The sequence below is a fragment of the Gallinula chloropus genome (genome assembly GCF_964237585.1).
Source record: "Gallinula chloropus genome assembly, chromosome: 4".
In the NCBI taxonomy this organism is placed as follows: domain Eukaryota; kingdom Metazoa; phylum Chordata; class Aves; order Gruiformes; family Rallidae; genus Gallinula; species Gallinula chloropus.
The window spans coordinates 62,862,556-62,934,644 of record NC_140088.1 but is presented as its reverse complement, the minus strand read 5'-3'; the positions used below and the strand labels follow the sequence as shown (position 1 = coordinate 62,934,644).

The window sequence follows — 72,089 nt, the reverse complement described above, 5'->3', positions numbered from 1 at the left end:
TTCCAAGGACACGTGATCTGACTGTCCCCCCCAGAAGCATAGAAAGCACATTCTCAGATCCCTACCAAGCAATACAGACAGAAAAGCTATTTTTATCTCCTTCACTTTCTTCATCCCCTTTCCCCTATCCATGTGAAGTGAAATGCAGCACTCCAGCAAATAGTCACAGGTTTATTTGGTTTCCAGGTAAGTTGAACAATAGCATTTATGCAATCGATTGGTGTGTGCTCAGAGGTGTTTTTAGTTTGTGGTGTTGATTGCATTGATGTATCTGTGTTCAAACATGAATATTTCATTTTCTTTCTGTGACTGAGCTACAGGGTCCTCTACTTCCTATTTCACAGACCCTTTGAAACCACACTCCTTTCTTCTTTGGGCAGTCTAGTATTGCTTGCATATAGACAGGGCAGGACAGTGGTGAAAATCAGTGTGGTGGTGGGTTGTGAGGCTGCTGTTCTTGTTATGCCATGCACTTCCTTTCCCCTGCTCAACGTACGCCTTTAAATAGAAAGCCAAACTAGCTCTGCTATAGAGACTCCTATTCCTCTGTGCACAGATGCTCTGTATTGGCAATACAGACAAACAGTAACTAGAATTTTACTCCTTGTTGTTTGCAGCTTCATTAGTTCTATATGGTTCCAAAGCTTTAAATATGCGTAGGAATAACCATACACTAAAACCCTGGGATCCAAGTGCTGACCTCCGTTACATCCCTGTAAATCTAGACAGTAACTGGTATTTGGATTTATGCTAGCGCTATTAAAATAAAGAAAGGGAGTGATTTATTAGCGATGAAGAGAGTTTTTATGGCCATGCCAGTCTTGCACAGGTTGATAAGATTGTTTAAGTACTGATATTCACAACTTTAAGTCTTTCTTTTATTATGTGTAAAGAAGTCTATGTCAGGTCATTTATTGCACAGTAAGTAAATGGTATCTAAGAGTATATTAAAAGTTCCGTTATTTGAGGAAATGGCTTCTTGGGTTTTGTTTAGTGTCTCAGAGCTCTTGTACAGTCCTTACTATTTTTTTTTTAAATTTAATCTTTTTGTTTGATACGTGTATTGATATGCCCTTAGCTCAAAGGAAGAGCATTAGCAAGACAAAGAGTGCTTTGCACGTTGCAAACATTCAGTGGTGTGCAAAAATGAGGCTCTTGTGAAAAAACTGCAAGTAGAATAATTCAAAGGAAAAAGTCACAGGAAAGGCAGGAATGACTGCTTCTATAAAGCCTGATACTGCACCACTTAAGTCTGTGGCAATGCTATCTTATGCAGTTATCATTGACTTGCTGAATAAACTGAATGGGTTCTCTTTAAAAGAGCACCACAGTCATTTCAGATGTAGGGGAATTTGAAGGCTCAAGCTGTATTTGTGGACCTGAGCTCAACAAAATGATAACTTTTAGGAAGAATGCTTTAAAAATAAAACCTTTAAAGAAGGTCCTTGACATCCTGAAAAACTCTTCTATGTGCGAGAGTACAGCACTGAAGGAACTGTGTATACCATTGTGCAATTAATATAAGCAACATGTAGAAAGTAGGATTTTTCCTGAGGTACACGTATGAATAAATGCAGTCAAGGCCCTAAAGCAGCCCAGAAGTACTTAACTCTCTTGTAGACTGTTTTCAGAATAGATTCTACTTTTACATACCTGAAGGTGGTTTTTCTTATCTTAATACACATATATAAAACTTATGAGATCCCAAGAATCTGTGAGAAATTATGCAAGTATACTGTGGGGAAAGGGGCACAAAATCCCCTAACGATGGATGTTGAAGTGATACAGAGAAATTGTGAACTAATATCAAATCCTCCTTGAACAGAGCAGTTTTTTTCAGATGCACTGGGTTGATAGCTCTGAAATATTAAAGTGATTTCTGATGTCCATCTTTAAGGCAGTAAAAATAGATCTTTAGATTTTTATGTATGAAAACTGGGCTTAGAGAATAATAATTGCCATCAGGAGGACGCTGCACATTTGCAGACCTGCCGTTGCTGATATGCTACCCATATGTTTCTGCCTGCAGTTTTGGGACCACTGAGGCGGCCTAACAAAAGCTCTTCATCTGGCCTCTGAGTAGCCTTCCTCAGCGTTGAGTATAAGTGTGGCAGTCAGGACTTGTCTTGCTGAGATGCCATTCCAATATGCTGTCCCCATTGGCTCTTTGTGACACAACACTTCCGTTCCATTCTGTTCTGAATTCAAGATGTGCCCAAGTAGTTTTAGAAGTAGGAAAAAGGTAGAATTGTTCTTGGATATTCATTCTTGACTTATGCACGTTGTTCTTCTTCCAAATATGTACATAACCTAGGTGTGCTCATTTTTAAAATGTAGATTTCTTTCATACCAAATGCTACTTGTTATTATCTCTGTGTGACTGGATGATAAATACATAATAGCATGACAGCAGAGGAGCATTCTTTGAATTGGAAGCGGTTTTGTCAAGATCTTGAAGGGTGCTCTTTGTTTTTACATCTAGCTTGGATTTTTAAAAAATATTTTGCTTCTAAAAAGGCAAACCTTTTTTTAAAAGATGTTTAGATTTTTGAAAGACACTTAGTCTTCAGCTTGCATTTATTATGTAATGTCAGCATTCCAGCTTATTATCTGAGCAAAGAACTAGAAGATAAAAGCAGGAGCATGAAACTTCTCACCTGCTTTTTAATGTTAATTTTTTTGCAGGCAACTACAGAAGAGTGCAATCCCTGAATAAATTATTTATTATTCTCTAAAGCCAAGCAAGCTATTTGATAGACTTCAGAGAGTCTTATGGAGCACAGCCAAGCCCTTTGAGATGTCTTACAAATACTCTTTATTTAGAGAGATGACTTTGCTCTATAAATTCCACTCTACGGCATTATCCTTGTAACCATGTTACCCGAGCAAGTAGAAAGTATTATTGCAACAAGAGAGTCAAAATATCATCTCAAAAACATTGCTTTGCTTGGTTCTAATTTTCTAAAGTCAAACTGACACAGAGTCAGCAAGTCTACACTGAAGCTGGAAAACATAGTTGCTGCTAAACTAAAACACTAAAATTCGTCCTGTTGCTATAGTTTTGCAGGTTGCTGATTTCCTTTTAGTGACTGGGAGCTCCAAATCAAAGCGTGGGAAATTTGGCATTCACACGTATAGAGCAATTTTGCCGCTGTATTCTATGAAGTGAGACGCACATCTACTCACATCAGCAAGTGAGGGACGAGATACTGGATTGTGCTGATCATGATAGAATTCTTCCATCTGCAGTTAAAGACGTAAAATAATTCAAGAAACATAGTCATATTTATGTGTAATACATGGTCATCTACAGATTAGAGTATCTTTTTTCTAATAATTTCTGGTAATTTGTGTTAAATCAGTCTGTTGCCCTGTGTGACATGGTTTCTGTGGAATTACGCATAAGTGAGACCCAACAGTAAAAGCAGTTATTGTACTGGAAACGACTGGAAAGTAATCAATTTCATGTGATGTAAGGAGGAAAATCCTGTCTTCACTTTGAACCAGTTTCGAGAGAAGTGATTAAGTGTGGCTGTCAGGGACTTCAGCTACAATTAGACACATGGAAATGTATTCTTATGGTGTTTCGCTGTAATGTGATTTTACCCGCAGGATCTGCAGAATTTGCCTGAATAATAATAGAGCACTATGGTTGTTTTGGTTGGTGTTTGGTTGTTTGGGTTGGTTTTTTGCTAGGCAAGTGAAATACTGCCGATATTTCATGCATGTGTTTAAGTTTATGCCTGTCCCTAAGGTTTGAAAGATTCCAGTTGCATGCTTCTTATCAAATACTTTAAGAAGCAGGTATGCATTTGTACATACCTGAAGGTCTTCCAATTTGGGCTAAATTCAAGATGGAAATTCTTTGGGTTTAACTGAATTTTTGAGAAGAGGTTCTGTTTCGCTTTGAGCTCTAATTTACTTTGAGCCCAGTTGGTGAGGTACAGATGACACTAGGTCTGCTGTCAGGATATACCAGGTGACAATTAACTTGCAGCATATTTACTGTCAACACACCCAACTCTTCCAAAATGTTTCCATGTGTTCAACAGTACTGAAAGAAATGACAAAATGTCCCTAAAGCATGTGAAATTGGCTAATACCACAGAGTCAGACACCCGTTACTCTGGTTAGATATCTGTCTGCAGACACTGAGGATTAATATGAGGTGATTGGCAAGAATATTAGTTCTGTACGTGTATTATGTATCTATCTGTTTAGCCATTGTTACAGTAATACAGACACACACATGCACAGACATATTTGGCACTGCTAAAACAATCACATTTCGTAAAGAAAAATGAATTCAAGGAATTAAGTCACCAGGAAAATCTCTCTGTGACCAGTCTAATCGTATTGAGAATTGGGTTGGTTTCCTTCTAGATTTATTAAAATGAATGTATTTTATATTTTGGTTATTTGTCCTCATGTTTCACTCAAGAGGGTCTTTGTTTCTTGAGCATTTTAATCCAGTCCTCCTTTCCATGAAAGATAACTGTTTATCTAAAAACTGGAACCATGATAAAATTATTAGCACAATGTTTTATCATTTCATCATTAATTTTTGGAACAGCCTTAAAATGTTATTTATTTTGTGATAAGGCAACGAGGAAATATCACGTGTGACAACATGTGTTTGTTTAATTTATATCATAAAAACAAAATTACCTGATGACAACATTTTGCGAATGCCTGAGGCATCCCAGCCTGTCCTTACAGGCCTGATGTACTTGCTAGAGATATTTGGCAGGCAAGTATTCAATACTTAGATCGTGTCCTGGAAACAGCTGTAGCTAGTGCTTTGCCAGCCTTACTTATATTGTGCCAAGTTCTGTGTTTCAAGTGGAAATTATTTGCTGAAAGTTCATTTATGTACACTATTAAAGCATGCTATAGGTCAGGGCAGGTGCAGAGATCGCTGGTATATTAAGATACAGAATCTATATTTGGTTTTAGTCATGCCACAGTTAATGTGTGTATACACATTTGTGTGTATGCATGTTTGAAAAGATGGAATGTTACTAATAAGAAATTATTTTTATGATTGCTATAAATTATGGAAATTTATTAAACAGGTGTTTTGCATTTCTCATAATCTAACACGGATTTAGTCTATCTTCATTTGAAACTCCCCCAAATTCTTGTTTCCCCTTATCTTTACTTTCTTGCAGCAAAAATCCCAGGCTGTTATGAGTGTTAACCTAACTTAGAGAACACTAAATTCCCCAAAAGGGCTGAGAAAATAACTTCATGGTTTTCAGATGCTGAAGAATATCAGATGTATTACTCATTGGTTAGTATTTATTTATTAAAAATAAACCAATTGCATACAGCTGAATAATTTTGGTCTTGTTTCTCACAACTGGAATTTGGCAGCAAATGGAGATGAGGGTTTCTGAATCTTCTATGTGCAGGATAAAAAAACCCCAGCATATGGTGGTATGGGCCTGGGAGCTGTGAAAAACATGAATGCGTTGAACTGCCCTGTCTGATGGAGGAAAAACCTGGGTGTTTGTGTGTGTGTGTGGGTGAGTGTGTTTTAAATACACGATTGCAATGAAAAATAGCTGGGTTTTCTGGCTGGAAATCGAACCTCTCTCCAGGCAAGTGGTCCTGTGTGTCATAAGGATAACTGTAACTTTAATTTTATGTTCAAATCTGACTGTAAAAGCCTTGACAGCTTATGGTTGTACTTTCAGTCAATTTGTTGCTTGTCTGATTCTGAAGTCTGCCATGCAGAGGTGGACAGAATAATATTAAGATTTCAAGGTCTTTCTCTCTCTGATAACGTCTCCAGAAGTATATTTTGTAAACTATTATGTTGTGGCAGTTAATCGTTATGTTGCATACTTGAATTCTTGAAATACCAACACCTAGTTTCTCTTTGCCCTTCCAGTGGTCATTGGTATTTATGGTCTGGACTAGACAGAGTGCTTCTCTCTCTCTCCATAGTTCGTCTTAACAGAGGATGGTTTCGTTGCTTGTTGCAACGTATCACTCCAGCAAGACATGTTCCATCCTACTGTCTGGCCCTGTTTTGCCCTGTCACCTCCTCTGTCCTGTAGCTCGTGGACAGAGGTTGGCTTGTTTTGAGGGCAAACAGCTCCTAAACGGCATCTTTTGTGGTGGTCGGGATCCTAAAATCCAGCAGCCTTCCTGCTGGGGACAAGAAAGTAACACTGTCTGATGAAAATGCTATGATCTTCATCACTTCAAGAATGTCAAAGTATTTTCTTCGAGCTGTTTGGGGGGGATGTGGTGTGCACCAAGATATATTCGTGCTCTTTGTGGTCTGTGGAAGTTTGGTAGAGGGAGGATAGGTCCAGGTGAAAGCATGGGACATAATGGCATGTTTGTTACATACATCAGACAGCCCATTAAAAAGGCATCAGAGCACATTTGCAGAACTTCAGACTTGATCCCAGCTGGAGTTCTGCTACAGTTATAGTTCACACTGCAAAGTTCTGTACCCTGTGCTGTGGTATTTTATTTTTTGACTTTTATGGATGGTTCCTTCATCACTATCAATCTCAATATAATGCAGTTCAGATAAATTAGGTAACAAGAAAGGTTCTTAGCCTTTTGCTGTGTCTACTGCAGATGTAACACTAATTCTAAGTGAATAATGGTTACTCATCAGTCCTGAGTGAAAAATCCATACATTGTGGTTCTTACAGACTGTAGTTGGGAGGAAATGTACTTTAACCTGTAAAGGGTGATGGACAGCATCTTATGCAGGTGCTTCCTTCATATTCGCTACAGAGCTGATCCCAGTCTGGTCATGAATTGCGCTCAGCGACAGGTCCTCAGAGGGTGAGAAATGTTGTACAGGTGTGACTGGGGGCCTTACTGGGGCCGCTGAGCATGAAAAGGTTAAATTGTAGGGGAGAGCATGTGTTTGAAAGGGGGATTTTACAGAGCTGGCCCTGAGAAATGAGAGCAGTAAAATAGTTGGTCCTCTCTCTGCTGGTTTTAGCTGAGTTGTGCTTTAAGCTGCGAGTTTGGTGCAGGATGTCCCTCACCATTTTTATGTTATGGAGTAGGAAAATAAGTTCAAGTTAAACTGATCCTGGCCTGTTAAAAAAAAAAAAAAAAACAAAAACAAAAACAAACCAAACACCTTCACATGTCCAATACATAAGAGGAGCATACTATAAGAGCAACGGCAATTTCCTTCAAGTGGTAGTTGCTCCAGCAGAGGAGGCTTGAGGAATGCGACAGGGACACTTCCCCCACACGATGGCGATGTAGGTGCACTTTTTAACTATCCTGGGCTTAACCAAATTGTTCTGCCCCCAACTCCACCACCCCCCCTCCCCCCGCCCCCAACCAACAGGCAAAACAGCGTTGTGATAACAGAGCCATTATAACTATAAAATAATTACTGAGTAGTTTGTTATTGCAGTTATCCAAATCCTGAGTGATACACAACTTTAGTACCTTCCATTACCAGTGGGTTTTAGTATCATGCATTTAAAATATATATAAATGCTGTCTTGCCCTCTTTATTTTATGGTTAGAAGCCATAAGCACTCTGAGCAATGAAATGTCTGTGTAGATAGTGTGTGGTGAGGGAACAGGGAAAACCTTTGCATCCTTTAGCTCAAATGTTTAGCTTGATGTTAAGAAACAAAATGTCCCCTATATTAATTATTCTTGGCTTTTAATTGTCCTATGCTTTTTTCAAGATGAGGCTGATAGCGGTTTTGGTTTGGGGATTTTTGTAGGATTTTTTTGGTATGTTTTGGGCTCTGCTCAATTTTTTTTGAGCCTCTGCTCAATTTAATAAATGCCTTTTGTAAGTGTTTATAAATATGAATTTTGATGTGGTGTATTTCATTTGGCTGGACAGACTGTTCTCTCTGTGAATGGAATTTCATGTGTACCCACAAATCCATATTCTGATTTTTAACCCTCCTTAATCATGTCAGTATAGTACAAATCTCATTAGAAAAGCTGGACTTCATGTAGCAGCGTGTCTTGGAGATATCAAAATCACAAAACTCTCTTTTGACAAAGCCACAGCTTTTTCTACATGTTGTTTTAGAGTGTGCAGCAGGTGTTCTTTGAGAACTTTGCATTTTACATAGGAGCAGCTGCTGCATCTGCAAAGGGCTGAAAAACGTATCTGGGAGGCTTTTTGAAGACAGCTGCTAGCAGTTTCTGGCTGGAAGGAGCTGGACACAATAGCTGTTAGATTCCTGAATCTAGGAATCCTCCGAAAGGGCTTTCACAATGCAGGTAGGTATCATTTGGGGGTCCTGGTTGATGACAGGTTGGCCATGAGCCAGCAGTGTGCCCTGATGGCTAAGGGAGCCAATGGGATCCTGGGGTGCATCAGTAGGAGTGTAGCCAGCAGGTTGAGGGAGGTGATCCTCCCCCTCTACTCTGACCTGGTCAGGCCCCACCTGGAGTATTGCATCCAGTTCTGGGCTCCCTGGTATAAAAAAGACAGGGATCTCCTGGAAAGAGTCCAGAGAAGGGCTACAAAGATGATTAAGGGCCTGGAGCATCTGCCCTATGAGGAGAGGCTGAGTGAGCTGGGACTGTTCAGCCTTGAGAAAAGAAGACTAGGGGGGGACCTTATTAATGTTTATAAATACCTTAAGTATGGGATGCAGGGGGAAATGGCCAGCCCCTTTTCAGTGGTCTGTGGAGACAGGACAAGGGGCAATGGCTGCAAGTTGGAGCACAGGAAGTTCCCCGCCAACATGCGGAAGAACTTTTTCACAGTGAGGGTGACAGAGCCCTGGGACAGGCTGCCCAGGGAGGTGGTGGAGTCTCCATCTCTGGAGATATTCAAGACCCATCTGGATGCCTATCTATGCAATATGAGCTAGGGAGCTGCTTTGGCAGGGGGATTGGACCTGATGATCTCTCGAGGTCCCTTCCAACCCCTATGATTATATGATTTCAAACAGAGCTGAGGCATACGATATTCGTGACTGCAGAATATGTTTTCAGAGTGAAAATATAAATGCTCTTCTATACATATCAGGGATACATAAATGGCAGGGAAAGTGCCTGAAGTTAAATTGGATTTGATGATTTTTCTCATTTTCTCCCCAAAAGGATGAAAAGGCCATTACCTTACTTACAGCAATGAGCTCTTCCCACATCTGAGTGTTTCTCCAAGCTGCACCTGGTGATGTCTCACCCTGATCAGTAGAACACAGATTGTCTGTATGTGCTCCAGCTGGGTTTTGCATACAGCGCTTCAGAATTTTCATTTAAGTTAAGTGACGGTGTTTCTAAAACATGAATTATTTAATTTTCTTCACTTTGATTAAAATATGCTCCCTACACCCATGTTACCAAGTACCTGAGAAAGCAAATATAGAGAGGGGAAAGAATAAAGGTCAAACCATGGTCAGTGTGCCTTGAATCTCTGGTGTATTATTTCTATTGATTTCAGTTTGTAGAATTATTGTTGAAGTAGAAGTAATAGAAAGTGTCTTGGTTTGTGGATTTTCTGGGGTTGTTTGTTTTTTTTTTTTTTCTTTAGGAATGGATGGGAATGGGATGATTGCTACAAAACACAATCTGATGGTGTAACAGGAACTCAGCTGTGCTTTAAAATCACGTTCAATTGTTTGTAAGCTCTTCTACTCCAGATTGAGCGTAGCAGTAATGCAAAGCCAGAATATGAGAACTTAGGCTTCCTACAGCTTGACCTGACTGCAGCCATGGGAAAGTGGAAAGACCTGAGGGAAGCTTCAGTAACAAGGAGTCATCTCTCATCACCACGTAAAACGTAATGGTGTATATCTTTATCAAATATCTTGATGTATTGTAGCAGCGCACAAAAACTATGCTGCAGTCTTGGAGGCCTAATGAGTTTATCTTTGTCCTTTTGGCCTATTTCTTATCTGGTTGGCACAGCCAAATCTGTATGGGGTTTGAAGGAAGTGTTTGAGGCTTTTAGTGCTTTACACGGGTATGTAACTGATTGGCAATACAGCTGTTTTGTGTGTTTTCTGTCTCCAGAAGTGTATTGAGATACTATGTAAAGAACACCTTGCCCCAATGTGTGAAAGATAGCCGACAACAAATACGTTTGGTTAATCCAAACATCCCGTGATTTGGTGCAAACATGTTTACTATTTTGGTGCCGAGTAGGATTTGTGTTACGTTACCTAGGTTATCAAACAGTTCCAATATGGTGCTTAAATTTCTATCAGCTTCTGAAACCGATACAATGTTCAGGAACTTCCCTAGTTGGCTGGCAATTACTGTAGTGAAAAGTGTTTGGCAATCAGTGAAGTCATGGAAACTTACTGTACAAGTTAATTTCTGGTATTTGTTTAGTAGATTTCAGTACCTTGCTGAGGTCTCAGTCACTGCCCTGAGGAATTTACAATCAAAGATGCGTAGAGACAACAAACCCCCACTGAATGTACTTGGCTGCAAATTGTTAGCCAAGCCAAACATGTCGCATCAGGCATGACAGCTATCATGTACCCTGCATTCCAGTATTAGTGAGATGGTGAAAATAATTTGAGTACTTATATTAAATACTGGAGGAGTTAAAGTGGAATTAGGGCTGCAGGAGTGCGGTGGAAAATCATCTAACTTGTGTTGCCCATTGAAAGCTTTGAAAGGGATGGGGTTTTATGTTCAAAAATCATGTCTAAGTTGGAGATAGGATTATTTTATTCTTCAGAGCAAACTGTTTATGTACAAAAAGTGGCCCAGAATGGATTGAGCTTCAGTATTGTATGTAAAAGTCAGGGTGAGGGAAATTGGGTTGAATCTTGGAAGATTTTCAATTATTCCTCAATATTTTGAAGGTGGAAGAAGAGATAGGAACTTTGAGTGGGAAATTGCTCATCTGACTGTCCTCGGAATGGATTTTATTTATTTATTTTTTCTTGAAAGCAATTTGTCTCATTTGGTTTATTGGGTCAGTGACAGCACCGTCTTGAAGCTGAGTCACAAAGTGTGTCAATTACTTGGCAAGCTCCGTGCCAGCCTGCTCTATGCTCAGTTTGCTCTGCTGCCAAACACTACTTCATCACATCGGTGTCAGCGCTTCATGGAGCATTTAAGTGCAAGTCCTGCATAGTTCAGTGCTAAAATATGCTGCTGAATTTTGACTAAGCTTAAAGTTGCCCTTTCTTATTTCATCTAACAGCAATAATGGTGTGTTTTATGGCTTACAAGAGGATTGCTGTACATAAATTGAATGTCTTGTCAGTAAAACAGTAGTTACTTATGTGACACAGTTGTTACAGATCCATCCTCAAGGTTACTACAAGGTTTTACTGAACAGATTTATCTTGGCTCTGTGTAGTCAGATAGAAAAGATTAGAAAAGATTAACAAAACATGAGAAATAATTTTATTTCTTTTAATGTCAAATTTTGAGAAGGTTAAGGTAGATGGATTAAATAAATCCTAATTTGCCCCAGTCATCTTGTTTGGTCTGGATTTTTACACCTGTTTTACATCAGTTATGAGTTTTCTTATTTAAGTGTTCTGTAAGAACCATATTAAGATTTATGTGCTAGTTATTGCAAGACTTGGCTGAATTTACATTACATTTGCTGTTTTGTTTTGGCCCTTTTTTGTTTTGGTTTGGGGTTTTTTTTTGGTTTATTTTCTACAGCACTGTATATGTTCTCATTTATTCAGATAAAAAAAAAAAACTTTATCAGAATATAAGAGAAAAAAAATCTGAAGGGGGAACTTGTGTGCTGTTAGGAGAGAAGTAATAATCTCCCCAGTCCCAAAAACTTGTCAAAAGAATTTTAGATTAAAACCCCCAGAAGACTGGTGTTACCAGGAGCTTTGAAGACATGAACTTGCAAGGGCAAAAAGAAACAGCTACAAAAGTAGTAAGTGGAAGGAAGAACCATCAGAATTCTTAATTAAAATAGGTGCTGGAGCAAAATGAGGAGAAGGAAGGCTAAGAAAACCTTTTCTGAAAAAAGCAGCTATGTTGTATGGAGGAGGGGAACGGTGAGGATAAGAGGCATATTAGGACTGTCAGAAATGGAGATGTATTTATGGATAAGCTACAGGAACCAAAGAGGCTTTAAAAGTAGTAATAAAAAAGCCAAGTTCCTGAGATTTCATGAATAGTGCTTCTTTAGATTATGAAAATATCTCTGAACAGGATTTTACCTTGGTTAATTATTGCAAAGATTACTAACTTAAACCTTCCTTTATAGGAATTTCTTTTTCACATACTTTCTAAGGTGATTTTTTTAATGTAAAAAGTCTGCGTAAACATTTCTGTCTGGATTAGCCTTTAGCAGCCTATAAAGAACATTGAACATACATGACTGAGTGATCAGAGCATGAGAGGGTGTCCATATGGTCATTACACAGAACAGGACATCGGACTCAATGAAGGTTACTTTTCAGAATAAAATAGAGTGAAGTCTGGTTTTGGCTGTAAGAGGGAAGAGGGCTGATTACTTGTAATGAAGTTTATCCTTTATAATAACTACGTTTGTGAATATTTAGTTTAATAATGCAGGTGAACCTTCCTGACTGATAATAACACTTGCTGTTAAGTTCTGTAGCGAATTTTGGACATTTCATTTACTAAAGGGAGGCATGAGAGGTAGAGAAACTATCTTTTTTGTAATTGACTAAGAAATTATTTGTGGCTGCCACCTCCTTGACAGTGTTCAAGGCCAGGTTGGATGGGGCTTTGGGCAACCTGGGCTGATGAAAGGTGTTCCTGCCCATGGCAGGGATTGGAGCCAGATGACTTAAAGGTCCTTTCCAACCCAAACCAGTCTATGATTTCTTCTCTCTTCTTATCTTTCCCAACTCCATGTCCAATAAAAATAAAATGAGGTTGTTTCGGTGTGTTTTGTTATTTTTTTTTTACATTCAGATAATTTAATTTAGAATAGTGCTTCCAAGGGGTCTTACAGTCTAAGCAAGCTCAGGAGTATTGTTTTAATTCGTATGACTTTACCAGCTAGTGCACTGATGGACTCATGGATTATTCTCCTATTCAGTTTCATAATGGCAAAAGCTAGTGGGAAAAACAAGAAAAGGAAATGTCACTTGAAATAAAACACCACAAACCAAAAAAACAAATAAACCCCAACCAACTAAAACCCCCAAAAACAATTCCACGGGAGTGGGAGGCTGCTTTAGAGTAGAGGCAGTACACCACACAATAGATCTGCATAAAGCTGGGTAGGAGTTGTGGCTGTACTCCCTGTGACCTGGATAGAAACTTTGTACTGATGGGAGTCACAGCAGGGTGTTTGTAACCTGAAGCTACATAGTCCATTAAGGAATCATGCTACTGCATTGTTACTTCTACTGCCTCTGAAATTCTTAGCAAATGGGTATTTAACTAATAGGTTTGAGGAACAGCACCTTATATTTTACATGCTTCTAGTAAAGTAATTCTGGAGCTACAAAGATTTCTTGTGGAGTTCTGACAACTCTGACTACTCTGGATTGTAGTATAAGCACTTGCCATATGTGATTGTGGTAGACTCATAGCAACACTTTTAGTAGAGAGATTATGAGGTATGCACATGTTCACAATAGGTTCTTCAGGATACAGGAGAAACCTGAGTGGTGAAAATTCATGTTTTTGACCCTATGGGTCAGAGTTAATTTCCCCTTATTTTTTTTCTTGACGCAAAAGTATGACCGAAGAAGCTCCCAGTCAATGAGACCTTGCCCACAAGCAAATGATTTCCTTCTTTATTTTCTTAGAGCTTTGTAGGGCTCCTGGACTTTCTAATTCAATCTCAATGACTCATGCAGCAATGTATTAAGAGCTATCAAGTGCCTTGTCCAGTTGCTAATCCTTTAACAAAAATATTTCAGATTTCTGGTTTTACATTTCCATTGTCCTGGGATCATACTGTGCTCGCTGGCAATACACTGCTTGGGATGAATCAGATGTGTGTTATGGCACTAGTAATGTGGACTGAAGTATCTCACTGGAGTCCCCATAATAACAATAATAGTGAGTATGAGTCAGTGCAGGAGTGGCTAAGATTAACTCAGAGTTTCGGGGAGCCAAGAGATGATTCATCCTGTGAAATAAAGAGAAGCTGCTAATAAACAATAGACATTTTCAGTTTTGTTTGCAGCATATCAGCACTTGCTGTAGATATTGTGGAAGCAACATGAGGAACTGAGAGTATCCTACCAACAGCAGCTTTGTGAGCAATGACTTCCTAGATGCCCGTTAACTCTTTGCTGCTGAGACTGCCAGCACTGCAGTGAAAGGCAGAGCAACAAACTTTGCTGGCTTTGCTCCGGCAGCAGACGACATCTTTTCCAGTCCTTAGAGCTGACATATCACGCTTGAGGTTTGCTGGGCATTTCCTTGAGTTACTGGATGTTGAGTGAATTTTATCAACAACAAATATGTTTAATTTATAGCATTTAAAGTGGCAAATGACTTGGATAAACAGGAAAGCTACTCTGAAGTAGATTCACTGGACAGGAAAATGAATTTGCGCTCCACAGAGTAGATGTGTTTGCTCCTCCAGCTTACAGTAGCTTTTGCATATCTGCCAAATCATTTTAAGTGGGACCTCATGCTACTCTGTCTGCTGTGACAGTTACTCTGAGCCCCTACTGCCTTGAAGCCATCTTCACAATTCAGTGCTGAACTGTTCTCCGGCTGTTGGCCCACGTGCTTCCAGCTCTCAGAGAACTCACTTGCTTCAGATGAACAACAGTGCAACAACACTTATCTTGCTCAGCTGTCAGACAATATCTTGGACTTCCTCACTGGTGTGTCCACTGGTAAGAGAGCTTTTATGCTTTCTAGTCACTGCAGATGTTTGGGTCATTTTTATCTGGTCAATGAAAGGAAAAGGTCAGAGAGAGAACAGAGAAGAGTTCATGATACTCAAGAGTATCATGATACACTCTGGTTGGTATTCAATGTGATAAAGAGCTTTCTTCCCTCAGGGATTTTTTTCCTCCCTACACATTGCTCAAAGTGGAAGGTAGCCTGGTGCGTCAGAGACTGTCATCTTTTCCTGATACCTTCACAGCACATACAACTGCTGCCTTTGTTGTCTGTGCAGTGCTTTGGACCATGGTGGCCACTGCTCTTCCTTTGTCCAGCCAGAACAGTTTAATCTGTAAATGGATATCTTTATGTTACTTTTAGAACCAGAGACAGAAAAGAAAGCCCCAAGGATACTTTTACTGGCCATGATTGTTTGTGTCCTTGATTTTTAAAAAAATATTGTTTTTTTCCAGTATCAGATGTTTAAGTGGGTCAAGACCTACTTCACAAACACTTTGAGGGGAAAAAAGCTACATCAGGCACTTTTCTTAATACCCATACAGTCCCTCTCATCTGTGTCACTGTAAAATGAAAGTCTTAATTCATGCTCTTAAGCTTTTTTTTTTCATTCTTTTTTATCAAGGAGAAAAAGTGCTGTAATTTTCATTGCAATTTGTCTTCGGTTTCTAACCGACCTTGTACCTGCCTTGAGGTCATCATTTATATAAACAACTATCCAACACTTTTTTTGCCTTTCCTATTTGCCCCTTTAATAGCATTCTCCTGTAGTATAGGAATAAAAAAACCCCTTTGTATCTGGGAACTTAGAAGTATTTTGAAATTTTTCATCTCTTTAAGTGCTCAGATATCTCAAATTCAGTGTGTGCACCATTAAGCATTCGCTAAATTCCTCCTCTCCAAGAAAGAATTGGTTTAAAACCTTGAGTGAGCTGTTTGCTTTGTGTCTGTATGTCTGCTGTAAGAAGAAAATAATAATTTCAAAATGACTGTAAAGACTGTGAAGTACCTGCCTGGCCTTCGCATTTGACAATGTTGGGTTTAAGTGGAAAATGTTGAGTAGATAGTGATTTCAGAGGTACTGCCTCCACCCTTTCTTTCTGAGATTTTTTCTCTTTTCATGGCATATAACAACCTGGTTTATTAATTGGGCTGAGCTGATCTTGATCGTATATTTGATTTATATCTTTTTAAAGAATTTTGTTTGATCTGGTTATATTTGGGTTCTCTCTGTGTGTGTACTGGTTTTGGCTGGGATAGAGTTAATTTTCTTCACAGCAGCTAGGAAGGGGCTGTGTTTTGGATCTATACTGGAAACCTTGTTGATTAACACAGGCATGTTTTTGTTCTTGCTGAGCAGTGCTTGCATACAGCCAAGACCTTCCCTGATTTTCTCACTGCCCCACCAATGAGCAGGCTTGGGGTGCACAAGAAGTTGGGAGGGCACACAGCTGGACAGCTGACCCCAGATGATCAAAGGGATATTCCATATCATATAGCATCATGTTTGGTTTATAAATCTGGGGAAAAAGGAGGAAACAGAGGGACACATTTGGCATGATGGCATTTGTCTTCCAGAGTCACCGTTACGCATGGAGGAGCCATTCTCTCCTAGGGATGCCTGAACACTTGCCTGCTCATGGGAAGTGGGGACTGAATTCCTGGTTTTGCTTTGCTTGTGCATGCAGCTTTTGTCTTTATCCCAACCCAGGAGTTTTCTCACTTTTACCTTCCCCTCTCACTTCTCCCCAGTCCCACCAGGGTGGGGAGTGAGTGAGTGGCTGTGTGGGCTTGGCTACCTACTGGGGTTAAACCATGACAGCATGTTGTCTTGCACAGTGGAAATACCGAAGAGAAAGATTAAATTAAGAGGATATAAATATTGTTTTGTTTAAAAGAAATATTTTACATTACTTTCATGATCCGTGAAGTGACTGCTATCCTTTATGTGCATTAGTGTTTCAGATTTTGTTTAATCAGTAGGTGACCTGGCTAATTATATCTCACCTAGTACCTCTTCTGAAAACAGAGTTGTATTATTGTAGGGATGTGCATAAACTTCAGTGAATTTCTATCTACCACAGGCACCAGGAATCTTTCTACCTTGAAAGCTGAAATACTTTCTACAAATACTTTGTTTTTCTTTCTCACACTATCCATTTATTACATGCTACTTCTACACCATTCAAGCAGATTAACTTTCCTTTCCTTTCAGGCTTGAGTACACACATGAAATATTTGTCTCCTTCCCAGGTAGAACTGGTAAGTGTTATATAAATCAGATACTTCTTAAAACTGAACGTTACCCAAGAAAACGATACAGGTTTTCCCAAGTTGAGACATCTTTCTCCATACCTTCTTACAAAAGTTGTGTCAACTCTATTTTATTAGCATTGACGTGATATCAACTGACGATTGTACAGTCTGTTCAGAGACCTTTGTGTTGCAATGCGGTGTGCCTTTTTGTTGTGGGATGACTAGATCGCTCTGCAGTTCTGGCCTCCATCATACCAAAGTTTAACTCATTCATGTGCTGGAAATAGTGGGGTTTTCCAGATATCACTTCCGTGTAGTGGTATAAATCTTCCTTCATGGAAAGGTTGCAGCCATTTTAGAATTCCTGAGTAAATACTTCTTATATTTACAATATAGTTATTGTATTGTCTTTGCAATAGTTAGCAATGTATATATACACAACTAGTTCATATTGCTGAACAAGGAGTGATAAGGGCGAGAAGAACAGAAAATTAAGAAAAGAATCTATGTGGAAGATATTTCAAGTTCTTAGCATGACAATAATTGAAGACTTACAAGACAATTTGGTATTGAGCCAAGTATCATAAAAGGTACTGAGTTCTCAAGCAGATGGATTCTGTTGTGTTATTCTTCTACTCTAAACAGTTGATTAATTCCTTCCAATTAAATGTATTTTTCAGAGTAGGTGCATTCCTGTGGTCTTGCAAAAGCCAGCCAAACTTGAGGTGATTCATAGTAAGACTCTCCTTTGTGGGGATCCTGAATTAATCCAAATACTTACAGAGAAAATAATGCAGATATCCAACATCCCAAAAGACTGAACAGCTTTATTCAAATTCTTTTTATATGGTCTGCTATTTTTATCAATCTAATTCTGTATGCACACTGTACGTAAAATGATATTGCTAAGTGAAAAGAATGTAAACATTATTCTCCTTTCTGTTGTGTAATAAGTCTTCATGTTGTTTTTGGTTTGGAAAATTAAAGCAGATTAGTCAGTTACTAATTATTTATTAAACAGAATAGCTGGCAGTGTAACTTATTTTGGAAGTTTGCATCTCTGATGGGTCCCAATGTATCTCACAGTGTGATCTGGTTCCCTTTAATTTAAAAGCGCTGTGTGTCCTCTGTCTTTCTGGCCCTCTTCTTTCACACTAAGCTGTTGGATGACCTCAATCTCTGTCCTGATATTCATTATTAGGTCTGAAAAGTGACAGAAAAAGCCCAAGGAAAAAAATAATCCTGTGGTTACTTATGGTTTTGTGTGTACAGATAAAAAGAATACAATAAATTATTTGGTATGATCCACTGAGCTAGAAGCCAGTATGATGGGATGAAATCAGTAAAATAGAGATTTGAATATATGAAAGCTTCTTGAGAGTGAAATCTCTGAAGGAAAGGACATTTGATAGAAGTTGTGGGAATACCAACATGGTGGATTTTTATAGAACTACACCAGAGCAGCCTGTATTAAAATATGTTGGATCATCTAATCAAGCAGGTATTTCTAGGTTGGTGGGGGTTTTTTTGAATGGCGTAGAAGGACTGGGTGCCAAAGATAAAGAAAACTTAACTTTGAAATCCTATACTAATGCTCTGGTATTAAGGTTAGCTTAATAAGAATTGTAGAATTGTGAAATGAGTGGTTGGAAGAGACCTTTAAAGGTCATCTAGTCCAACCCCCTGCAGTAAGCAGAGACATCTTCACTAGATCAGGTTGCTGAGAGTCCCATCAATCCTGACGTTGAACAGTGAAGCCTCCACTACCTCTCTGGTATGAAAACTTAATCCAAAATTTCACCTAAATTTTTCTACTATGTCACTTCATTTCCACTTAATACAGGAACACATTTTCACTATAACTTTTCTTTATCTTCTTTGAAGACTGTGAGGTTTTGCACAAGAAATTGGATTTATGTGAACTCAGATATCCGAGAATAGCTTTTCTGAGGCTTTTGATGAAGAAAGTTAAATGTGTTTACAAAGGCTATTCTTGTTATAAAGCTTATTCAAACTTATTTTATGATGAATTTGCAGTCTGCCCAGTGGGAATATTCAATACTCACATTGAAAATGATTCTTTTTGAATTTTCTTTTTCAATTCTTTCAGATTCCTTTGAAGAAGACATGGCTTCTTTCAGCTAAACAAAATACGAGTACGGTGGAAAATAAATGAAATCATTCTTTTGACTGGTTTCACAACATGCCTTGAAAATCGGAGGCATTTTAGGAAGGTCAGAATGACTTTTCTAAATTACATTTTCTGATGCTGAGAAGCAGCACTTGGTAAGGCCTGTAGATAGTCACTGATAAAATAGAGAATGTAAGGGAAACTACTTTGATATTGCTAGTACATTTCTGTAGAAAGTTGTCTAATTAATCTCAGTTTTAATGATGACCAAACATGCTGCATAATTGGAATCTTGTTGATACACCTCCAGGGTGATTGTAGAGTAGAAATTTTGTACAGTTTGTTTCTGTTTGCTGCCGTTGGCAGTTCTGTACTAGAAGTGAGTGTGTCTTGGCTGGGAAAATGAATGGTCTTCCATCATTAGGCAATAGAATTGAGCAAGAGATGGGATCTTGTACTGTGAGGGAGAAATAAGATGTTTTCTTGGAAATACATCAGAAGGTCAAGAATTTTTATGTAACATCGAAGCCAAAGGGCAAAAGAACAGGCTGCTGCTCTGTAGAGGTAGCAAGGTTATTCTTATTTTTTACAGTTCTTTTGAGGATAGATACCTTCCAGGCATGAATCAATTTCAGATGGGGGGGACAGCTTTCCATGTTGAAAGCGATACCTCGTTACTGTCGCCTGCTTGCTTCCGACAGCGCGACTGCTATCAGGGACAGGATATGGAAGTTTGGCAATTCCTGTGTACTCTCCACTACATTCTCTGTTTACATAAAGCAGAGGGAAGTGCTTTCACGCTGCATTGCTTTTAGTTTTAATGGAGAAAACGGATCCAAGAAGACTAAATGAAAAATGTGTGCCAGAGAAGCGCTGCATAAAGCGCACAAGAGAAGCAGCAGGCATTGCAGACATGTAAATTTTTCATTAATTTTTTTCTTTCCTCACCCTGTAGGCAGAAGGAACAGAAAAGAGGATGCCATCCCAGTTCTTGGGCTTTTGTAATATTTTTGATCCCTGTTTTACTGTTTAGATAAAACAGCCATCATAAAGCGGCTACTGAGTGTTCCCACTTAGGCCACGTGCTGAATTATGGTCAGGCCTGGGGTTCAGCATCTGGCCTCTTTACAAAGACTGAAATGGATGGATTTTTCCTAGTTTATTTGATTTGTTTCTAACAGTGTAAAATAATTCTCCTGCACTACAATCCATTTGATTTGGGTTTTGGAGGTTTTTTTGTGGGTTTTTTTTGGTTTGTTTTGGGTTTTTTTTTAATTTTTTTTTTGTTAGTGTGGAAGTGTTTTGTGAAAAAGAGCAAGATTAGAGTAATTGCTATACAAAGCATTCCCAAAAAACCCAGCAAACAAAAGGAAGCCAAGGTTGCAATAGATAAGGAATGTCATTATGAACGTAGCTCAAGGCTATTGTGACCTGTGGCCATAAACCCAGGATGTAATTTTCCTCCTGGATCCTTTTTAAACACAGGAGTAAAATAAAAGTCTGGTGACCCTAGGTATGGTGTGTGTGAGATACTGAAAGGTCATCTAAACGTCTGGGCAAGAGGATGGAGGTATCCCCATACTTAGGCACTATAAGAGCTTCTGAAATGATGAATAATTTTTGTTTGTGTGTATATGAATTCAGAAGTCCTGTTAATTTTTTTTTTTAGGACATTACCACCAATGAACCAGCATATGAGGTGGGATTACATAACTCCTTACCATCACTTCCTTTTTTAACAGACAAATAATGTGGTAGAATGTCCTTGTCGTTACGGTGCAAACTGTGTGTTCACAGAATTACTTAGAAAAACCCTCTACTTCTGTTTTCAGCTACAAGTGCATGCAGAAGCTTTAGGCATTTTAATAATTAACTGGAGAACTGTCAAGATGGATTAAAAACCCCTGACAAACATCATGGATATGAAACAAATTAACCCTGATGAGATAATAAATCAAACCATTTTAATCTCTGGAACTTTACCTTCTTTTTTTTAGATCAAACAGTGTGTATGTTCATCTCTAGATGTGTCATTTTCTGGTTTTGGTGATAAAGTTTAGCTAAGTATGTTTTCTATGTTGTGTTTCACAACTGATTCTTGGAAATTCAAACTGGCATTATGTTCAGAAAAAAAATAGGTTTATTGCTGATCTGGCGATCTCATTTCCAGTTGCTTATTTCCTGCAGTCCACAGATTTCTTTTTTTTTTTCCTGAATGTTTTGAAAAATGATATTTTACCTGTAAATATTCTTTCTTTACTATTTATTCTACATTTAAATTAATTATTCCCCAATTTTTTTTTGTACTAAACCCCAAGGGCAAAGAAATTCCTTTAGTTTAGATTCAGCCAAGCAGCTTGGAGAATGAAGAGAAATGAAGTTTTGGTGAGATAACCAGTTTGTACACATGCTGGTTTTGTCTGGGACAGTTAATTTTCCTCACAGCAGCTACTATGGGGCTGTGTTTTGGATCTGTGGCCAAAACACTGTTGATAACACAGAGATGTTTTTGTGACTGCTGAGCAGTGCTTACACAGAGCCAAGGGCTTTTCTGCTGCTCACCAGTGAGCAGGCTGGGGATGCACATGGAGTTGGAAGGGGACACAGCTGGACAGCTGACCACAGCTAGCCAAAGGGATATTCCATTCCATGTGATGTCATGCTTAGCATATAAAACGGGGGAAGAAGGAAGAGGCATATTTGGCATGATGGCATTTGTCTTCCCGAGTAACCGTTCAGTGTGATGGAGCCCTGGTCTCCTGGAGATGGCTGAACATCTGCCTGCCCATGGGAAGTGGAGAATAAGTTCCTGGTTTGGCTTTGCTGGTGTGTCCACTACTTTTGCTTTACCTGTTAAACTGTGTATCCCAGCCCAAGTATTTTATCACTCTTACCCTTCTGATTCTCTCCCCCATCACACCATGGTGGGAGTGAGGGAGCGGCTGTGTGCGGGTTAGTTGCTGCTGTAGTTAAACCACAACAGCACGTTACCAGAATACTTCCTTTAAAATTCAATCTGCAAATCAAAGTTCTTAGAATATGAAATTACAACACTTGGAATGAGATAGACTTCTGTGGTGTAGCTGTGAATGGGGTTGGTGATTATCTTGCAAGTTGTCATGTTTTCTTTTTTCCCTTAGCATTTTCCAAATAAAGTGTTGGTTTGCTTTCCTCCACTAATTAAATACTTTCTAGATGGAAACTACAGCACTGTTTTGCATAAAAAGGATAGATAAAGTGGTTAAAGAGATACCCAGAATTTTGCTTCAATGCCATGAGCCATCAATAACCTATATGAATTTCACCACACAAAATACTATCTCTGTTTGAGAAAGTTGTAAAAGCCAAGACTTCTTGAAGGTAGGATTTAATCTTCAATGTCTTTCTGTTTCAATTCCTCCCTTATAGTTCCTAATCATGCTTTACTGCGCGATCCAGCATAAAAAATAAAAATGTGCTTCATTGATGTGAGAAGAGTAATTGTAGTAAAACATGCAGTGCAGAATGTGATTACAAGACTGGGCTTTCTAGAATTTATTTAATTTTGCTTTAGTTTCTCTCTGTCTGGATCCTCAGAAGGATTGTGGATAGTGAAGAGAAAAATTACAAAGTAATCAACATTCCAGGAATCATACAGTACATGCTGAGGAAAGCGTGCAAGGAGGTTAAGTAATGCATATTTCATTTCATTAGTGGTTAGAAACAATGTTGATCTGAATATAAACAAAAGCTGACAGTTGACAATTTTTGTCTCAACAAAAACTAAATATTTATTTCCAAGTTAAAGCATTTACATTAAATAAAGTAGATTTGTTGAATTAAAAAGTTTTAAAACTTACATTTATAACATTTCACGTCAGTTTTTCCATAATTTATAAATATTTTTCCAAAGGAAAAAAAAAAGCTGACAGAATTCATGCATGTTTAGCAAACATTTTAGTGACAGTATACTGGCATTTTACCCCTGTCAAGTTCTGTGGGAAAAGTTTAATTTAGGTCTCAATCTTCGTAGGAGATAAGGCAATTTATATCACAACCTTAAATCGAGATTGACTCTTGTTAGCTATAAAGATGGAAATTTAAAGTTAAGATGTATCAAGAAGTTGTGAAAGTGGTGGGGAGTCTTCTAAAACGTAACCCAAGATGCTACCTTTTGGGAAACCAGCCATAGTAAAATCAGTGCTGCAAGTTGCATCATGATTCTTGTGCAAAGGCTTGTTTTGTTTTCTTCTAGGCTGCTTTTCCTAGAAGAGGCTCACCTACATGACCTCTATGCAGCAAAAGTCGTATTTCTGAGACTGAGGTTCTTGGTACGTGTTTTGAGAAAGATTTTTGGTTTTGCTGCGGTATTGGTCATATAAACATTTAGGGGCTATATCAAAACAAGCGCTGAGTAAGAGATAAAACCAGAAAATGTTATATAATGTTTCTATTTTATACTTTTGTGATATTTGGAATGCCAGCTATATTTATTATGAGCTTCATTATTCACTTTTTGTTTCCTAACTTGATTTTTAAATCCCTTTGCCAATCCCAGCTATAAACTGCTGAGTCTGTGAACTTTTGAAAGTTCCTTTTCTTCAGTATGGACAGTTTGAGAAAGAGGTTTAGGATCAAGGGCAGCAGTTTGGTAGACCCAAGGACAGATTAAGAGGCTTCAACAAGCTCATAAATTGTTGTGGTTTGACCCAGCCTGCAGCTAAAACAACCACACAGCAACTGGTTCACTCCTCCCCCATAGGATGGGGGAGAGAAGGTAAGGATGGGGGGTGTGTGTGAAGAAAAAAGACCGAAAAGTTGAGAAAAAGACAGTATAAGCAGGAAAGGAAGATTATTATTAGTAGAATATACAAAACAAATGATGAGCAGCACAATTTCTCACCACCAGAAGCTGATACTCTGCTACTTACAAACTGCTTTGCCTCCCAGCTGGGTACTGAACATGACATCAGATGGTATGAAATATCCCTTTGACCAGTCTGGGTCAAAGTTCTTCACAAGTTCTTGGGCCCTCCCTACCTTCTCTCTGGCAGGGCAATATTGAAGATCCTTGACTGCTTGGCAGCAACTAGAGACATCAGTGTGTTATCAATGCTATTCTCATCCTAAATCCAAAGCAGCACTGTACTAGCTTCTAGGAATAAAATTAACTGCATCCCTGCCAAAACCAGGACAATAACCACCCCTTATTCTATGTCATCTATATTATACCCAGGTCCCACACTTTACAGTACATTCCAATTACCACTTTTTCTGTCTTTTGATATATACACATAGATAGCATTCCTTTAGTCAATGGACCACTTCCATGAAATGTCTATAAAATATTCATAAATGTCCACAACATGTTTGATTTCATTTAGTCCTTGACTTTGGACTCCATCTGTCATGTCTTTTGGGGCAGGCACTGCAGCAACTCCAACTCCAGTGACAGGCACTGTGCCCGAACCAAAAACCAACCTGTGCCAATATTGGTTACCCCCACACAGAAGAAGAAATACACAGCCACCCCCAGTTCATGAGTAAGGAACGCTGAGGAACCCCGATCATCATGAGGACAGGAAGAAGAGGCAAATCCTGCCAAGGAAAATAGCTAGTGTTCATGAGAAAATACAAACAGTGTTTGAATATCAGTTACCAGTTAAAAAATAAAATTGGTACCCCTATGCAGAAGGGCAGTCACAGCACTTATTTATGCAGGATCAAAGTGAGTTTCAGTTCCAAACAGGTCATGGGTTCTTGAGAGAGAATAAATGATATGACCTCCAGACACTAACGCTGGAAATATTTTCTCTGATGTAACAGCATACGTTATCTTTGCAATAGAAGTGTTTTGCTCTGGGCTATCTACCTGCCAAGGAAAATAACATAAGGGTACCTAATACCCCTAGTCTCAAATAGACCGAACAAATTCAGGATTGTGTGTACCACTTACAATAAAATATTCACATGAAGCATTTTATCTTTTGAGTAAAATGAAACTTCTGCCTTTTACCTTAATATTAGAATATATTAAAAAAATCTTTTGGATGTGAGGCTAGCACAGACAGCAGTTGTTCAACACATTCCTTCTGACAAACAAGAAATCAGAGACGTGATTACATTTTACTTCACAGCTGGTTTCAGGTTTTTGGGGGTTTTGTTTCATTTTTTCTGTTCCACTACAGTTAGCACTGTTCTTGTTGGTTACTTGATGTGAGATAAAATCCTGCAGCCCATTCTTCCGTGTCAAGTTTCTAAATCTCTGCATCTGGCATGGGAAGTAGAACTTTGTGGCCATATTCAGTGATTGCAAGAGAAACCAGGATCTTTGCATCCCAAAAGGCATTTTGCCTTTCTCTTTCTTCTGGCCCAAAGCACAGAACTTTATTTTAGTAAGGAAATCCTAGCCATCCACTGTACAGTGGGTCTTTATGCCGTCACCTGCCACCATCTGACATGAGCAATGTGTCATGACATCGGAGTTTGGGCTGGTTGTGGGATGTTACAGTGCACCATGCTGTGGAATGTGTAGATGATGTTAAAAAAGTAGTGTGCAGAACCATAGAACAGGCCAGGTTGAAAGGGATCTTGAGAGATAGTCATGTCCAGCCTTTCATGGAATGGGAGCCTAGATGAGATCATCTAGATGATCTGGGACACAGAGCTCTCTGTTGTTCTAGAACAGATGCCTCTAAGAAGGCTTTCCTGCAGCTCTGCTGGATTCTTGTCTGTTTTACCTGTTATTCTCTTCACTTGTTTATGTTCTTCTGGGATAGGAATTTTGACCATTCGTCTACTGCTCTGGACCGATCCTCAGCCAGTGGGTGACAAACTCCTCTTTTTCAGTTCTTCTCTGTTTAGTCATCTGGTGAAGGTATCTCACCAGAATTCAAATGAAACTTACCCAATACCACTCTGGTTCTAAATGCAGGGGGAAGCACTGCCATTCTGTGTCTGCTAAGGTGACCTCAAGCTCTACAGCTTCACGTCCTTTACTTCACCTTCTCATCCCTGACCATGATACACCCTACCTCAAAGTGTAAAAACATGAAGTTGTAGGCATGGAAAGGTCAAATATGAAAAATAATAATGTAATTTCATTTTAGCCTGACACTAACCGAACCTGAGATTAAAAACAATGCTGTACTAGATAAGAAAAAACTGATTGCATGTGGAGAGGCCCCAATCCACAACTGTCAAATGCTCTGTCTGACTCCAGCCCATATCATTTAGAACAGGAAACACAAAAAATCTGTTTCCTCCAGATCCTGCTGACGTAATGGTATGCAAGGTATTTAATATTCTGGATTTCAACCTAGCCCACTGGAATCCTCAAAGGCAAAATGAGCAAGAAAGCAAACAAAACATTTCCTTTCTTCTCCAGAGAAAGGTAAATAGGAACAGCTAAGCAAGCTTTAATAGCTGATATGAAATCTGATTGCATTATACCACCTAAAGAGGATGCCAGTCATCAAATTCATGGGAGCTGGTTGTTCCACTAAATAAACCTCTGTTTTAGGAGATAAAAAGCTAACAGTTGGTGACTAGAAACTTTTAATCCAGAGCTGAAATGTTCTTTATGAGACCAAGATGTGATGGTGGTTTAAAAAGTCTAACCATTTGCTTGACATTAGAGGATGCAAAGAAATCATCTCTCAAAACATTTATTGTTTTTTGTTGTCCTTGAGTCATTTAGTTAGGAAACAACTCCTGGAGGTATGAAATCCACAGGAAAATAACAGAACAGGTCTCTGAATGGTAGAGACAAATGATTTCAGTGTTACATTCAACTTCTGCTTAAAATGCAAACAAGTGTGCTTGAAGTTTACTACCTTTTCCCTGTCCTTTCCCTAGTTTGATTAAGTAGATGGAGAGGGCAAGACAGAAACATGGAATGCACTTTCTTGCTCTTCACAGAGGTGGCTGTTGGTATACAGCAGGGTAAAGCTGATGGTATTTGTGGTGATGAATTTATTGAGCTTGCTCTTTTGGTATATCTACCAAGCTCTGCAATCAGAGGAGGTACAGTATCCTGGTGGATTTTAAAGCTGTTATTTCAATCAGAAGTCTGATACCTGCCAAGAGGTTTGGTTTTTACCAGCTTCAATTTTTTCCCTGTTCCTTGGCCACCAGGTGAGAGGGTGGTGCAGGATGTAAAAAAACCAACACTGATCTCCACTGGGTTTAATGAGTACAGTTCTAAAACTAATTTCATACAAATTTATCACTCCATTTCATTTTTTTGATACGTGAGTAGAGTTATGTATCCAACAACAGATATGCAAACCCTCGATTGCTGCCAAAGATCACAAGTTATGCAAGCGGGCATGTCGCAGGCTGACTTAGTGACTCAAGACTTGGCAGCTGCCCTATAAACAAAGCTACTGAATTGGTTTCCATCTGTCTAATCATAGAACTTCTTATGCAGCTTGCTTTCAAAGGTATGCTTTAAAGAATTACTGGAGAGTGAAAATTTGATCAAAATACTTGAATTTCTAATTAGTTGAAAAATTAGAGTAGGCTTTAGAAATCCGATTATAATAGTTGTATTTCAGAGACTGAGTTTTAATCAGACGTGAATGCAAGCTAAATCTAAAGCAAAGATGTGCAAATCAAAACACATTCTCTTTCTGTGCTACTGTAATTTGCATTTCTGCTTTGGGAGTCAGACTCCAACTCCTGTGCCAAACACAGCTATCAAAACTGCTGAGGATCCAGCAGTGAAGGTTGCTTTGTGGATGGCTCAGAGGCCTGTGCATATATCCTGAGCATTTGAAATATACAAAAAATAGCAGCATGCTGGGGAAAAAAGAAGTAAATAATTAGAAACCAATAGTTATGATGACTCTGCAGGTCAGAACTTCCCTCAGAATTATGATATTACAGAGGTAGCTGATTCCAATAGAGGGTAGTCATGCTGCTTATTAACAGTTATTTGCCACTTTATAAAAGGGTAACATGTATTTATACTTCAGAGTTCGATAGCGGCGAGTGTTAAGTATTCACATTCCTTGAGGATCACTTTGCTAGTATGAAACTGCCTGTTTCATCAATAGCAAGCCTCCTTAAGAAGATCCCCGCTAGCAACTTTTGTTTGGGAGCTACTACTGGGTGTTTTGAATTTTTCAAGGTGGGTGCAGGTAGAGACTCAAAATGACGTAAGCCACTGTTGGGACCATTCCCTTGGCTAGGAAAGCCCTGAGCCCCAAGGTTAGAGGGGCTGCTCATGGGTTACCTGAGGAGGTTTCAGGACAGGAAAATCTTTCAGTCCTTGCACCTTTTGTTTGGGAGCTATTGCTGTATGTTTACCATTTAATTAATGACCTGGACAAGGGGGTCAGTGCACCCTCAGTAAGTTTGTAGACACTAAATTAGGTGGGAGTGTTGATCTGATGGAGGGTAAGAGGCCCTCCAGGGGGATCTGAACAGACTGGATCCATGGGCCAAGGCTAATGACATGAGGTTCCACAAAGCCAAGTGCTGGGTCTTGCATTTGGATCATAATAACCCCAAGCAGTGCTACAGGTTTGGGAAGACTGGCTAGAAAGTTACCTGGCAGAGAAGGACCTGGGGGGTGTTGGTTGACAACCAACTGAATATGAGCCAGGAGTCTGCCCAGGTGGCCAAGAAGGCCAACAGTATCCTGGCCTGTTTTAAGAATAGTGTAAGTAGGACTAGCAAAGTAATTGTCCCCCTGTACTCATCACTGGTGAGGCCCCACTTTGAGTACTGTGTTCAGATTTGGGTCCCTCACTACAGAAAAGACATTGAAGTGCTGGAGCATGTCTAAAGGAGGGCAATGAGGCTGATGAGGGGGCTGGAGAATAAATGTGATGAGTGGCTGAGGGAACTGGGGTTGTTTAGTCTGGAGAAGAGGATGTTGAGGGGAGACCCAATTGTTCTCTACAACTACCTGAAAGGAGTGAATAAGCAGGGGCTGTGCTTTTCTCCCTAGTGACGAGTGACAGGACAAGAGGAAAGGGCCTCAAGTTACATCGGTGGAGGTTTGGGCTGGATATTAGGAAAAATCTTTTTTGCAGAGAGGGTTATTAGGCATTAGAATGGGCTGCCCAGGGAAGGGGTGGAATCTCCATCCCTGGAGGTATTTAATAGATGGTTAGATGTGGTACTGAGTGACATGGTTTAGTGGTGGTTTTGGCAGGTTAGGGTGATAGTTGGACTTGATGATCTAAAGGGTCACTTCAAACCAAGACGATTCTATGATTCTAGGAGGATGGGATCTAAGCATCTGGAACTGAGCATCCATTTTCAGTTACTGCTTTACATACAGATGTTTCTGCAAAATGTCTAATGTTTCAGTGCCAAAGTGCCATTTGAGAACAAAAACATTTAAAAAGCATCAAGCCTTGAATTTTACAGTAATTAAACACATTTAGTTTATTTAAATAACCATGATCCCTTTTCCAGCTATTACTAATTGAAAATTCCATTAACCAAAGTTTAATATATTTTCAGTCCCTGTTTCTGTGAAACAGACCCGACAGATCTTTGTTGGCACACTTTAGTATTTTAATTTATGCTTCCAATGTATCTTCACGGTCAAACGCTCTAAGAAAGTCTCCTTGGAAATTAAGATTGAATTTCATTGTGGCATGTAGAATGATTACCGAATCATTTTTTTCCTTAAGATGTATAAATATTTTTTTCCCCCACAGTTTTTGGTATGATGACAAACTTGTGGGGAAATTATCGGCCAAAAGCAACGTTGCTATTCATTCCAATGTGCATATACACTCTTTGCTGCTCGTACAGATGAATTTTTGTCTTCTAGCCACAGAGTTTACACCATGTGTATGTCATAGACAAATATCTATACTGGAAGAAATCTCCAGTTAGCTTCGATCAAGCTCAGTAGTAGGAACTGCAATTTATGGAAATGTTTTGTTCTCTCTTTTTTTGAATGGTTGATGTATTAGACATAGAGAGGAATGACAAGGAACAATAAGACTGCTTGGATGATATGTTGGATGATTTTTCAAGGAACACAATCCCAAAGATGGGCCCCCTGAAGACATTTTTGGGTTTGGGCACACTGCAGCATAATCTACTCTTCTTTTTCTTTTCTATTCTTTTCTTATTTTTTCTTATGGCAGGACTCACTTGTGCTCAGCAAACTGTTCTGTTTGATAAATGCAATGGAAATGGATGCATGCTTTGGCTTTTTTACTTGCCATTTTCTCTGGATAGCTAGCTTTCAAGGGGAGATTTGTTTTGGGGTTTTTTTTTTTTTTTGAGGGATTTGGGTTCTATGATTCTATAATACCAGCAGCTTGCACACCAGGAGGAGAAAGATCCATATGAAAAAAAATAAATTCCTTCTGCCGCAAAGACTCTTGTCATGAAATATTGGGGAAAAGTCTGGTGCATAGAATCACCAGTATTTCAGTGACTCCGAAGTTCATCCATGGTAATAGATATTAGAACAGATAAGGCAATATATTTGCCTGAGCAAGTGGAATTTTAGAGGTACATAGTATGTCAAAGATTATACAGTTGATACATGAGTGTTCAAATTAAAGAGTAAATCTAACTTTGATATAATTCAGGAACTGAGAAGAAAAATGAGGTTGCAAACTGGACTTAAACTAGGTAAAAACCTGCTCAATGAAATGTAGTTTCTATAGATTTAAGAATATTCCACAAACTTCACAGAACCGATTTGACAGATGGGCGTCAGTGAAAAATAATGATTGGCAACTTCTAGAAAGTTACAAGCTTCAGGTACATGTGAAAGTAGTGTTATGTTGCTCTAGAAAAGAAGAGATTTTCTATTCTATGTGTAGTCTGCATGTAGATACATAGATACATATGGGAAGATGTGCATGTGCATGTACATATATATGTAAAGATAAAATAGTCATGCAGAGGGTGTAAAAAAAAGTGCAGCAGTCCCTACATGAAGGCAATATATACTTTTCTTCCCCTAGGGAAATGTGAGGGTAAGATGAAGTGCTGGTGCAGTTCTGGGCATGTACGAATACCTAGCTGCATTGTGTGTAGCCTTGTGTTAACACATACCATGGAAAGTAACTTTCTTCAACTAACCCAGCAGTGGTAGTTGTGATAAATAAATGTCAGGTAATTTGTAAGCGTTGCTGAGGGCAGCATACTTAAACAGCCTTACAAACACGGGAGAAAAAAAAGCTCCATAAAGGAACCCTGCATCTGTTTGAAGTGAAATTGCCAGAAGGATTTTGTACGAGGAAGATGATTCACTTTTGTAACAGCTGTTCCAGAATAAGTGGCAGGGATTTCAGGCAGTCTCTGCCCAACTGTGAGTCTGTCCCGAGAACTGCAGCACTCGGGTGTATGTGAGGTTAACTGCTGGTGGTGTAAATTGCAGGATGCCTCTTCAAGGTTGAATGCTGTGTGAGATTCTGAAGTGTTAGTCATTTATGTAGGTAGGAATGACTAGATGAGCTAAAGTACAACTGGTGGTCTCAACAGTTTTACATTCCTGTGTTGCAAAAATATCTTTATTTCCTCTTCTCCTCTGTGGGTTTGGTTTGCAGCTGTGGGAAAGTGCACTCAGAGTTGTCTGTGCTTTTTTCTGTAAGCAGGCAGAAGTGTGCTCATTCTCATGTCCTGCAGTGAAGAGTTCAAAGTCGTGTAACCAAGAGTCCTATTTCCTCCTGTTCTCATATTCTCAAGACTGCGGTTGCTGAGGAATTGCAGCATTGCAAAGAGAAAAATGCTGCTCAGATACCTTGAGCCACTTCTGTGGAGCTGAGAGCTAAGAAACTGGCTTTACAGTTTGTCTGAAATCGGGAAGGGAGTGATATCTTCAGTGAATCTGTTTTTGGTGACCACTGAAGAGGTGTGGGTGCCTTTTGTGTAGTTGGAGTGTGGTTTGCTGCTGAGATGCTTGTATTTAAGGTTGCTCAATGGAAAAGTGCAGAGAAAGGAGGTGGCAAGGTCAGGATGATAGATAAGAGATCAGATTTTTTGCGTTCATCTTGGATGTCACTACAAATAATTTCTGCTTTGTGAGGATATATCTAGAGCATTAAACTATCCAGAAAACGTGGACCAGATATCAGACCTGTCATCAGATGATCACCATGTCCTGTGTGGCCTCTCTTTTAGGTGAGAGCAGAACAGTTAGAAACCCTCTAATGAAGATTAAAAGCTCAAAATGTGCAATTCTGTAGCAATAAATTAATTCTTTCTCTGCAGTGGTGAATACCTCTATAAGGTTTGCCCAGCAGATGCCAGCAGTGAATTAGCACAGAGGCCGTGGAAAAATAGGAGATGAATATGTAACTGTTGCAAATCCTTTACTGCTTGAAGAATGATGGCTTGAAATAGATGTCATTTTTATTCATTAAGATTAATTAAGATCCTGATTTTACTCTCTGAATCTTTGAGAATAGTGTGTTAGACTGTCTCAGTGTACAAGTCAGACAACAGGTTTAGATTTGGTCTGCAGTTCATAATAATGGCCTCCCACATAAACAAGATGGGATTAAGTTACTTATTTCAAAGATGTTTTAGGTTTGGCCTTTTTTGCATCTTGTATGCTTTTTACCTGACCTGTTCTCTTCCTGTTTACTGTCCCTTTCAGAGTAAGGGCATAATTCTTCTCAGCTTGAATTACGAATTTGACCTGATGTTAAGCTGTTCCTTTTTATACTAGAGGGAAGAAAAAAAAAATTAAAAAATCGAAGTCATATGGTGTTATCCTTCATTTTCATTGAACCATCTGGACTCCTGGAACCAGAGCTGAAAACTGTCAACATCTCTTGATGCAAAGCAAATAGGGAAGTTCAAGTCGGAGAATCATCCTGTAGAAAGTTTAGAGCACTGGAGGAAGGAAATCATTATCTGTCAGAAGAGCCCCATCCTGCCCAAAAGCCATAGCATTAGATATCTAATGCTGTTTCTTTAAAGATTAGGCTCATATTCAAGATTTCAGTGGAAAACAGATTTTGGCTTTACTAAAGTTTGTTTTTGGTTTGCATGCTTGCAGACCTTATGTTACGAACCAGAAGAGGAGGCCTAGTGTCCCTCCCCAGGACTTCCTTAATTTAAGGAAAGTGCAAGGAGGACTTGTTCCTGCATGGATCATCCCCTCAATAGTAAAACTGACACACATGTGATTTTGTGATACACATAATACAAGTTAATTCCAGGTCCTTCTGAACTCTACATAATACAATGAGTTAACTGTGTAATCATGTTGATGACTGTGCTTATGTACTTTTTTAAAAAAAGATTTCCTTGAATCAAGGCATTGAATAATACAAATAAAGTAAGTCTGCTATGTTGCGATGCAGTTGGAAATGCCTTATGATTTGGGTTTTCATGTAGGATCATAAACACTGAAAAAATGGAGTTCACTAGTAATATTTATTCTTTACCCTTAAAAGATTCCTATTTGAAATTGTAAAGGCCCATTGAAAAGTAAACTAATGTCTCATGGAAATGAATCTTCATTACAAGTAATGATCTTTATATGAGCCTAGATTATTACTTGTCATTTTATGTTCTTGGCAATTAGTATCTCTCATTTCAAATATTTATTTTTTCTTTTGGCTGGGTTTCCCTACAAAACTGGAACAGTTGTTTTAAACATGACGATCTCACAGGCAAAATAAATTAAGTCTTGGAATTTTGTCAAGACTTTTAACTGAAGATGAAGTTTCAAAACAATCTTTGTGCAGAAATGAACCTCACTTTCTCTCTTTAACTCATCTTTCCTACTTTCCTTAACCTGCAGCTTCTCTGGATGTTTCTGTCTGTAAATCAAGCACATGCTCCTTTTCTTGCTTTCTGGAAGACTTCCAAAGGTTGGGGGGAAGTCTTACAGGAAGCCTTTCCAAAACATATTTAGGACTTGTTCTTCCTGTACAGATAAAACCATCAGATGAATTTTAATACAGACCCACTGAAACTGGAAAAGCATGCTATTATGTCTGGGGCTGGTTTTTTTTAAATTAAGAGGCAGAAATTTGATGGCCATTTTCCCTATTAGATTTTGCATCAAGAGTTTTACTTAATTTTTATGTTCTTGTTTCTTTCAGTGAGTTCCACATGTGCTAATAATTTGAGATTTGCCTTAGTATAAAGGTTTCTTTGCACGAATTAGTGTATATTTCATTCTGAGAGTTCCTCATTGGGTTATCAGCTGGAAATGAATGCAGTCTCTGCCTTTAGTGAAGTTTTCTGTATGACTTTGGTTTGAAAACACCTGGTTTTGAGTAATAAAAATTACTCAGAAGACCTGTACATAGAAGAAAGATATGGTTTTAATACTTTCCCAGATAATAGGCTCAGATTTTCCAGGTGTCCTGGAGTCTAATTGCATATTTCATTAGTCTAACTTTGTCTTGTGTGACTATTGGTAATGAACGTAACTGCATTCCAATTCACAGCATTAGAATTTTAGACCACTGCAATACCACAAGTTCACTGTGCAATGTCTAAAATTATTTGCTCTCAATTAACTTAAAATTTCTTCTATGACTTCTAGGAATAATTTGCTCTGATTAACTTAAAATTTCTTTGATTTTCTTCCTCCGGGAGCTTGCATCTGACTTCTGGCCTTTTATTTCTAACATTCTTAAATGATATACTCTTTCATTGATCCCTTGGAAGACTCAACCCTCCCTGTTTAATAAGGATTTCATTTGGGGCAGCGAGGAGCAGAGGTGAACAAAAGTCAAGGCAGCAATCTATCAGCAATACACATACTGACATTTACACTATTCCCACTGTTATTTGAAGGATGTTACTGAGAGAAGCTCCCGAATTACCATCTCACTCTGTGTGGTGTGTGCTCATTACGTGGTTTGTGCATGCTATCATCATATTAAACCTTCCCTTGCTTACAAATGCTATTGAAGTACTGCTTAGCAGGGAGAGAAGCAGGAGCAGATGATTATCAGTGAGGACTTAACTGCGGAAGCATGCTGACTCGAAGTTTACGTCACATCTTTTGCACTACCCTAGCGCGTATCAGGAAGTGCTCTGATTTTAATGAGACAAAAGTGGAAACGAATACAATCAAATCAGGTAAAATTTGCTAGTCCAGAGGGGATATACAGATGTTTCCAGAGATGCTGATGGTGTGGCTAGCATCATGCGTGCATTCAAAATAAGCTTCAAGAATAGTGTTAACAGAGCCAAAATGGATGCAGGGAGAGAATGATGAACTATTCAAGGTACATGTGTCTGCTTCTTTTCTTTTCCCCACAGTCTTTCATTACTCCTGACTTAAACAGAAGGTAAATATTAGTGCTTCCACTCTTTCAGTTACAGTGCTGAAAAAACCAATGCTTACACCAGTGAAATTAAAGTCAGTACTCCTAAGGAGGGTAAATATTAACTTTTCCCAGCTTTCCTAGGAGTTATTAAATGTCATGATATGAGCCTAAATAAATTACCATGTAAAGATTTGCTTATGTCAGGCATGTAATCCATGGAGTACCAAGGCTTGTTTCATAAAAGTATCTGGGGATTAACCTTGATTCTGAAGATCCTGTGATGCTCAGGATGTAGAAAGCTCATTTTTTATTTTGTTGCTGCTGTATGACATGCTCCAAGAATATGTATGGTAATACCAAAATGAACACGCATAAAACATGAAAAATAACCCAGATTATTCAGGATTTAATTGAGGTTTTAATCAATCAAGGCAACAAATTAGATTTAAAGGTTTAGAAAATGAAATTTAATGTGTTAATAGACATTTCAATCAATGCCAAAGCATTAATCCTTGTATATACAGAGAGAGAAAAATAATATTTATATATCTATAAAAGAAAACAAAAATATTTCTGAATTATTTTATAAATAGCTAAAAATCCAAGAAGATAAAAATCTGTACTTTGTGTGACATGCAACATATTCTTTTGCATGTATAAATGAGGAAAGAGAATTTCGTTCTATTTTACATTTCCTAAGTAAAAGTGAATTCTTAAATCCTTACACATATTTTTGTGTTCTGGATTCCTGAACTGAATTCCTGCTCTGAAGGATTCAAGATGTAAACAAGAGGATGCTTACAACAGTGAAAAGAAGCATGTGAATTAAGTCAAATTCACCAAAATATGCTTGGAGTACGTAGATCAGAACTACCAGAAGGGAAAAAAAAACTGGCCCCTGTTACTATGTAATCAAAAATCTTCAGAGCAGTGCATTCATTCTACTGAAGAAATACCATTATTAGTGCTTATAGAATCAAAACAGGATAGTAACATCTTCCTACACCAGATTTTTCTGTCCATCTCTTTGCTATTAGAATGTGAATGTTTGAACACCGTCACTGCTCTAGATACAACCTTTTTTTTCCCCCAAAAAAATTATTCTTTTCAAAATTTTTCAGTATTTAAGGAAAGTAAAAAATAATTAGCGTAAACCAATTCTTTATCTCTTTGATGATGTAAAAGGTGTTTGGCTGTATTGTTGAAAATGAATCCCTTGGGATGCTGTAATCTTCATAACTTCTCCATTTAGAGTATCATCTTCAATTATTGTTATCAGTCCCTCAGCAATTATTGATGGGCTGGGGGAAAAAGAAAAAAAGATGTTATCTCATAAGTGTGATATAATAGTACATGTGAAAAGGGTAAGTAAAGAAACTCAATGTAAATCTATATACCCTGAATATTAAACAGTCTGATATTTGAGCAAATTCACTTTCAAGAAAAGCAGAGGTGGTACAAGTGTTTCAGGAAAGAAATTCAGTCTCTTCAGTCAGGACACCTAGCGTACAGTAGCAACTTCACAGATCATCATTTGCTTGCTCTAGTTACTGCTAAATCCCTGTGGACATCCAACTGACACCAGGCTTCCTCTCAAAGCAGGAAGCCCTTCTCTGTCAGGGCAACGGACAGAAGCAATCCTTACACAATCCTTTGCAGCTCTTTGCTGTGGATTTGTCCTGTTTTTGTGGCAGGACTCTCATAGAATTTAGTGTAAGGAGAATTTTTGTCACATGCAGGTTGCTGTCATCAGTAGGTACAATATATTTGACATACGAAAAAGCGTGAGCAAACCAGCACAGTCATACAACTTCTTTTGTGTGGAAGTGTCCGACCAGCTAATTGTTAGAGACTGCAAATGTGTTAAAGAAATAACATTTTATGCTGTCTTGTTCTCATACTCTTTCCTGACTGTCTGCTTTGATGGCAATGCTGTAACAGGCTGGGTAACTCATCTGATCCACCGTCATTGCTACTGCATTTTTATGGACTTCGTCCAGTTTTGTCAGTTCTTGGTTTGATTTCTATCTTGGTTCATTTGCAGATGTGGTAGAAATTCAATCTAAATGATGTACCCCATATCTCACAAGTTGGATTAAACACATTTATGGGAAAACATCAAGAGCCATTAACCATTTTTAACTGGGGAATTTGATTTGCACTTTGCTGGGAAATGGGAATGCATAAAGGGAAATATCACTGTGTACGTGATACTCTTAAGAGAGCCTTAGGTATCTGCCATTACCTCCTTGTATATAGGATAACAAGTTTGACAGACTTTTATCTGAGGCAGCATTCCCCTTTTAATTTTGCTGAAAAAGCTATTGTGTGTATGCCTGTTCTTCATTAACAAACCCCACTGTTTAACTTGACTTACTCCATCACACCATAGAACTGCATCATATTTTTTATCTCATCCTTATATGAGTAATATTGTCCCATGTTCTCTTCTTTATCTATGGACTGAAGAATTGGTGTGTTGACAAATCCTGGACAAATTGTGTTGAGTCTCACACCGTAGTTTTCCATATTAGCAGCTAACTAGAAAAGAGAGAAAAGATAGGCATTCATCATCAACATTAGAAAACAGTATTGTGTAATTAAGCTTTCAAAGACAGAGATTTACCACCAAGTACTTTTCAACCTTTCCTGGTAAGCAAACTTTGTTACTACTGTTTCTTTTGTTTCAACAACTAATTTTGAAGCACTTTTCCTGTGGTAATCATGCTACATTACTAGAAGAAAACCATCTGTTTTTCTGGGAGAACAATTGCACAAGAAATCAACACTCTTTTTTCCATTCAGCTGGCTTTTTTTTCTTGCTAATATTATTGTTAGTAATGCTCTTGGCATGTCATCAACAGTATTCTAGGGTGATGATGTAAGCAAAAGCAAGTAAAAAATATCTCCCAAATTTATGCTTCCAAACTTATAAAAACTTTTTATTAAAAGAAACTTATCTGAAATCAATTCAAGATTTAACTCTAAGCTTGTGTTTACCTCCCTCATGTCAACAGAAATAGGATTTGGTCTCTACCCCTAGAACTGTAATGCCAAAGATTTCCAGCTGCTCTGTTGTCCCTGCCAAGGGATGAATCTATCGCTGTGCATCTCCACAGGAAAGTCCCTGTGAACTCCAGGAAAGAGGCAGCATTTTTTTCAGGAAGCAGTTCAGGCACATGATGAAAGCAAGCAGCACAAATTGTTCTGGGCATGGAAGGACCCTTCATTTGTGGTTCTGCTGATGCAAAGAAAGTCTGATCAACCCCCAGGCATATGTTGAATGCTGGATGAACCTTCTTAGTGATGGCACAGAACTTATGAGCTATATGTGATATATCCAAGAATAGCCATAATTGTACAACACAGAATTCTATGTATTTTAACATTTAACAGGAATCCTTTCTGGTATTATGTTAATCAGTGCCACTTTCATGATATGGTAGCCTGCCCTTTGGTCTGGAGAAGAAAAGAAGCTGAGATGTATTATGTTAATCAGTGCCACTTTCATGATATGGTAGCCTGCCCTTTGGTCTGGAGAAGAAAAGAAGCTGAGATGTTTTGTGTCATATCTGTCCAGTGTTAGACTGTGCTGCCTTTCCTGGTAAGAACAGTGACTTGCTATATTTGTTATTCTTTTTACCCCTCAGTGTTCTCATGTTTCATAGACAGAATCTCCTCTGATTTTCTAGAAGACCATTTATGTTTTTACTTAAATGATGATGTTTATCATGAGAAAACAAAAAAAAAAAAGGAAAACCAGAAGTCAGGTTCATGTAGTGGCTAATATGTTATATGAGGCACTTATCCATTCTCATCTGGCTTGGTTAATCTAAAAAGGAAGTTATTTGGGTGGATGCTGGGGGCATAAAATACAGATAAACTATGCAAATCATAATTCCACGTGCTTTACTCTGGAAAATGTATTGGAAATCTTGTATGAGTAGACAATCTGTAAGCTTAGTCTATGCAAGTCTAATCATATTTACTCCCTACAAATTGTTTTATCATGCTGTTTGTTCAGTTTAGCTAGAAAGTTTGGAGTCAGAGGCTAAGACTTACTATACAGTCATATAATATCTAACACAACCCAACCTGAATGTCTTCTTTTGAACTTCCAGTGTATTAAGCATTGGCAAGAATAAATAATGGTACACAATTTTGTGTTCAAGTAACTTTTTTTACCCTTTAGTGCTTAATTATTATAAGATGTCCTCAACCTGACTTACAAATAAGGAAACTAAACTGTTAAATGTCTGGGATGGAGTTGGGCAAAGTATTTTTAAAGCTTGGATAAGAATTTGACTTTTCTGCTCCTCCCACTGTCTTTAAATTACTTTGCAACATCTTCCTTCTGCCCTCCCAAAACCTCAATTGGTTATAAACACACACACACACACCTTACTTATCCCATCTTTGGATTGCCTTTGTGAAAGGAGGGAACCTCCACTGCTTCAGACCTTTCATTTACTTTAAGAAAGTTAGTTCCAGTTGTATGACAGCAGAGAAGGAGCATAAGAAACTTATCATGTTGCCACAGGAGCTCATGGCACTGTTTTCAAAAACACATACTTACGGCTATTGAGCGTGTGAATCCAATGACACCATGCTTTGTAGCACAGTACACAGGTTGGAAGGCAGCAGGCATGAGTCCTTTAAAATAAAAAGGTAGCTGAATAAAGATGTTGGGTACTCCTATTTATGATTAGATTAAACACACATGTAGGCCTATAATGTAAAAATTTGCAAATTGTATTTTGTAAACTGAGGTAAGCTGGGAAAAGGTCTGAGATGGATAAAACCACAAGGAAGCAAAAGAAAATTAATTTAAAAAGTTAACTTTTAAGAGGAAAAGTTGTATCTATGAAATATGACTAAAAATGGAGGACAGGATCTGGAAAAATATCTCGAAAATGATGTTTTGGAGCTGTCTTCTATGAGTCTGTAAAGTATCTGAAGTATATAAAGTATGTGAGGTATTTTAGCTAAACGATGATAGCTGACACACTAGCTGCAACCCTTTGCAGTTATTTCAGGGAGGAAGTGTGGGAAAAGGTAAGGGAGATAGCAGAATGCATTTTGACTTCTGTAACTGATCTAATATTATCTTTGGAATAATCAAAATGTAAATATAGTGCCTGACAGGTCCCTTCCCTAGCAGGAGAGGTAGGAGTGAGTGTGCTGCCAGGCTGGCTGAAGGCAATACATCTGTCTCTGAAATGTTATTGCTTATTTAATTGCCAGCGTGGTCAGTACTGTAACAAATACACATTCGTTGACTAGTGGGTTTTGCTCAAAGGAGCAACTACAAACCAAATAGTTCAGACTTGAGGCACCATCTAAGGCACTGTAAAATTTATTTTACTTACAATGTTATTCTGTTAGCGTTTCATAAGTGATAGTATTTTAAAGAGATTTAAAAGAAATAGGGAAGCCATTTTGCAAAAAGCACGGGGCAAAGGCACTAAAGTGAGTGTGGGACCTCAGTGCAGAGAGAGTCTAGAGATAAGTGAGCGAACACTGGAAATGGAATGGTAAGAAGGAGACCTCAGATAGTGAGCAGAAAGAAATGAAAGCTCAGAAGTGGATAGGAAAGCTTTTTAAAGCATTTTCTAGATTACATTAGACCAGCTGAAAAGGATTTCATGGTATGGTGTCTCCTACAGTAGGCCCCATTCTGGAGTAAAAAGCCAGTCTGAAGACTTTTAGAAGGGAAAAGGAAAAGAAGTAATGATCCTGGGCAATATCACTGCTATTGTCTATAAGGCAAAAGAAAAGCAAAATGAAAAAATGACTGCTAATATTATGAATCTTTATGGTGGGAGTGAGAGAGCCTAAAATAGCAGAGAAAGAAGGGAGAACAGTGGTTTTGGAGGAAAACTAAGAACTTAATTCTAGTAAGACAGAGTTCATGGCAAGCAACCCTGAATGTATATAGATTTTTGCCATTATGCCAACAATTTTCACTATACAATGACAGCTGAACTGGACCACATACATGTCGTAGTTCCACCTGCAAACTAGGGTCTTTGGAATAGCAAACCACAACCTGTCCTAAAGTTAGAGTATAAAATTTGTCTGTGTTCCTAAATGTGGTATTTTAAAACTGGATACTGATTTTGATGCCTTAACGTGTGACTTTAATGCATGTCATCCCAATTAATATCTCACATTTCATATCCACAAGTGATATAATGAAGAAAGGGTGTGACTTACACACTACCCAACTTGAGGTATGGATTTGCCAAGAAAATGATGTATATCAGAGACTTGCATGGGCTTCTTGCTCTGGAAACCATTTTGTCTGATAAAAAGACTTTTCTAAGATGACACAAAGTACTAATTAAACCCCTAATGGCATCAAGGTTTTATCTTGGTTTTGAATGCTACGTTACTGATCTTGGGGAAGCAACACTTTTTGTTATTAGCACTGTTTTGTGGTAGGAAGTGAGGAACTTGACCAAGTTTGCCAGTATTTTAAACTTGTATTTTTCTGCTCAGTTTGGATTAACTGCTCTTCTCCGTGATGGCCAGCGATAGGACAAGGGGCAATGGGTGCAAGCCAGAGCATAGCAAGTTCTGTGTGAATATAAGAAGGAACTTTTTCAGTGTGAGGGTGATGGAGCACTGCAACAGACTGCCCAGAGAGGTCATGGAGTCTCCTTCTCTGGAGACATTCAAAACCCACCTAGATGTGTTCCTGTGTGGTTTAGTCTAGGTGATCCTGCTCTGGCATGGGGGTAGGACCAGATGACCTTTTGAGGTCTCTTCCAACTCCTAACATTCTATGATTAATATGTTATGCTTCTTGTTTTATGAACACTGGGGTTTTTTGACTTATCTCCACAGGCTTGATATACCACTGTGTGGTTGTGACTTTTGATAATCATCACCATTCTTATTAGCATGTATTAGAAATATTATGATATGCTTTTTAAAATTCCTGAGTAATTTTGCATGTTTAAGAAAAAAAACCAAAAAATCCCATCCATATGAGGGTGCAGCGAACAGAAATACAAAAGACAAAATCTACTTGGAAACACAGAGAAGGAATTCTATTTTTTTTAAGCATGGGAAGATAAATTACTTGTTACTTGAGAGGGAAGAGTAGCAAAGTCAAGAAATAAACAAAGGAAGGGCACAGTCACAGTAATGAAGTAGAATAAGGTTCAAAGACTAACTTAAATGTCAAAAGACAGCAGGAATAACTAGGCAGGAAGGGAGGTGCTAATAATTTTTTGAATCAAAGCATTAAACCCAGTTCTTTTCTAAAAGAAATTATTATTTTTGCTATAATGGAGAACAAAGAAGAAATGAATCAACTCACTTTCAGCCAAAGCAGCAACAATGAATACTAGTCCTAGCAGTCCTCACCCAAAGCAATGACAGTCCTGTCACACTTTTGTTCCTGAGTTTGGTACCCAGAACCATGGTGTGGGGTGTTCAGCTCTGAGCCACTCCCCTGCCCTGAGGTGTGTCCCGGGGACTCTGCTAGCAAGTATTTTTGGGATGAACCACTGGGTGACATTGATCCTGCTCTGCTTGAGCAGGAAGAAGCAACTATGCCTGGATTTTGCCCTCTCTGGATGTATCACTGAATTTCTGTGTGGAAGGGAACGGGGAACCTGAGTCTGTTTTCTAACATAGCTGCAGATCTCATCAGAAAACACCACTTTACACCACGGTAATGCGGCTATTAAGCTCTATTCCCAGTTGTACTTCAGACAAATAAAGTAACTTTTAAAACATTTAAATATTCCATTAAAATGTTTCCAGTTTCTCTCACTAATGTGATAATCACAGTACCATGCGGTATCCTAAAATTCTAAGTTTTTCATTGTTTATGAAAGAGACGTATGAAAATACTGAGAAGGGAGCTTTGGCAAACTGGTGGAACCTTTTTAAAAGCAAACCAAAAGTGTGCTTCTGTACGTGCTGAAAAATACTGCCTAGGTAATTGTTTTCCTTTCGGTATTAAGTTTGGTTTATAAAATATTCTTATCAAAGCCTATTGCAAAACATAGAACACTTACAAGTGAACAACATCACAAGATTTAGCAATATTTATTTAAATCATATGTCTTTCCAAACCACATTACAGAAATTGTTTTTGTTGCCCTTAGGTAAAAGTCTGGATAAAGAGTACAGTATACACTTACAATGTTCTTTGAAGGCCAAAGCCTCTTTTGAGGAAGTGGATATGTAACTAGAGAAACGAGCTAGGGGTATGATGGTCCTACAGAGTGATGAGAGAATTGATCACAGAAGTTTATATAATACCCTGTTCGTAAGAACAGGGAGGCGTAGAAGCCCATGTTTATAATGTCAGTTATACTGCTGTGATCTCTGTCAAAACAAAGGAGACTCAGAAATCCTAGCAAAAACTCTAAGTTGTGTCATTTCTAGGATTTTTTTTTAACAGTGAACTGAAGTCTCAAGGGAATAATTTTCTAAATTTTCTAACTTCATTCCTGTAGATTCTGCTCAGAGGCTCTTTCATGGTGCTGCGCTGAAGGCCCCAGTTGTGCAGCCATTTACACCTTTGCTCCACTGAGTCACTGGGGCAAAGCCTTGCCTTTGCTCAACGATACTAACCATGTGCATAGCTTCATTCTTGTAATATATACAGGATCATGTCCTAAAGAAGCCTGTTTGCTGCGAGGGGTACTTCAAGTATTTCTTTTGGCTGAAGCTTTCTGTAGAAGGAGGACAAGCTGGCTACTGGTGGAGGCCAAGAGCTCAGAGTTGAGGGCAATGAAACTGCTGATGTGGCTGTACTACAAAAAAGGTATCCAGATACACCACATGTTGAACAACCTCACAAAAAACTAGCACAATCTTATGCTGAATATTTATACCAGTTTTTAAGCCCTCTATGAACTTTATTTTTTTTTCCTATCCGCTGGAATCCAGACAAATACAAACTGAGTTTAGCAGAATACCTTCTTGGAAGTATGAAAACTATCAACACAAAAGTGCATGTACAGACATTAATTCCTTTTCCCCTTTACTTACTAAAAGTGCATAGGTACCAGCCACCAAATGGTAAGAGACAACACTGAATTAATCATGTAGACAGCCCCAGGAATTAAATTTAGTTTTGTATTAATTTTCTGTTGCTTGTGATTATTCTGTTAAAAAACCCTAAAATTAACATGTGTAGCTTCCTACAGAAGACATTTTTGAACATTTTACTCTCTGAATTGGAAATGAAATTCATTGCAATGCAAAATCCTGCAGTCATTGGCAATGTCTTTGCAGTAAAACACAAATTTCCCATTATCTCAGCTTTTTAGAGGAATTACTTCCTCCTGATATGTATGCACAAATCTCAGAAACTTAAGGAAGTTTTATAGCTTTGAGATGCAGTGGGTTAGGAGTTGGATGCTTGCTGCATATACATATTTCTTATTTCCCTTTCTTAGTTTTGTCCTAAAGAAAGGAAGATTCAACACTGGAAAGACAGGGTGGACGCTCTGTTTTTCATCCAACTGAATGAATACTCTAAGCATCCACTTCATGGGAAGTATTTAAGTAGTTCCGTGGGTGTTTGGAAATATAAACCAGTAAAGCTTGATTCTGTCCCTAGTTCAAATTGTTGGCAAAATTCCCACAGTGAAGAACTGGAAACCAATTAATGGGTAAAACAAATATTATTGAAAGTTCTGTAAGCACTAGATATAACTTTCTTTGCTGCTCAGAAGGATATAAGAGTATTTGCTGTCTGCAGAATGTATCTGATAAAATCTTATAGAGAATTTGGACAGGGGGGATCAAAACCACTCAAAAGTTTAATGATCAACAGAAGCTAGCTCTGAGGAAAGAAAACACTTGAAGGGAATGTTAAACAAGTCAATTGCAGTTTGCCTTTTATATATGAAATAAACGGCAAGACTTAGACCCTGGGAAAGGAGAATAAAGCATAAGTAGTAGCAAATAAATAGACATAAAAAGTAAGTCTATATCAGCTTTTATAATGTGTTTTTCCTTATGGCCTTGGAAACAATTGCTAAATACAAGCCATGTAAAAGCAAAGAACACCTTTTTTTTTTTTCCTCAGATACCCTACCCACAATCATTATGGCACAATATTAACATTAAAAAAGCAAATAAATGCAAATTTCAATGAAATAACTATGACAGCACTTATAAGCCCTTACCAAACCATGAAAAACCAAGATATTAGCTCTTAAAATTAGAATAATTTTGTCTTCATTTGAGACTAGTTAGAAAAGGAATCTAACTACTGTGGCCTCTGCCCTTTCTTAAGCCCTGCACGGGCACCAGCACTTCTGTGGAAATGTTTAATCTTTTACTTGTGTGGATGAACTCTTGCACTGCAATAGCAGTGTCCTTTGGTTTAATTTGGTCCCAGTATCATGTGCATTCGAGCCAATGGAAATAAACTTACTGGCGTCAGTAGGCAATGTGTTAGGCAGTATTGCCAGTGCTGACTTAAAGGCACATGAAGACTTTTAATAAAGAACACGTCACACCCATATGAGATAGGTGCATATGTTAAGTCAGCTCCTCAAGGTCCACATGCATTAGGGTGAACCGTACTTATCACAAAAGCCAAAGTTTACAGGAGAATTTAACAGGTTGCAGAACACTCACACCCATCAGGCACTAATCCCCACCCACAATCAGTAACGATGGCCACTGCTGCTTTACTGGCTTTTCATTGTTAAAACACATACGAATAGCCCAGAATAAAGTGGCTACCATTTGGCATTTTGTATGGATGCTAAAGAAAGCACTAACAATCCAAGTATAAACAAACAAATGTATTTTTTTTCCCACAGTATCAAAGGAGAACAAACTCAGCAAACAAACAAGTGAGAATATAAGTATTTCCCCCAAAAAATTGAGGAAGGGTATCAGGTGACATAATTCTCTATTTAATGTTTCTCCTTTAGTGATTTTTTTCTTTGCTTGTTTGTTTTTGCTGTGAGCACAGCCACTGCAACACTGAGTTCACCTATGGAAAAAGGGAGATTCTGCCTCCCAACTCAACAGCAATAACCCTGACTGATTTAGAAGCCATATAACTCTGGTTTTATGACAATGGAAATAGAAGTAGTGAAAAAAGAATGTGCTAGCTTAAGCTCAGTAAAATATGGCTGTTAATTTTCTGGCTTCTCAAGCATAGGTAGATCACATTTGAGAGGATGTGGAGCACAGAGTTGGTGTGTGACACTCTTCCTTAATGTAGATACTGTTTCATCTTAAATGTTCCCACAGCTGTGCTCCTATAGAGTTGAGTGGAGGGCCTGCTATTGCTTCCTTGCTTTGTGTGAATAAACATTCTCTCATTTTCCACATTTGCTGCCTGATAAATACTTTATAATATAAAGCAAAAAATCAAATTATAACCCCAAATTCATATTAGGTATGTACATTAGATTTTGCTTCTTACACACAGCATTGTGCATGTAATGTTTTAATTCAGCAATGTTATTGAACAGTGCGGAATAAGCATAATGGATTGAGGCCAGTTTGCTCAAATGTGTGGCAGTACTGAAACCCTGAAAAAACCCTACCTATATCTTGCTCAAGATTATTAAATATGAGAGTTATAGGTTAGGAAAATGACTGAACTTTTCACTGAATCAACTTTTAAAAAGCAAATGAAAGTTGTGGTGATTTGATATCGCTTCTGTTGCTATGATGAAAACCATGTCAAAATGAGAATAAAAAGGGAAGAGCTATAAGAAGGAAGGAAAAATGCGACTGATAAGTATGATTCATTTATTTTAGAAACAAACCAGTAAGTAGAGATTATTTATATAGAAAATATCCTTACCTGCCAAGGATGAGATATTTATGATTACTCCTCCATCGCCTCCATTTCCTTTTCTCATGTATTCTAGACCGAGGTAGGTTCCTCTAATCACAGAGGTCTGATACAGAGGAGAAAGGGATGATTATATTCAGAATGTGCATCTTTTATGCTCCTAAAACCTGACTTGTGCTTTAATCATGGTGCCTAGAAGCTATACTGCTTCACCAGTGATCTTATTTCTATCTGGAATATTATAAACACAGAAGACATTCCATAGTAATGCAACTCAATAACTTCAGAAGCATAATTGCAGTGGATAGAAATAATAGCAGCTTAATTATGTTTCTCATTAAATATCAATAATCAAACTAAAAGGTTGCAAAGTGAAATAATTGCTGTGAAGGAAACGAAATACAGAACAAGTAAATAATTAATAGATGAAACACATGCTTTATCTGATGATAAAAGTGGTGGTTTTTATTGAGATAAATTGCTCTAAATTATAAAAAATGTCCATTAGTACTTTTGACTCTGTTTGGCTCAGGGCACGAGAACCCTTTTTAAGATTAAATTATGTGATATATATATGATCCCAAGATATTAAAAATTTGTATTCTTTTCTGATTGAAGTGACTGGAGTTTTTGCATTCCTCTCAAAAGAAGAGAGCAATGCTATCTGTCAAACAGAGAAATACAAATAAGGTAAAAAAGTATTCTAAGATGTGTGAAACATGGTGTTTAGAAATATTAGCTATATCATGATTGAATTTTTCTTTAACAAAGAACTTTGAGGAAGAAAATTTTACTGACAGCTTTATTTCATCCAATTAAGATCTGTTTTAACCCTACTGCAGTCAAAAATTCTTCTGGGATTCATCTCACCAAACTGTACATATTTAAACCAAGGTGCATAAAGACAGGCCTGAGTTTATGTGCCTTCTAAGTGAACTGAGTGGCTGAGGCTTTCAGAGAGTAAGTCACTTTGGCAGTGGCTTTAACAAGTGATAACAGAAAGGCAGCAGACAATGTTGGACAAGTGGATTATCTAGTTAGATACTAACTTCAGTTAAAAGTTGCAATATGACTGCATTAGTGATGGGCCCCATAATTACATACCAATTTTGATAGATCTCTCCATTATCAGTTCACATTTGATTTACAATTTCTACTTGAGCAAATGTATTGAATTACTTTTATTTTTCTGAAAATATTTCAGTATTTAAAACTGACATAGCTTATTTTACAACTCCATTTATATTTTATTATTTTTAGTGCTATTTATTGGACCCAAATAAATTAAGATGTTCAAAAGATGAAGTGGCCCTACAAATATGTCCACATCTATGCATAATTATTTAATTGAGAGTTTTGACCATGGAATGTCTATAGAACTGTGAATCATGCAGAAGGAAATCTCCCAAAGCAATAAAAAAACATAGTAAACAATCTGTATGTAACTAAAACTTAATGAACAGTGGGTGGATGTGCTGGAAAGAAAAGCTTTTGAAATCAGAACATTAAGTATTTTTATGCTATCTAAACTCCCAAACTGAAACTGGATAGATTTAAAGATGTGTCTTTTTATTGACTGACAGTTTTAGAAATATGTGCTATAAAATATAAGGTAATACTCCTGATCCAAGTTCAGTGGACCTTTGAGTTTATTGATTTTAACAGGAATCAGATTTGGAAGACTGCATGTCCTGCTTTATTAATATTGCTTACTTGTTGTCCAAGTAGCAGGATGTTAAACTGCCCTTTGGCAGAGATAAAAGGACTTGAGACCTCATTACCAAGTTTGCTTTGGAATTTGGATAAAGAATCAGCTTTTAAAATTTTTCTTCATTGCAGCATTTTACGTGGTATTTTCAGTATAGCAATTTCTTGGAATAATGTAAAAATCACAAAATATGAAGAGTTTAAAATTCTGAAATAACATTTTAAACTTTGCTTAAACAAAAAAATTCCCATTAAAAGCTTTATTTTTTCCCTCCCCCTCCTGGAAAGTATTGTCTTAAGTAACATGCTTTTTAAAAAGTTTTGATTAATATCAAAATAATGTTAATCAGTGTTAAATCTGATTTCTCTCGTGCGTCCTGGAAAGTAGCAGAGCTATTATAAATGCAGTTTATATATTTTATACATTTAAAAGGATTTATTGAGAAACAGTATTTTTAATGCCTGGTAGTGTTGCTGTAAGGTATATTAATTCTGGAGAAACTCATTGGCAGCTCAAATGAAATTAGACTTGGACTTAAGGGTGGGTGGTGTTTTTGGAGATATACCTATGATAGGCTGTAACAAAGACATTTTGGAAAGGAAGGGGTTAATGCGGCCTTTGAAAAGCAGGTGCAGGTCCTGTCATGCCCTGGAGCAGGGGCTCAGCCTGATGAACAGAAAAAGAGAATTATACTTAGGATGATTAGAGGAAATAAATCAGTGAGAGAAGGAAGTAGCCTGGGGCTCTTAGAGGAATTTTGTATTCCTCCAGTCTTCTAATTCAAAGAGATAGCAAAGCTAGATGAGTCCTTGGCCAAACCACAATTATAAGACAAGGAAAAGTGGGTAGCTTGACTCTACTATCAAAATCACTGCACTGCTCTTTTTCCTCTCTAGAACCCATTAACTTAGCATTTCTTCAAGTCAATGGGGAAGCTTTCACCTTCACATGGGTATTGTGAGAGGTTGTCTTCAGAATGAATGCAGACTTATGTTTGAATATTGCCCTCAAACCTTCTGCTAGCATTGCAAAAAACTTCTCATTGAGTGTGGTTGGTCTCAGGTGACGTGGCTGTTTCTGATGTTTGGGTTGATAACATAAAGAATCATTCTGGAGATAAACTCTGAACCAAATAAACAGGGCGAGGAGAATCTAGCTGTCTGCACACTCAGCAGATGGCAATTCAGATCGAAGGCTGGTAGATCCCCTATTCTCTTGTGAGGATTCTCCTGTCACCAGGAGAGAAAGTCCTCTCAATAGTTCCCCAAAGAAGAACAGCAGTGCCTGCACTTACTGTAGCATGAAAGGCAATTATGTACCCAGTGTCAAAATCAGAAGTAAAATATACAAAATCTGAGGTTCTTAATATTTCTATATATTACATGGGTGTATAGTTTTAATTGTAGTGCTCTAAAAGAAATTATTTATCAAACATCTGATTTAAATAAGACTTCAAGTCTTTAACAGCATCCTAATTCATTTTTATGGTGTTAGAAAACAGTATTGGTCAGTGCTGTGTAATGTTCTTGTATTCCAATATTACACCAGTAAATCAACTTGTTTCATTTTAGCTTAATCTAAAAGACAAGAAGAGAAATAAAGAAAAAAAAAATTGTTCTTCAGTGATGGTACCCAGAACATCATTAATCATCATCAAGTAGTTGCAAGTGGCAACTACTTTGAAAGTAATTTAGTACACAATGCTGTTTTCCTAGTGTCTCAAGGCAGGTGTTTTCCAAATGACACCTATTTAATAAGGTTTTCCTTACTGCTTTGTCTGATACTTCTACTGTCTTCTTATGCACGCTACATTTCATGCTAAGAAAGTATATCTGCATTCCTTCAGTGCTGACTATTGTTATCAAGGCTATAATGCAATATGAATTCCTTTGAGGAAACAAAATCAGTAAACAGTCCTTACATTATGTGTAGGTTTCTGAAATAATCTAGTTCCATGCTAGCAATACCTAACAAAAAGCAAATGAAAGAGCCATCAACTTGTGGTTTTGTAAAGCAGGTTAGCACAGAGCTGGAATTTGACCCAAGATCATTTGATTTTTGTACTGTGATGTTGTAAATTGATGGCTATCTATAAGGAAACGTTTCAAAGTACTTTATGAACTGTGTAAGACAAACTTCAGAAGTCTGAAATTCAGTGCTGCTCATGATATCCATGGAAAATTCTAGCATTTTGCTGTTGGACGGTGAGGTGGGAGTGATTTTGTCTTAAATGAAGATTTTCTATGAACCAGACAGGTTGTAGCAAGCATAGAAGTCCCTTGGCATTCCTACATATAGATTAATTTACTTGCTGTATGAAATTAAATTGCAGGCTCTTAGTTTTAATTTCCAGCTTAAACTATAGAAAGCAAGAATCGTAGGGAGGGACAGGTAGAAAGAAAAAAGGAATGTGCAGTAGGATTTGATCATTTGCTAGAAATCAGAAGCTCTTGTACAATGTGGGAGTGAAATACTATGTTTTAGTTTTTCATTGTGGGTTTTTCTTTATTACCCCCTCCCTCCATATTCCTCCAGGACATGGAAATAGTATTGCATTTTGAGTAGCTGAGTTTAAGCAATTCTCACTTTAAAGAAAGTTGCTTTCATTGTATTTCAACATTGCTTTCTGTAAACATACATTAAAACTGTAAGCTAGAAGGTTCATTGACTTACTGTGCAATTGAGGTAAGTCTTTGTCCTTCCTGTGTCCAATATGAACAACCAAAGTAATTATACTCACAGGTTTCTTTATGCACTTAGAGGGATGACCCTTATGTCATTGATTTCAGGGTAAGTGGTACTTCTCACTTATTGGTGGCCACATCTCTCCTTAGGCTCTTAGTCCTCTTTCTGAATGATGCGGAGGAGTAGGCAATGAAGCCACTGAACAGTAGAGTTCAGCATTTGTGGTTGTCTTAGAATGCAGACTTGGTAAACTGGTTACCAATGCCATTTTATCTTCTAGAGCTAGCACTGTTTTGTGTTGTAGCATTAAGAAATTGCTTGCGTCTGTACTGTGGGACCTGGTGGTAATTCACAGCTGCTGGATCCAGCTATGTGTCCTGGCCACATGATTTTGGGATGGAAGTACAGTCCATCATTTGTCCTGGTACCCTGAGAAAGGACCTCAAGGTGTATGGACCAGAAGAATGTTGCAGCACACTCCCTTTTATGGCTTACACAGTGGAACAGCCTTGTGATGTTCACGAAGGCTTTGTCCTCCCTGAAAATAAATAAAATTAATCATTTCTGAAGTCTGCCTAGTCACCCTTCTAGTTTCAACAAAGATATTAATTGGCCTTTTGAGGAATAGTTTTTTACTGATAACTAAGAGAATTGATTTCTTAAGGTTTGCTAGTTACTGGAACCTTTATTTCACCTTGAGCTATGTTGAACTGAGCCACACATAGTATATGCAGCGCTGCATTCTCTTCTCTATAGTAACAATCTAAGCATTTGGCAGGGACAAACCCTGAATTCAGTAGAAGTAATTTTAGAAAAGAACTTTTCTAAATGCACAGAAACTTACCTTCTTCAGTTATGGAAATAAATGTTGCAAACCCATGAAAAATGTAAAAACTTGGAATTGTTGGGTACTGCTACATTTTACCTAGTAGTGAAGGATGAGACTGTCATGCACCTGAACAAATTTTACATGTGCATTTGTATTCTACTTCTCTCTCTCTTGGCAAAACTTAAGTTATTGGATGCCATATAGATGGGCTTGGTTTTCTTGTTGATGTCCAAGTCACTGCCTGAAATTTAAAATTTTGCCAGAAGAAGGTGTTAAAATGTGCAAAATCACCACAAATATATGAGATAATTTTGATTTTGCTATAAAATCCTTTCATGAATCTATTTAATTTCATTTGGGACAACAGTTTAAATATACCTACAAAAAAATTCTTTTTCTGGCATAAGAAACCATTAAGATGGTCAAAATGCTGTGTAAAGTGCTTCTGCATACATAAGCATATGAGATACCACCACTGCTACATGCAACTGTGTACTGAAACCTATGGTCACTTTTCAGAAACCTTTGATACAAGCAAAAAAAAAAGGAACCTCCAAGTAAATTTTAGGATTAATATAAAATGTGCTAAGGCTAAGTACATTTCTAAAGATAAAAGATCTTAGCGTGTGCCTGATTTAACTCTCATGACTCTACTTCTACTCTGCTTGATCATTTCAGATATTGTTATTCCAGTCACCAGCATGTATTGACGACATTTTTCAACTTTCAACTATGAGTTAAGTCATTAGGACATTCATGGTGAACTTACCTATAAAATAATGTATCAACTATGAAATGGATATATTTTGTACTTTTTTTTTTTTAGGGGCAGTAGCTTGATAGTTAAGCATATAGGTTTGTAAGGCTTGGATCCCAGGTTTTGTACTACTTGAGATGGTTCAAACTGACCCATGGTCTGCTTCAGCCCAATCACTGGTAACAAGATAAAAAGGATAGCAGAAGGAAGTTCTTGCTGCCTATTGTTTGAAGCTTGACACTGAAAACCTGTTCAGGCATCATTCTAAGTTAGGATATTTACTTGAATATTAAATATCTTCAAGACTTACTAATCAAAACAGCCTTCATCTTTTGAGTTTAAATTTAAAGATGAAACAGACAAGCGTTTTCTCAGAAGGACTTCAATTTTTCTCATGATGACTATCTGCTTGCAAATTTGACACAGAGGGCTGTCTATGTTAAACCTGGCACAAAGATAAAGTTATAGCCTTCTGTGAAATTCAAAGTGTCTGTATTAACAGATACTGACGTTGCATAGCATTGCAGATGTCACACTCCTGTTACTTCATGGTATGAAGTTTTTTGATGTTTAATTTGTCAGCATATTTTAGAAATGAAAGCGGGAGGAAGGAATATGTATAGTTCAATCCTAAAGAAGATGTCAAGAAAAGGCAAAGGAAATTGAACAAATGTATTTCTCTTATTGTGGAGATTTTAATCTGTTTTAGTTTAGCATGTTCCAATAATAAGCAAATCTGACCTCGGATAGATATAAAAGATCAAGGAAAAGTACTATATAATAAAACTTTAACACCCTCCTCCCCCCTAAGATATTTTCTCATTATTTTATCTATAACTTGTCACATATAGAGGTTGTGTTAGTTGTTATGGTTTGTTTATATTTTGTTTTCATGGAGGCATTAGGATTGAAAGACTCAGGTACCTTTGTCCTTAAAGCTTGACAAAAGCAAACTTTCTATTTTTTTTTTTTATCCTGAGCTTTCTTGTTGCATTGACAAATTCCAAATGACTGATTGTAAAAAACTCCACATTGCACTCTTCCAAGCTTCTGTTTGCTATTTCCTTTGTTATAATTTTATAACACTTTTCACATGCTGAATCACCATTGAATCAGAACTTTACAGGTGGTAGAATACAAGCTAGTCTGAATATTAACCTAGAAATCTGGTATCTCCGTTGGAGGTTAGATGTCCTAGCAGTGTGTTTTAAATTTAAAAAAAAAAAAAATCAACTGAGGAACAGATACTTTGGTCTCAGCTGATGAGACAACAGATAATATCAAAGAACTGGTAATAGTCTGAAAATAAATTTTACAGACTCACTGAGTGTACTGAGTTTTAGCCAGTAAGTGCTCGTAAGTGGTGTGCTCCTATTAGTGATGATAGTGAAATGGCCAATAATAAAGGCTCAGAATGTATACTTGTTTTGTTAGTGAAGAAAATGCAGATCTCTTGGTTGCACAAGTTTTCTTTTAATACCAAGAAGTGACAACTTATTTACTAATGCAGGCCAGTTGAGTCTCATAATAATTAAAATGTTTTAAAACAACATTCATATAAACAACCTAGCTTCCTATAGATGCAACCCTACTGCTTTGGGCACCAAATTGTTGCACCTAACTGGGATTTCATTGGCTTTCTATAAAAGACAATGTTGTCTAGTGTTAGCGTGTTGTGCATCTTGGACAGACAACTGAAAGGACCCACCACACACATATATTGGTTTGTACATATATGGTTCTTGTTTCTATAGCTGTGCTTACCAATCCAACAATTAATGCTGTCATATGGCACAACCTGTACAAGTCAAGGGCTGTGAAATGTCTTCCAGCATTAAATACTGAAGTATGAACATGTGAAAGGAGATAATGCTTACCAAGTTAATTTGTATAGTGCTTTCCCAGTCCTTTTCATTGTTCACACCAGCATTATTAACCACAATATCCAGCCTTCCAAAATGTTCAATTACTTTTTTGAAAGCACCTATAGTAAGATGCAAGGGTGAAATTTCTTAGCACTTATGGAAAGTAAGATAGAAAAACAAAACAAACAATGCATAAAAATTAAAGCTTTATTAGTCTATCAAAATGTCTGCATTGCTTTCTTAACTATTAATGAGCAATATGCAATTACATTTTTATCTAACCATTCACCAACAGTAAGCATATTCAGGAAAACTGAAAAGATTGAGACCATAGTCACCCTTTTTTTTTTTTGTAATACCTGTTTACAAGAGCAAATGAAAGTTCTTAGCACCCATACATCTCGTATTAATAGGATGTTTGGCACTCAGATTGTATAAATGAAGCATTTATAGCTTGATTTGTAACAGTTTGATATAGCTAGTGGAAAATAAAAGCTTTGTATGTTCAGAATAATTTTCTTGGTGGAATCTGAACTTAATCTAAGAACACAATTCTTATTCAGTGGTGCAACTAATATGAATCTTGCAACTACAGATAATTTATTGTAGTTCTTGTTTAAATTTATCCATTTGTGAATGAATTGTTATATATCCTACTTGTCAGGTAACTTTAATAATGTGTTTCCCAAATTCAAATCCTTTTCCTTCTGTTGATGAAAATAGTGACGAGTCTTCCAAAGAATTTCAAAATAAAGAGCTGGGAAACTTCCACAATGACATTGTGTTCTCCCAGGTGACAGTGTTTGCACTAAGATAAAAGATGTGTATGGAAAAACATGATGATGTCATAGTGATGAGCAAACTCATCTAATCTGGCCCTGCTTTGACAGGATAGTTGGATGAGATGACCTCCAGATGTTCATTCCAGACTAAGATTTTCCACAACTGCAGACATTATCTGACACATATGTATAGCTTGTTTGTTTTTCCCTTCAACTATTGTTCCTTGTCACTAAATATTGTTATGTAAACCAAGACACCCACCCCAATATCGTTTTAAAAACATTGCTTGGTGTCTCACTAGACATCTAAAGTATTTCAGGTATTCTGAAATGATGCTTGACAGGCCTTTTAGTGAAACCACTTCACTAAAAGGTTATCCCAGGACCATTTTAATTCTCTGATTTTTATTCTTTGGTCATTAGTGTCAATCAGGAGCATGGCAGCAGCTGCAGCAGGTGCAGGGGTTTACAAAGGTTTCTTTCTTGCACCAGGTGGTTGGTACTGTTATTACCTTTTCTTTGCCTGAATGCTGCAGGTCTGTCACAGTCATCATCTTGTCATGAGAACAAACGCAGGGCAGCTGATAGGAAAGGTTTGATTTGTACAGATTTTTCTAATATTCTTATTCTATACTAGAATATTTCAGTATTACTAAAGCCTCTATTTTTGGAGGTTTTCTTTTTTGGCTTTTGTTGTATTTGTTGCCAATTCCCTCTCTGGTTTCTCAATGTAACTCTTTAATCACTTCTTATCTTTCCAATCCTGCATCATCAAGGGCAAATTAAAACCTTTGGCTTTATTATGAGCAGACTTGATTATTTAACTTCATTTCCATAAGCAAAATAAATACAATTTGGGTCCTCAATTACCTTCCAAATTTTGGAAGCTGACTCTGATTCCCCTTTAAGTCTCGTCTAAACAGCATCTTTCATCAACCTAATTCTTAATATAATCTTTTATCTTCAAAACCCACTATGGATAATAGCACTTTTGCCAATTATTTATTCATTAATTCACACAGTCTGGACCAATTTTCTAGTTTGTGATAAGAAAAGAGCCAAATGCTTTTCAGGTCTTTCCATATCTATGTTAAAATAAAGAATGATTACCAAATGTGGAATATTTCTGTTAAAGTATACCTGTCTACAGTAATCTCCATCTATTACCCATACACAGAAAGAAGAGTATCTTTATAAATTCTTAAGAGTCATCACCCACACACTGTAAACTGACTTGATCTTCCCTGTTTTGAGCATAGAATAACGTTTTGTACACATAGCAATCTAATTAGTGCTTATGGAATTATAAAAAATAAAAGCAGATGAACATATGAAACTAAATGAATAAAAATGAAGAGGAGGATCCATTTTGAAGGAGAGGTAAGAAAATCAGTGGAAAGTAAGTAGAAACACCAGTTATATGTGAACTTTCTAAATACTAATGGAAAGCAAAAGTAAATGTACAGTGATTATTCACAAGGGGGACAAGACAGATGATTTTTGTGGGGGACTATGTGGAAGAGTCACCAGAGGAAAAAAGCACAGTCAAGACATGAATGTACATGAAGCAACTGATTCTCTACCCATAAGCACTATGTACCTACAGATAGTAGTTCCAGCACTGCAACTTGGTTCACACAGACAGGGTTGAAGTTAAAATAAGAGGAACTTCATTCACACATATGACCTTTAACATAAAAAGCAAGTACAGGACTTGATGCATCCCACTAAGAACTCTAAACATGAGGAGTGAAATTAATCTAAGTTTATTCAGTGGTGGCTTGTAATTATAAGTGAAAAAATAGGAAAATATAGTAAACACCCCACCACCACCAAAAGCACTAAAAAAGTGCTCCATAGGCCCTGAAGTATTGTGAGACATGATTGCAAATTTGTGCTAGGAAGCCTGCAGCAAGAATAACACTGTATTAGAGAGCCTAAGCAGCAGCTGCCCATTGTTGCTCCTTGAGAGAGCCCATTCTGATTCTATTCTGATTGCTCTTTTCCTACTAATTTGTTTCTAAAACTTGCTGATCCTGTCCTGATCACTCCAGTTCCCAGTGCACACCCTGTTGGTCCTCCACTGGCCTGGCACTAAAGGGAGGAGGAATAATGGGAGAGAAAGTACACTGGGGTAACACCCTGCTGCAGCACACGCTATTCCTACCCGTAGGATGCTTTTTCTGGCTCTTAGGTTACTCCTCCCACGTGGAGAAAAAGTCAATAATCAACCTCACTGATAAAAACTTTGTTTGCTAATTAGAGCAGATCTCAAATTTAAAGTCCAGGATCTCTCTAACAGACATTGTAAAGCTTTGGAATTAAGCATAATCATGCTTGTTCAGAGCAGTGAACGGTATTGCCGAATGCTGGACTAGCTGCAATGTTCTGTGAAAGAGAAACGCATCTGCTCAATCACTGGCCAGTGAAGCATAATGGATAAAAGCAGAACTAAAAAAGTTCGCATTTAGCCTGACACAAATGAGTCTGGGGAAATAACACTGTCAAAAGTAATTTCAAAATCTGAATCTGAGTCAGTACCTATGTATGTGTGAATTAATAATGAAACTGATGTGACTGTTAAGAAATATTATGAAAGGTACAGCAGCATTATCCGATACTCTACGGACTCACTGGAGAAGACAATGTATACACTAAGAGAAAATATCAATGCAAATTGTACACAAGGGAAGCTTCTCACCATTCCCCGCAACTGCAAAATGTGTGTGACATGTTATCAACCCATATTTAACACCACGATAAAGCAATGTGCCATCCTTTGCCAATTCTACTTTCAGCTACAGCAGCACACATTGAAAGTAAGTGTGCTGTATGGAAAGAGCACTGCAACCCAGAGCAGAATTTATTACCCCTGTGACGAGGGAATGCAGCTTGGAGTCTGTACTGAAGCCTCATAAAAAGCAAGTCCATGCTTTAAAGTTTATATATATTACTCATAAAATAACAATTATCTTCTGCAAAGGCTTTCATGAAAAAATATCACACACAGCACTCAATGGAAATGACTTCTTGGGCTTTTCTTTATGATGTGCCAAGTAACACGGTGAAATACATGCACGCTGGTAGTAATATTTCACATCTCCAGGTTCAGAAACAAATCCTTTTTGAGTCACTGTCAGAAGCGATTGGGAGTAGGCTGTCCTCCAGAAACCTTAATTGCACACTTATTGGTGCAGCAGCCCAGGCTCTTTCAGGTTGCTGCATGTTAAGCCGAGGCACAGGGCTGACAGTTTCCTTCTTACCTTTCAGCTGCTCCTGATCCGTAACGTCGCACTGGATGAACACCGTCCTCTGCGCTTCAAACTGCTCGTCCAGGGCCGCCTTGCTCTCCTGCCCGGCCTCGGAGTTGCGGTCCAGCAGGGCTACCTGAGCGGGGAGGGAGGGAAAGGCTGAGTAGGCGTCCGGCCGGACAGACGGACGGCTCTCACGCAGAGCAGAGCCGAGCCGAGACCAGGGGACTGCCGCCACCCCGCGCCCGCCGGGACCTGCCGGAGGGAAGAGGCGGCGGGAAGCAGAGGGGAGGGGGCGCTTCCCGGGGTTTACCTTGGCGCCCTTGCCCAGCAGCGCCTGGACGAAAGCCCTGCCGATGCCCTGCGCCCCGCCAGTGACCAGAGCCACCTTGCCATTGACGTGCATGGTCGCCGCACTGCTGCCGCCAGCCCTGTGCCCGCCGAGCCAGAGCAACCTAGCGCGGTGTCACCTGCCCGGGTTGTTTCCTCCCTCCCTCGCTCGCTCGCTCCCTCCCCCCTGCCCTCCCTTCTTCCCTCCTCCTCCTCCTGCTGCTGCCGCCGCCGCTGCTGCTCTTGCGGCGGTTCATTCCTCTCCTCTCCGCTCTCGTGCGACCGAGAGCTGCCTTGGCGGGGGGAGCAGGGGTGGAGTAGGTGATTAAAGCCTTCTCCTGAGTGCCTGGATGAGCCTCAGAGACGAGACCAGCTTTGACCCCTACTTCAGCCTTACTTCAGGGCTTTCCGGGAAGGACCGACGACCCGGGGGAAGAGGTCCCGGGGCAGTTCTAGCTCCCCTCGGTGGAAGGAGCGGGGGTTGAGATGGGGGGCTGCGAAGAGCTTTTGAGCCCCCGTAAATCGCGTGAGAAGCCGTTACGAGCCTTGATAAGGGCTCTTGGCTCTTGGCAGCTCCTGAGGCTGTGAGCGATTTGGTTGGCTTAAACTGTGTGAGCAGCAGGGTGAGGAATTGAAAGAAAGTTCAGTCTCTGAAAGAACAAACATAGAGGCTTTTTTTCACACTTCAAAATGCTCCACCAGCCTTCTCCCTCGCTTTCTGCCAGTAAGTAGAATCTCTTTGCATGAAAAAGCAGCCATTAGATATTAGACATATCAAGATAAGTGCTTCTTAGAAACTTTCAAGTCTGTGGGTAACATAGCTTGTCCCTTTAAAATGTTAACTGCTTTTATGGTTATAAGCCAAATTCTGCCACGTAATGGGAATACTGCTAAAATTTATCAATATGGAAATATATTACCATACAGTAGATATAAGAACAACCTTAATAATCTAAAAGCTGAAATCAATTTTCTTGTTCATTAGATGGTTATGAGATTCACAAATATTATCCCATAGAAAATGCAAAGTTGTGGAGTGTTGGATAGATGGGAAAAATCCATTGTTGCAGTCCTCTATAAAATCATGCACATCATGTATATTAATGCACACATAGACACATCTTTTGGGCTCTCAGTATTCTTTTGCCTGGCATATCAGGTTAAACTTTTTGCCTGTGCTTTCAAGGCCCCAAAGCACTCTGACTTCACCTCTGTCATTAATGTCTGTTGTCATTTTTCATTGCTTCTCAGCAACTGGGTGCCTATTTTGCCCCCAACTTTTACCCCAGCTGCCTGTTTTCTGTGAAGCTGCCTTCATGTATGGAAGAAACTAATTATATCGCTCCTAACACCACCAAACTGTTACAGAACCATTAAGGTAACTATGTTACCTAATTGAGTAAATTGAGTAATGCATGGTCTTGTTATTATAACCTTTGTCCTTAAAAATGTGAACTAATATAATCCAGCTGCTAAACTGGATAACAGCCATTTAGTTTTCCTAAAGATCATGATTCACTGTACTTCATAAAAAACAGTCAGAGCTGGCCTCTGGGATTAGTGATTTGTTTGAATGTGATACCTGTATTTCTGGGAGGGCTCTGGATTGCTTTGGAGCTGTGAAATTTGTGCCACCTAAACTGCCATGCCTAATAAGCTCTTTCCCAATCAGCTAAGCCAGCTTCCCTCATTTGTTGAGAGACAAGCACAGTGCCAGGTCAAAGGCACATCATGAGAGGAGTATTACCACACAGGGATCTAACAATAGCCTCACAGTGTTTTTCATCCTCAACCCAACCCTGATATACACGACCCCCGTCCACCCCCCAACCTTTGGCTAAGTCACAATCAACATCTGTCATGACCTTTATTTCCATAATATAATAATATATATTTTTTTAAGTGCCATGCAAAGGAAAAGATCAATAAACCCATCTGTATTTCCAAACAGCTGTAGTTGGAATGACCTTTGGCAACTGTTTTCTAAATTGTTGATAACTTGGCACAAATGCTAAGAACAATCTGGACTCTTCAGAGATGCTGGAATGCGTTAAGATCCGAGTGCACACACTGTTTCCGTAAAACAAATCTTGTAAGTCTGTGTCCCAAAGATCAGCTTGGTTGAATATAATCCGGGGTATCATAGGTTGAAATCATTTATTGTGATAAACTATCCTAGGGTTGTTAACTCCGGTTTTGTTGGCTGAACGGACTCTTTCCATTATTCTGTTCAAGAATATAAACAACACATCTTGCAAGATGGCAAGAAACAAAAAAGGCTCCACGTCAATACCCATAACCTTGGCAAAATATATTTGAAATTAGAGACTGTGTTCCTAGCTAGAACAGTATGTGTCAATCCTCCAAATGAATCCAGGAGGAAGTAAAAGAAGGATGGCTCTGTGACTTACCCCTGGAGCCAGCAGAGATTGCTTGGCTGTAAGGGGTGTGTGCACTGTGCTCCTCTGAGCTGCACTGGTTTGCTACTGCAGGCACTCTTCAGAACTTTGTTGTAAGATAGTTTCCTACCACCCCAAGTTTGTAGTATAACCAACTGCAGAAAAGATAAAATGTTGCCCATAGGAAAAAGCTCATTATAGACATTTACCTTGTTAGAAATTCAGAGTTATCTCACTCTTCTTGCTGAAACTTGAGGGGAAAAGTAGTTATGAAGTAGTTTTTCTCTGTGATTTATAAATTGACGTTTTGAACCTTGCCTTCAATTTTCATGAAAGCTTTCACAGAAGCAGGATGACTTCCATATTTTAGTGTTCCAGGGGCCCACCTTTTCAGGTAATATGTCCTTCAGAAAAAAACAGTACCAGACTTCACATAAAAAGTTGGAAGTGCTGTCGCAATGGGCAGTGACATACTATAAAGGATGTATCTCCCTAAGTAGCCAGTTTACAGAAGACTGAGTATGCACTTTGGGTGCATTATTCTGTGTGTGAGAGAATCTGTTAAGCTCATTTCAGAAAATGTGAGATAGTTAAAAATGATAATGTATTATTCAATGGTAGAGTCAAAACAAATTGTATCAGATTTATAATTTTTTCCACTTAAAGATGCACTAACGCTTGCCCTAGGGGTTTGCTATCCAACATGTTAGCTGGATTCCAAAATATCACGAACAACTATTATCTGAAATCACAGGCGTGAAAAGATATTAAATGACTCCATAAATGATTGATTTGGGTGCTTTGAGAGACAAGTAATTCCATATAGGTGACCTGTACTTTCGATTCAAAGTTTAAGAAATAACAAAACCACTAAATAACGTCTTAGAGGTTGAAGCTGTTTGGATTAAATCTTTCACACACAGCACCCACTAACAGTGCAATGCTGGATGCTATCAATATTTGCATGTTACTGTGTGCAGAGTGGGATTTAAACTACAGTTCTCTAGCAGAACTTTGGCTAGCAACAAAATATCCTTTTTTGCTTTCCTTTTAGGGCTGTGGTGCTCTCTCTCCCATTTACTTACAGTTACTCTTTTCCACCGCCAGTGGCTTACGCTCCACTTCCACGCAGACCACAGCAGCATCAAAGCATGAAGAGACTCCAGGTGGTTTTAATCTGTTTTTGAAAAGGAGACAGGAATATGATCTCTCTCAGACATATGTCACCCTGTCCACTCTAAAATAGTTTCTCAAAAAGCAACCCATGCCTTGATTTTGTTAGCACCTCTGTGTACTGCAAGGTGCTACAGAAGCGGCTATGAAAGCTTAATGAGCAATATCACACCTGAGAATGGATCATTAGGCGACGCATTTCAGAGGGCATCCAAACAGTTATGCAGCACGTGTACTTTTGTGTGTAGCTTAGTGCATTTCCCCAACTACTTCTGAGAAGAATGGGTGGAAAACAGAGCCAGAGAAATGCCCCAAATACCTAGCTTTGTGGGGGGGTATTAAAAACCAGATTTCATGTCACATACTTAATGTGGTGTGACCAAACACTCCTTACAAGTAACTTAAATGCTCTGCAAGCATAAGACTGATTTCCATGTCCAAGAGGTTTCTTCATAATGCAATTTCTGTATCATCTCTATATGCACTGTTGGAAAGGCAGCAATTACTGCTTAAGAAAATGAGGTTATGTAGCTATGCTTTATTTCAGACATTATACCTAGCTATGTATACAAAATAATTCAAGACAGATAGACTGTCTGCCAGAAATGTCAGACCAACTTAGAGGGCAAGAAACTGAATGAACAACAGGCTCAGAGATTTGCCAGAATGCATTTTTACAGTACAACATCATATCAGCTCATGCTAGAGTACTTTGTTCATCCAGGACAACAGCAGTACATGCACAAAAATGTCCTGTTCCTGGGAAAATGAAAGAACACAGAATACATCAAAGCAGAGTATAAGACAGTAGTTCTGAAGAATCTATTATCAGAGCTCGTACTATATGGTTTTTTTCAAGATGTGAAGACTTCCATGGTGAGATCTGAAGGAAAACACTAAAACAACCAGCCCTCTGGTTGTCTGTCATTTGAAAAATAGCAGGCAGGATAGGAGAAATCATAATGTGCTTCTTGAAAATACGAGAAATACCAATTTAAGGCAGTAGTATTGTCAAAATAGAAATGGAAGTTAATGACTTAGCAGTTTATAGGAATAAAAATACCTTGTTAAGTAGCTTAAGAAAGATCGTAAAGTGAAGACTAGATCACTCTGTTTTATAAAGTGGTAAACAAGTTAATGGAGACCAAAAAAGGGAGTGGGAAATGTTCACAGTGCAATTCCCTGATTTGTAAGAATGCCTAGAAAGTATGCAGTTTTTATGAAAAGGTTTGTCAGAGCATGTGGGAGGATATTACAGTAAATGAGAAATAAGAGAGGTGATGACTAGTTTTTAGATTGCTTGTAACTGGCATTAGAGAAGAAAAAATGCTTGGAGTTAGGGAGCTTCCTACCACTTTGGAGAAATCTACTATGACTGAAATAAAGGCTTTGGAATAAAGAAAATGTGGGAAATATCCAGTGAAGAGGGGTGGGAAATAGCTGCCTAGGAAACTAGGAAAAAAGGGATTTTGGAATACAGCCTTGGATATTCAGAGAGGTTTTCTAGCTCTCTAGAATGCCTTTCCCTGATCAAAATCCTATTATCAGCTCAACATTACCACATCCTGTATCTAAGGCATCACAATGGTATAATTTGCAATCCACTGTCTTTCACATGTGTCAAATAACTAAGGATCAATATCTTAGATACTTAATGCTTTTAAAGAAAAAAAAAAAACCCTCAAAGCAATTAAGGTAACATAGTGCTCACTGAGGATATGAGTATTATTATTTAAATCACTTTTTCAAGGTTTGTAGATAACTTAGGGAATATGGGGTTAATTCCATGCCTGAGAACAGATAACACATTTTAAAAAAACTATAGTCTACTGGACCAATGAGAACATGAGCAGGAGTGTGCACAGCCTGGGCTAGGGAGGCAGTTCTGCAAGGTGTTAAACTTCTCATGGCTCGAGCCAGGCTCTAAATGAATAAGGAAGGATTCAGTGTTAAAGCATGCCCTGCCCTTTCTCTATCTGATATAATTATAGGAGAACTTTTAAAACCCCATACTTGGCACTGTCTTTAAACACCACAGCAGCATGGCAGCTGGCAGTAAAAACAAAACAAAAATATGTGAACCCCTCCCATGCCTCCTGCAACTTTGGCAACACGTTGTATGAAGGACTGACTGCCTACTCAGTTCATTTGATTATCAACTCATTGAGCAGTGCAAATATCTATACATTTAGAAAGAAATTGTTGTAGGCAACCTGTAAAAGACTTCTTAAAAAGCTAGTGTGATTGATTAAAATCAGACCAGTCACCCGTAAAGTAGCTTGCCTTTCTTAGAACTGTGGAATTCCACTGCAACTGTACTGTTGTACATTTCCTTACAGGATTATAACCATCATGCTTTTTGATATTTGTTGAAATGCTGGAGTCTTATTAATGATTTCATTTGATAAATACTACTAACGTGCTTTCTTTGACTAATATCCAGTTGAAGAAAGAAGGAATATATTCTTGATTATGTTTTAAATTTAAAAAAAAGAACCCTAAAAATGAGAGAAGTGCCTGAAAACCTCCATTCCAACTTTGAAACATAATGAATTAGCAGGAAGACAACAAATCTTTCTTATTCTGATCTGTCACGTTCAAAAATAATATGGAAAAGTAAACCAAAACTCAAAGAAAAGGTGTAAAAAAGGAAACAAAAGGAACTGATGAGTGGTGTACATATTGGAAGTGACACTTATCACTTAAGAACAAATTAATGAGTTGAAAGTCTCAAATGTCAACACCATGCACTTTTCATTGCAAGATGTAAACGATTTAATTTTTTTTAATTTTAAATTTTTTTTTTTGTGAAATACGTGAAATTAAATCAGAAACTGAGTAACAAAAATATATCTAAAACTACCAGAATTGAGTTCTTAATTTCTTAAGAAAATGTAACTGCTGATATTAGCCGGTGAAAATACAAAACTACAGAAATCTTTATTTCAGACATAGTCAATTGAACCTTAAATGTAGACATTACATATATTGCAGTGAAGAGGTTCTACAGCTAATACTTACAATTTAAGCCAGTAGCATGTTTGTGAAGTATTTTAACTATTAGAAGTCTACAGCCAATTACTGGAAATTATTTCTGATAATTTGAAATGCATTTGCTGTCAATTGGGAATAATGTATTATGGACTTCCTTCCTGAGATTCTCAGATGAATCTTGACTTCAAAAGGAACATTCAAGATTTTGAGGAACTTGTCTATGCATTTTGGTAAAAGGAGCATGTTGTCCTGTTATAAGCACATTTATTTTTTATGAATGCAGCCACTCTCATCCCTTTGTCTAAATTAAAAGCTCTAACTGAAATGTTTAGTACAAATCTGTGTGGAAATCAAGCATCAACTGCGCAGGCTGAATTCATTTGCTGAGACCTACCAATTAGTTTCTGTTTGTGTGATTATTTTTACTTCATCTGACCAATGGGGAGAAACTGAAATCCTCATTGTAATTATTGAGCTAATTTCAAATTTACCATTACATTCTAGGATATCTTGAAGTCTTACTAAGAAGTCCATTCCTCTTAAGATGATACAAATAACTAGATATCTCTCTTCCATTTTATATTTATACTATTAAAACATGCAGAAATAAACATCCATTTTCAGAATGAAAGACACCTGAAAGTCTTTCTTGCTCCTGGAAAAAAAAATATCTTTGACTATGTTATGAAACTTGAACCCTTTTGACATAGTTTTGCTGGGATGATAAACCCAAAATGCCTTGCAAAAAGTTTTATGTGAAGCCATGCAAATGAGTCTTCCAAGACATTTCAGAAATCATATAAAAATAGAATCAACAGCCACATCAATTCAATAAGATCACTAGTATGCCATTTTAAATGACAACAGAGAAAGCCTAATAATTATTGTGAAATAAATGAGGACCTTGAATTTTAGAATGTAAATCCTACCTAAACACCAGAAAAAACTTTGTTTCCTGTGAGTGTGGTTCAGCACTGGAGCATGTTGCCCAGAGACTTTGTGGAGTCTCCATCCTTGAAGGCATCCAACATTTGAATGGATGCAGTGTTGAACAACCTTCTTTAGGTGACCCTGCTTTGAGCAGGGGACTTAGACTTGAAAAATACTTGTAAATACATTTCAAATTGTTTAATACGAATATAGGTATGGTTAGACTATAAATGCTTCCAGTGTACAAAATTGTTCAGGCCATAAATATACTGTAAACAAGCACAACTGATTTCTCCCTACAACTCATTAACACAATATTACTCATTTACATTTGTAGAGCAACCTGATCACTTTGCAGAAACAAAGCAGATCACTTTGCCACCCTATTCAGAAAATGGCTTTTAGTGAAGTAGTACAAGTGTACAACTTTGAACATGCATCACAACAATTAAAATGTGTTCAGCAAAGCAATGCACTTAGTTTGAACTGGAAAAGTAATTGGTTACAATGGTTAAGAAACCATACATAACAAGGTATGCTGGTTTACATGGAAACTCTGTGGGAGGCTTCAATACTTAGAATCATAGTACAGTTGGAAGAAGCCTATAAAATTGATCTAGTTCCAGCCCCCTGCCATGGGCAGGGACATCCTCCTCTAGTCAAGGTTGCTCAAAGCCCAACCTGGCCTTGAACACTGCCAAGGAGGGGGCAGCCACAGCTTCTCTGGGCAACCAGTGCCAGTGACTCACCACCCTCATCATAAATAATTTCTTCCTACCATCTAATCTAAATCTACCCTCTTTCAGTTTAAAGCCATTACCCAGTGTATTGCCACTACATGCCCTAGTAAAAAGTCCCTCTCCAGCTTTCCTGTAGGCCCCTTTAGGTACTGGAAGGCTGCTATAAGGTGTTTCCAGAACCTTCTCTTCTCCAGACTGAACAAGCCCAACTGCCTCAGCTTGTTGTCACAGGAGAGGTGCTCCAGCCCTCTGATCACGTTCATGACCCTCCTCTGGACTCACTGACTGCAACTCCATGCCCTTCTTGTACTGGGGACCCCAGAGCTGGACACGGTACTCTTGGGGACTCACAGGAATGGAGTGGAGAGGCAGAATCACCTCGTTCAACCTGCTGGTCATGCTGCTTTTGATGCAGCCCAGGATCATGATACAGTTGGCTTTCTGTGCTGCAAGCACACATTGCCAGCTCATGTTGAGCTTTTCATTCATCAACACCCCCAAGTCCTTCTCTGCAGGGCTGCTCTCAATTTATTCTCCACGCAGCCTGTATTTGTGCTTGGGATTCCCCTAACCCATGTCCAGGGTGTTGCACTTGGCCTTGTTGAACTTTGGAAGCTGCTTTGATTTGCAATGTGCATATTGTCCAGACATGTCCCTGATGCATACTGTGTACCTCCATGCAAGTTGAGTCACACAGTTTCTGACAGAAAAGTAACTGATAGTGTTATAAATGTTTCCATATTTTACAGTTCGTATTTATAATATGGAATTTTAAAAAAAATGGATTAATTCCATCTTGGGATACATCAGCAACTGGCCAAAAAAAGTAGTTTAAAGTTATTTAATCTCATATATGTGCATTCATAAAAATAATGGCAGGAAAAGATTAAGTCATATTGTCTATGAACTGAGGACAATAAATAAGATTTCAAGAAAATATTTGATTTTGTACATGCACTGAAAAAAGTGCAGTACACAACCTATTTTCTTCAAATGTAGTGTTTTTTTAAAAATATTTCATTTTTATCTTTTATTGTTACAGATCTTCATGAAAGTGAATGAAATCTAATGGCACTAATCACAGAAATTGTGATGTTGGTAACTCTAAACAGGGTTGGTTACACAATCTAAAGACTTGCCTTATTCTTCATAATTCCACTGTGTCAAAAGAAAGAAGTTTTCATTTTGGATGTTTTCTTCAAATTGGAAATCTGCAGGTAAAGATGAGGTAAGTAGGAATTGAGACTAGCAAGATTTATTTGGTTAAGTCTGTTGAATGGAACTCAGGAATTTGAGTTAACTCTGGTCTGCATTGTTCCATTTCTTGGAACTTTTTCTTCAAAGTAGAGGCTCTATTTTCCTGCTCATTCCTCTCTCTGAGCCCCAGTGCAACCTTTTCTCTTCCATGACTGAGTAGCTGTGTGAAAAGGTTCTACAGAGGATATAAATAACATCTTATAAAGGGTTTTTTATCTGTGTTACCAACATGTATTTTATGACAGCTAAATCAAACTTTTCATACCTATTGAATTTGATTTTAAAATGTTTAATTTTCTAATACAGCTTTAATAGGATTTTTTTTTTCACTTTTCAGTTCTGTTTTGTTTTCCTTATTATTTTACTGCAACATTTAGAAATCTGGGTGAGTCCAAACAAACAAGTCAGAAAAGTCTCTCTTGTGACTAAAATGCATGATGTAATAATATTCTATTTATTAAACCTTTCCTTTAATTTGACATTTTGAAGATGCTGTTTAATGCTAGAACTGCATATGTAGGATTGTATTGGAAGGTTGAGGATTGAAATAATAATTTAAAAAAGAGATAAGGTGAAGATGGACTTAACATACATAAATAATTTTTTAATTAAAATTAGTTTAACACAGGAGTATTCCATTAAAACTCAACATTTGCCTTGAGGATGGCACTAAGTATATATCAGTGCTGAGGTTATGAAGCAATGGTTACTCTGGAGAAGATGAAAATATGTGAACAGGTAAGGACATTGCTAGTCATATTTGTATGGACTAAATGTTATCTGGTATACTCATATATGGGCAAAATATTTGCCTAGTTTGTAGTTCTTTTCTTTTTCCTATTAGGAAGACGGAAAGGTTCAAATCCATATGTCTCTCATTGAGAGGCGTTGTTCACTCACCTAAATTTATGCTGTTCTGTCTTTCCAGTTCATGTTTCAAGTCACTAATCTCCATAAGTAGGGACATTTTGTGTTTCAGTATTAAGAAAGCCCAAATCTCTTATGGAAACACATTTATTTTGACAAGTTTCAAAGAAAAAAAAATCGTAAGAACAGGATTGTTGTTATTTTATTAGTAATGCTAAGATTTCTTTTGACGGATGTATGTGTTTCATTCTGAGTTTGTTTTGTTATTGTTTATTTAGGGTGTTCTATTCTGTTGTGTTATGCCACGGTGTGGTTTTTGTTATACATAATATTTCTTGATATGTTTCCATTTCCTAGCAGTTGTTTTCTCAGAAATTCCAATTTCATATTCCATGAATAATTGTGAAATTTCCTGACTATGAATTCCTTTGTAGTGATAAAAGTAGTTGTGAAATACGAGAATTTTCCATAAAATTGAACTTAAAGTCTCAGCTATTCTAGTCAGGGTTTTTTAATGCTTATTAGATGAATGTGTTTAGGTGTATTCTCTGCCTGGAGAACAAATACAGATAAAACTACTAGACTGCATTTCCATGAGTGAAACCTTCCATTCAATCACCGTGTAATTTTTAATCTCTTCAATTATTGCATTTCTTTTGCTTTAAATCATGAAGTTCCCACAAGATTGTGAAGTGTGTACTGTAGAAGCATTTATTAGATATACCAGGATATGATAAAAACATCATCCCTCCCAGTTTTGGAGGGAAATTTTGTGTTGGCTTGTGAATCACAGCCTAGGTGTAAAAGAACTACGTCATCCATTTCTAAGCAGCTGAGACAGCAAATTCTATAAGGCAATTTACAGTATTGCAGCAGGTCTTCAACAGAGTTTAATTAAAGTGTTCTGGTGATCTGAAGATATTCGTAATCCAGCTCTGAAATTGAAGAAGTCCACATCAACAGAACTGTTTCTCAGGCTCATGATGCCAGTTGGCATTGTTACACACACACATATATATACTCATGTATATAAATCTATAGTTAGTGACCAAAATACAGAATGGTTTTTCAGTCACCTCCAAGTAAGCAATGCAGTGCCAAGACATGAGGCACATAGTTCCATCTGGTTGGTACAGATCACTTGAGAGGGATTCTATGCATAACCTTTTTATACAGTTCAGGAAGAGAACGAGGTGGATGATCTAAATGTGAAACTTTTCTGCTGATATGTTTAGAGCCTGTGCATAAGAATGCTTAGCATCACATAGGTCTCAGCCTTGTGCTTTGGGTGTCTGTTTCTTTGCCTTCAGTCATCTTCACTGAAGCTTCTCAGCATCAGTGTCTAGGTAGAAAGGATTATTTGGTCATTTAGAAGAGAATTGTTAATGGGGGTGGAATCATTACGATGTGATAAATGCAGTTAGACTATGGAATCCTTTGTCATAGGATGTAATTTTACAGGAGTTAAAAAAAAAAAAAGCTAATTCAATATGAAATTACCCTCACTAAAGATGAGGTAGTAAAGGGTAGCTAAATTTCAGTATCTATATATTCTGTTCTTTGTTCAGAATGAGTACAATCATGTTTTCAGTATTATAGCAGTATTATAAAGTCTACTACGTTAACTGAATTTATTCTACACATTTTTTCAGAACATTTTTCAAGAGAGAACAGATTATTTATGAAGGACGTTTAATTTTTTTAACCAAATTTAGGTATATTTCATTCCATCCTCCTCTTGGTATCAATCTGCATTCAATAATCAAAATGTAGTTATATTTGTGTGTACATATGCACATAACCCGTGTCCCTTTCTATACCTAGGAAATAGTCCAGTTCTCCACGTCACTAATTTTTATTTTAAAGATAAATTGGCTCATTATGAGCTCCCCAAACTGGTACAACCTGGCAAAAGGGCAACAGTATTTACAGAGTGAGTTTATGTTTTTCTTCCTGGCTTAAGTGACATTAGGTGGGGCTCATAGAGTTCAGTGCCAAGAAAAGTGTGTATAGGTATCTCAAAGTGCCTTTTAGTTCACTTAATCTGATTCTATACCTTAAAAAATTATCCTTTTTAAGACTAGAAGAAAGGAATTTTAATATGTAATATTCTTAGCAGTTTTGCAATATAAATTTTTGTTCTTTCTCCTCCTGGATTGAGTGAGATTAAGGTCATGCCTATAAAGCTAGTTTCTGTGTGAGTCCAAATTAATTTCAGACAAGCTGGAGGTATTTAGTGTCTCTTATGGTTTTAAGGACCAAGAATCTGGTATGATCATGATCCCACATAATAAAGAAAATTTAACCACAGAGTTTATAATATAGTTAAAAACAGCAGGCAACTAATACTTTACAGGGCATGAAGGAAGAGACTATCAC

General features: G+C 37.9%; 1 protein-coding gene across 2 annotated transcripts; it reads right to left on the bottom strand.

Moving 5' to 3' along the window:
• Nucleotides 1-35,740: 35,740 nt before the first annotated feature.
• Nucleotides 35,741-59,504, bottom strand: HPGD (15-hydroxyprostaglandin dehydrogenase). Of its 2 annotated transcripts, XM_084263729.1 has the most exons (7): nucleotides 59,334-59,504; nucleotides 59,033-59,156; nucleotides 55,000-55,106; nucleotides 47,153-47,249; nucleotides 39,923-39,999; nucleotides 37,724-37,887; nucleotides 35,741-36,647 (listed from the first exon to the last, which is right to left on the bottom strand). In XM_084263729.1, the coding sequence occupies exons 1-7, from the start codon at nucleotides 59,424-59,426 to the stop codon at nucleotides 36,509-36,511; spliced, it is 801 nt and encodes a 266-aa protein (XP_084119855.1). In that variant the 5' UTR covers nucleotides 59,427-59,504; the 3' UTR covers nucleotides 35,741-36,508. The 2 variants fall into 2 exon arrangements, with proteins under 2 accessions (XP_084119855.1, XP_084119854.1); XM_084263728.1 differs by having other exon boundaries at nucleotides 59,033-59,504.
• Between the last annotated feature and the right edge of the window lie 12,585 nt (nucleotides 59,505-72,089).

Bases quoted from the DNA above. Each gene is read 5' to 3' on its own strand.
- HPGD (XM_084263728.1), bottom strand. From the start codon at position 59,426: ATGCACGTCAATGGCAAGGTGGCTCTGGTCACTGGCGGGGCGCAGGGC. The intron at 47,250-54,999 runs GTAAGCATTATC...CCTCTGTATCAG, and splicing joins GCACTATACAAATTAACTTG to ACCTCTGTGATTAGAGGAAC. The intron at 40,000-47,152 runs GTAAGGATATTT...TTTATTTTAAAG, and splicing joins AAATATCTCATCCTTGGCAG to GACTCATGCCTGCTGCCTTC.